General features: G+C 40.8%; 1 protein-coding gene across 1 annotated transcript; it reads right to left on the reverse strand.

The window, feature by feature from the left end:
- Positions 1-8,587: 8,587 nt before the first annotated feature.
- Positions 8,588-43,712, reverse strand: LOC137631536 (protein FAM50 homolog). Its single transcript, XM_068363309.1, has 8 exons — positions 43,619-43,712; positions 40,538-40,749; positions 40,260-40,424; positions 32,370-32,564; positions 30,091-30,193; positions 15,780-15,934; positions 14,756-14,852; positions 8,588-9,329 (listed from the first exon to the last, which is right to left on the reverse strand). Exons 2-8 carry the CDS (start codon positions 40,715-40,717, stop codon positions 9,202-9,204), a joined length of 1,023 nt encoding a protein of 340 aa, XP_068219410.1. The 5' UTR covers positions 40,718-40,749; positions 43,619-43,712; the 3' UTR covers positions 8,588-9,201.
- Between the last annotated feature and the right edge of the window lie 28,377 nt (positions 43,713-72,089).

Here is a 72,089-nt window from a genome sequence, read left to right on the forward strand (position 1 = left end):
TCTTTTCCGCCAATCGGAAGACGGCCAACATCACCTGGTTGAGAGGTGGTGACCTCGATCCTTGTCAATTCAAGTATCTTACAACTACCTCGCTGTCTATTACCACTTTATGTGGAACGAATGACGCGGGGAGACTTTCTTTAAGGTAAGGAGCACTGCCCTAGCTTCTAGAAAGTTTTATGAGAAAGGTCTTGAATAGCCTGGACCAAGTCCCCTGGACTTTTTTCCGATGAGAGTGACCTCCCCATCCCTCCTTTGAGGCGTCTGAGTGAATCGTCACCGACGGGGGAGGTGGCTGAAGAAGAACCTGACTTCTTTAGATGTCTGGCTTGGGACCAAGGCCTGAGAAGAGTACTTAGCCGAAGCGGCTGGTCTTCTCAGATCTCTTCACGCGTTTGATGCATAACTTCTCCAAACTCCGATTGCATCCTTTAGCTGTGCTCTTAGCACTGGGTCTGTCACCGAAGCAAACTGGAGAGAGCGCAGTACTCTCTCCTGCTCGTGTCTTGATATCCTTTCGGAATCTTGAAGTCTCTTGACAGAACCCGCTATCTCCTTCCTTTTCTTCGCTGGGGTGGAGAAACGGTGTGACAAAAGGTCCCAGTGGATCTTAGCCACTGGAACTTTTGAGATGGAGAAAGTCGAGACTTTTTCTGTTGATCTTGAAGCCTAGGTACTCTAGGAACTGGATCACTGACTGGAAGCTTGCAAGCATTCTGTCTCGGATGCTGCCCACACCAACCAGTCGTCCAGGTAGGCTACTACCTGAATTCCCTTTAGGCGAAATTGTTTGAGAGCTACGCTCGCAAGCTTCGTAAAAATCCTTGGGGCTATGTTTAGCCCGAATGGCATGGCTCCGAAGGCGTATAGTCTTCGCTGTAGCCTGAACCCTAGGTAGGGGGAGAGTCGATGGCTAATTGGAATGTGCCAGTAGGCATCTGACAAGTCTATAGAGACGGAATATGCCCTCTTGGGCAGTAAGGTCCTTATGTGTTGCAGTGTTAGCATTTTGAATTTGCAATTCACTATGAACTTGTTAAGTGGTGACAAGTCCAGAATGACTCTGAGCTTTTCCGAGTCTTTCTTGGGAACACAAAACAGCCTCCCTTAGAAATTGATGGGCTTCACCCTTTTTCTCCAACCGTTCTTGAACGTACTCCTCCATAACGGGGGTGGAGTGTTGGAAAAACCGAAGGTACGGGGGTGGAGTGCTGTACCAGCTCCCGCCCAATCCATTCTTGAGTAGGCTGTGGGCCCAGGGATCGAAGGTCCACCGATCCCGAAATTTCAGAAGTCTCCCTCCTACCGGTATCACCTCACTTGGACTGCCGTCCTGAGGTCTTGCCTTCCTGACCACGACCACCCCTGAATCCCCTTCCCCTTGAGGGGCGTCTAGACGAGCCTCTGGCTGCTCCTCTAGGCTTTGCTCGAAAGGAAGTAGACTGCCCTTCGAACGCTGGGGTGAATGCCGTGGACTGTGTCGACACGGCCTGGGGTACCCACTGAAAGGTGGTCGGGGTTTGTGCCACGATCTGGGGCACTGGGGGCAATGGCAATTGCAGTTGCTGTTGCTGTCTAAGAGGCTTGGCTGGCCGAGACGGTAGCCTAGTCCTCATAGTCTTCCTCTTTGGTTGAGGACCCTCATCCGGGGAAGACTTTCTTTTGATAGCCAGGTCCCACTTCTGGAGAAGGTTTCTATTCTCCAAGGTGGCTTTATCAAAAACTTCTTTGACCAAGTCGGTAGGGAAAAAGGTCTTTTCCCCAAATGTTGGAGGAGATTTGTTTCTTTAGCTCATGCCTCACTGTAGCCGAGGTAAACACGAACTCCCTACAAGCTCTCCTTGCCTTGACGAAGCCATAAAGGTCCTTCGTCACTGTGGCCAGATGAGGCTTGGCCACTACCATGAACATTTCATGGACCTTGGGGTCACTTGCCATCGTCTCGAGAGTAGTCTGAAGAGACATTGAGGCAGTCAGTCTTTCTTTTGTATCGAACTCACTTCGCAAAAGAAAGTCAGACAGCTTAGGGAGGTCCTTGCCGAACTGACGTCCGGCAATATCAGCCTCCAACTTTCCCACTTAGAACGTAAGATAGACGTCCTTCCAATCTTTGTGGTCCATAGTCAGGGCCAGCGACAAGGGTTTACACTCCTCTAGGGAGGGGCAAGACTTGCCGGCCTCGATTGCTTTTAGTACAGCCAGAAACCCTTTCTGTAAAAGGGGGAAGGCTCTAGTAGGCGAGGACACAAAGGAAGGGAGCTTCCTATTCAATGCAGCTACCTTTGAGTTAGAGAAGCCCCTCTCTTTCATCGAAGATGAAAGTAGAGCTTGAGCCTTAGCATGGTCATCACTATGACCTCCTTCGGCTCTGCCTCCTCCTTTGAAGCTGGTTCCTTCCTCAGCCGGACATAACAGTCCGGATATGGTGCCTTGCTGGGCCAGAATTCCACCCTCCAGGGGAACTGAGCCCAGCATATCCGAGATGACGATCTTTCCAGTCGTCATCGACATGTGCTCAGCATACCTCCATGGGTTAGCATCCGAGCACAAAGGAAGGTCTTTCACATTGAGCTTTTCTGGGGCCCATGTGATTCTGCAAGGCACTGCATTCGCAGTTCCATTGCAGCCGCCTTCTCCTGATTCTCCTTCTGCATTTGTTGGATCATTCCAACAATAGAAGAGAGGGCCTGTCCCAGCTCTACTGGGAGACCGGCCGATGTAGAGGGGCTTGAACTTCATCCTGGGCTTCTGCAAGGAGGTCTTCCTCCTGACACCCGTCCACATCAGATATCCTGTCATTTAGCTGGATGTCTTGCATCGCGACCGCGACTTCAGCATCCACCTGGATCTGAACTTAGGGGATCTCCTCTTGAGGCTGGGGAATCACTGCATCAGCTGATGCCTTAGGGAAAAGATACGCCCTCATATTCTCACTTGGAAGATAAGGGCCAGAAGTGTACTTTTGGAAGCCCCTTACCCAGGTACGAAGCTTCTTCCTAGCTATTTAAATGTCTCATTAATCAGGTTAGTGCACACAGTACATACCTGAGGGTCCCAATACCGGAGATCATCCTTGGAGACAGCGTATGCTGCGTGTCTCCTACAAAACTCATGTCCGCAGAGGTTCTTGCTGCTGACATTGCAGAAAGCACTTCCCCACTTCGGAGTGTCCTTCTGTAAAGAGAAGAAATTTCCATGAGTATCAAGTGAACTATGTATCACTGGATATGCATAGTATAGCATAAAAATTCAGAAATTAAAGACACACACTTGTGTTTCCCTCACAACCCATTGCTGCAGCCTTCCAGATAATAAAATCAAAATGGTTTATCTCTACTAGAGTAACCAATGCAAAGTTTCCAGAGGAAACAGGTGGAGCTCACACCTAGGCAATGATTTTAAAATCCGGGATAATAGACAGGGAAGAACTCTGCTTCTTGTCTGAAGGCAACAGCAAAGGGCCGTGCAAGAAAACACAATAGTGTTAGAAGATACAGTGCTGTACCTAAACTTTTACTATAGTTTTCTTCTTACTGTATATGCTATACAGAAGAATACTAGTACAGTATAGGAGGATGTGTGCCGGCCTGCCTTTGCCGGCCGGCACACACCACAATTAGCTTTAAAGTATACTACTTAACAGCTATAGGGCGGCAGCCCTCTGGTTCAAATGCCTGTGCCGGCGGCAGCAGCTGCCGGCCAGCAACAGCCAGTGTTGGCCGGCAATGATTGCCGACCAGCAACTACACAAGGTAGTACCCAGCTGCCGGCCACACTCTTGGTGACCGGCAGACAAGGACTGACATAAGCCGGCCGGCAAAGGTACAAGACCGATGCCAGTCGGCAGCAAAAGAACCAGAAGACTACACCTGCCCGGCTGCCGGCCTCATAGGCCGGCAGCCGGCCTCATAGGCCGGCAGCCGGGACAGGTACAGCACTAGAAGAAAATAGAATGGATGCCGGGATAAGAGTGTACACAACCCCCCGAGCCCGGCAACCGAAAGAGTGCATATAAGGAAGGGGAGAAACTTAATTCAGGCTTCCTTGACCAATGCCGTCCGGCTCTGCCGGCAGGCATGGATGAGGGACCAAGAGAGGTCCGGGCAGCACTCGAAAACATAAGACCCTTGCCGTCCAGCATCTCTGCCGGCCGGCAATGGGCTTAGTCAATTCCACATCCCAACCTATACTAGGTCCAGAAGTAGAATGACGTACAGTACAGTAATACCCCTGCCGGCCAGCTCTGCCGGCCGGCAAGGTACAGTACAGTAATGGCTAGGCCATTACGGAGATAGAGGGGGAAGGGACAAGAGGGTCCTGCCAACCTTGCTTTAGTGACAGATCACCCGCAGCCAAGAACTTTGTCTTAGCCTAAGGGAGATCTAAGGGAAAGGGCCAGCGCAGTAGTATAATACCTGCCAGCTTCCAGAGCACCAAAGCAAGGAAGGCGTTGCTACTCCCAAGGGAAGATTTATCCTCCCCGAGAACAGCAACAGGACTTAGTCTGGTCGATCACACAAGAAGGAATCATAACTACAGAAACCTTCGATAGTGACCTAAGGGAGCTAAGCTCCCTTTGTAAGTGTTAGGTCAGCGAGGGAGACTCTGCCCCAAGCCAAACAACACGGACTCAGACTAAAAACTCTGTTGTTCTGTCCCTCTTTGAACCAGACTCTGCTGGAACAGGAAGGTACAGTAACACCCTAGTATAGTTTTATCGAAAATAAATTCGGAAAAAACCACTTAGGGATAAGCCCAAGGCTTAAACAGAGGGAAAGGGATTGCATACCTTCTCCGAAGAAAAGAAAGCAACCGGGGAGTATAATAAAGTATACTAAGGCTCCATAAGCAATTAGCCTAGGCACCAAGAGAATCGATTACCTAATTCACCGAAACTCTCACGTATACAATCTTGGAAATATTCCACACAGTCTAAAATGTATAAAATATAGCCTAAAGCTTCAATAAAATTTTAATTACACTCGGAAAAACCAAAATCATGCATTAAGTACTAGGACCAAACGACTAGGCTACATGGCCTAGCGTAGGCCAGATTGGCGAATACTTCGCCAAATAATACTAAGCACGAAAGGAAATCCTATGTAAAGCTAAATAGCTAAAATTTATTAAGCAAAACAACCAGGAATGTCACTCTGACTAACTAATTTATACCTAGCGAGTGACAGTGTCCAGGACACCTCTGGTAGGCTACGGCTCTTGTATCAAAGATTAAACCTATTAATCACTCAAAATTTTACCAAGAGCCTACATTTATACATAACAGACACTATACTCAACTTATCCGAGGCCAACGAAGACGAAGAAGCCATGAAAAGCTGAATAAATCCAAGATTTGCGAGAAAAACAGGAAAAAACACCGAGTTGTTAAGCTACGCAAAAAGGAATACAGATGGCGCCAGGATTGGCGCCAGGCACGCATACGAATCGGGGGATAGGGAAGCCTTGGGAGCGGCTCCCCTTTTTCTTTCCCGAATTCGTATCTCGTCAATCTCCCTCCTACGAGACGAATCTCTGTTCAGGTCGTAGATTGCCATGTGACGTGTCTAGAATACGTCCTCTGATATGTCGCGATATCCCTTTCACGAGGGATACTCGCTCCAGGAGTTAGAATTCTGGTACCTTAAGGTAAATTCTCTGGGAATATCGCCGTAGTTGTAATATACCCTAGGAAGCTACCCTATAGGAACTTCCATCAGGACGACATGGCTTGAGCCCAAAAATATGAGACAAAGTTTTCACCACTAACAGTAATAGTGAAAAAATTTTACTGTACCTAGGATAATAATTTAAAAATAACGATATTTAACATTACTAAATTGTTAAGGATAAGATATCTTGGCGACATCTAATCTTGGTGACATCTAGAGAACACATACTACAAAAGAGGAACCAAGAATTTACCTCAAGCAGCTTATTTGAAATGAAATGTTTTACCAAATAAATAATCTTAGCGGTCAGTTCTCATTGCTAGTTAGCAATAAACGGATTAAGTTACGCGTATGTAACTCCTATTGATCATATTTCATGGGAACTTCTTCGATGAAGTCTTCTACTCTTTCTTCTTCTGAAGTAGCAGCAAAGATGTGGCAGGAGAGAAGGGAGAACTTGAAGTTTGTCTTCCCTTCCCCTCCTAACATTCAGAGGCAGAGGAACTCTAAATCCAACTGAGCACAAGCAATGTCCAATGAAAACCAATTTACTAAAGTTCACATTGCCATCGTTGTACAGCCACATAAACGAGGGATAGAACACCAACAATAACAAGTGTGTTGGTTAACTGCAGGTAGTAGCATACAGAAAACTCACACAATTATAGTTATCAGGAAATGCTGCATATCCTTGGCATCTTCTTTTAATATCCCTTGAACAAGACTGTCTGAAAGACCACTTATTTATTGTAACCGAAAAACCAAATTATTAAAACATCTAGATGAGGATGCCGTACTTTCTGGCAGCCGAAGTCAAAATGAAGGCTATGTTACCTGGCGGGTGGGTAGGGCCTATCTATCACTACGAGTTAATACTACTACCTCGTTAAAATCTTAAACAGCCATTCAAGCTTCGCAAAACTTACACTCTTATTAAAGGTCGAAGGTTTGTATTGAGTGTAGAAACAAACTGTTCTTCTTGTTTTTTATGTGTTTTTTTGTACAGTATTGTACTACTGTATATTTTAATACTGTATCGTAAACTTGTGTAAAAATGGTCCATAATAGGAATATCCTTGGGTGGGGAACAAATTAATATTTCTATTATTTCTTTTGAAGAAAATTAATTTGGTGTTCAAATACAGATTTGGAGCTAATTATGTTCAATCTCCGTAATTAAGTGTAATTAAAATTCCTGGTAATAAAAGGCCTTTGGTGATGTTTCCCCAGTTACACCACCTATCAGGTCTACTAGACATCAAAGGAGATGGGAGAGAGTGGGGTAGAAAATATTTTTGTTAAAGGTCAGGACGTGTGTGACTTCGATGATTAAAACATGATGAATGCTAGGTAAGATTCATTTAAATTAAGCTTAAAACATGATGAATATTAGGTGAGATTCATTTAAATAAAGGCAGTCATTAATATAATATATAAATTCATGAAACTAGAAACTACAGCCAATCTAATAAGGAATTTGGAGAAAGGAAACCACAAAATGATGGATTTTTCTTCTACAATAATGGTGAAAAAATGAAAAAGACAAGCAGTCAGAAAATTATATGGATTTTGATGAAAATTCATGAATTTTGATAAAGATTAATTAAGATTTACATTAATCTCTGCTACTGTTAGTGTACTGCTACTACATATAATGGACAGAGTACTAAAAAAGGGATTTTGACGAAGGAAAAATCTATTTCTGGGAAAGGAACCTGTGTCGCTCTGTGAAATGCTCCTAATAGCACCATTTCAAAGGTATAAATACTGCTAAATATACCAGAGAAAAAAGGGTGTCGGTATTAAAACTGGGGCGAGTGATACCACTACCAGAGATCCCTTTCCAATTAGACTTCTCCCTCCTCAAAATCCCCCGTTACTACGAGGTGTCGTTCACTACAGCTACTGGCCCCCCCACCACCACCACTACCTAACCTTCTCCCATCATTCCTTGTTAGCAAAATTAAACTAATCTAGGATTATGATATTAGTAATTACTTAGCTACCATAGTACTTGTATTACCAGTCTACTTACAACATGATAATGGCGGAAAAATTGTTAAACATGAAAACTACTCCCCGTACATGTCATGCATACATTTCTAAGAATTATAAACCAAGAAGGTATACCTTACAATTTCCATTTATAATGGACAGACATTAATGTACAGTACTTGGTTGGTTAGTCTAGTCTAAATTTGCACTATGGGTTAGGTCTGGCTTTCTACCATAAGTACATTTTCTGTCATTTCGTATTTCCAAAGACATTTTGTTTGCAAGAAAAGATATAGCTTTAGAGGCTTTCTGAAAAAAATATTTATTAACCCTTTTACCCCCAAAGGACGTACTGGTACGTTTCATAAAACTCATCCCTTTACCCCCATGGATGTACTGGTAAGTCCTTGCAAAAAACTGCTACTGTATTTACATTTTATTTTTTGCATATTTTTGATAATTTTTTTGAGAAACTTCAGGCATTTTCCAAGAGAATGAGACCAATCTGACCTCTCTATGACAAAAATTAAGGCTGTTAGAGCAATTAAAAAAAAATGTACTGCAAAATGTGCTTGAAAAAAAAATAACCACTGGGGGTTAAGGGTTGGAAAGGTCCAAATAGCCTGGGGGTAAAAGAGTTAACTGCTTTTATTTTTCTTATTTTGGTGTTACTTTGATATTTTTCTTACTACAATAGCATAAATGCTGTATTAAAATATTTTTCTCAAATAAAGGTCATTACAATATTGTATTTTAGAAAATAATTTTTTAAAGGATTTTGTTGACTTGTTACCAGAATAATAGAAAATCTTAATTTTCTAGATTGATAATAAGAATTCTGCAGAACATACAATCCTCAGGGAATGCCTGTCTATATATCAACCAATGTAGGTTAAATGATTCAAAAGAGTAATATATGCTGATTTTATTCAGTATGACTGAACATTTCAGTATAACTGAAAGCAATGTTGTTAAGAGAGGCAATCATTTTTCAAAATGATATTTAACAACAATCTTACAGCGTTAAAAAAAAAGAAGTTACTACAATACTACAACTTATAGGACATAGCAGTTGTAATCCAAGATTTGTATTATTCTAAAAAATTTGGATAATATACTTCATAAATTGATTTATGAATTAAAATAAAACCAGTGAATACCCTGAGATATTTCTTGAATCCTATACCCCCCCACAACCTCTCTCAAAATAACTTGAAACACATAGAAGCTTATCTATCAATGTTATACTATCCTTCTCTATCACGATTAATCCCGTTCTCATTTCAGGAAATCTTATTACAAGCTGCCATGAAAGGAATGTCGATCATCAGATGACAAATTCAAAGCCTTGAACAACCAGGCAGAGTACCTGTGCATTTAAATACAGACATGATTATCTCAACATACATATAAACTATTATATTGTATAAAAATTTAACAGTATACTGTATATTCAAATGAGTTCCCCTAAATTCCCCTGGCAGTTTTGTAAGATGGAGACATATTTGTACTATGGATTTATTTCACGAGTGACTTTTCACTTCTTTTTACTCTTATCTTTTATAGTATATTTATCATAATTTTTCTGTGGATCATAAGGTTCCCATCTACTGGCAGGAAATATATGTTTGTTGCGCTCATACCAAGTCCGCATAACCACTTTGCCTGCAAAAATGAAAGACATGGTTACAGTATTATCTTGCCAAGATAATAGATAAAGAAGGGTGCATGCTTTCTAATCTTAACCTTACTCAGGACACCCCATCCCTTCCTTTCAATTAGTTTTTCTTAGCTTATTAAATCCGATGTAGTGTTGTTTGTGTGTGTTGGCGTCATTTTATTTACCACGCTTGCTGTGTAGTGAACTTTTACTAACTTGTTTTCAAAGCTTACACTGTGCCATAGCTTCTGTTTAGGTACTAACAATGTTGGGTTTGAGTTCAATACACTTGAAGCACACTTTCCTTAGAAAATTAATTTTTCTTCAACTTTTCTACATTTGGTTATTATTTACTGTCATTAGTTAGCAATTATGTATACAAAACTATCCGTATCTATTGTTTTAAGTTGCTCATCATTTCTATGGTATGTGTCCCTTTTTTACATGTATGTAGACCTCAAAAAGTATGGAGAGTCAAGAAAACTAATTACAGTACACAATAAAACAGCTGGCCGTGAAAACTTTACCCAAAATCTAGAGACATGTAGACGCTCACTATAGGTGAATTCAGTCATATCTTTTCTCAGACGGTTTTTCCAATAATCTGACTTTCTTTAGATAACTTTGTTCTTCATTATTGGGATGATCAGCTTATGGCCATTATTATTGAAAACCCAAAAGTTTTGGATAAGTTAGGAAGCTTATGACAGAATTGGCAGTGTTTTGAGACTGATATGGTGTCATTATTTCTCCCATGATTTTGACATTTATTTCATTACCTGGCCTCTTCATCAAAATAATCAAAATAATTATCAGTTTACAATAATCACAGTATTAGCAAGAGCCCAAAACATTTAGGTAAATTATGAACCTTGCAAGAGAATCGTAGAAGTATATTTTGAGATTGATATAGTAGTGCCTGCATCAAGATGCATCCAGTAGCTATTTACATGGATATTGATTAATTATGGTGCTGCTTCTGGTTACTAAACCACTTTCAATGCTTCATTTAACCGATCTGCAACAGTGATTTATTCAAAGAGTAGATCCACATATATCGCAATGGATGCAAGCAGATGAAAGTAGCAAAAAACTTTACATGACACATTAGGTAACAGGCTATGGTAGTTAAAAAAATCCATTACTAAGTAGAATATATATTTACATATAATGACCTCATAACTACTGCTCATGGAGCAGTTAGTTTATGCAAATGGATCCCCAAGAGGACATCACCATATGTGAACAGATCTCTAGGAGGCTATCACCCAAGGATCCCTGCTCAGAGACACCATTAAAGGTTTAAAGGTCGTTCATGAATGGCAGAGGCAAGGGACAGTGACATTGCCCTAGCAATGAGGACAATGCCCTAGAGACTGACCATATATTATATGATCAGCATCCAAGCCTCCTCTCCACCCAAGCTAGGACCAGGGAGGGCCAGGCAGTGGCTGCTGATGACTCAGCAGATAGACCTATAGGCTCCCCCAAACCCCCCAACCTTAGCTCACAAGGATGGTAAGGTTGCAGACACTAATGACACTAACGAGTCTGAGCAGGACTCGAACCCCCGACTGGGAAACAGCAGGCAGAGACGTTACCAATCAGGCCATAGAGAAAAAGAAAGAGATTGAAATGTCAAAGGCTAATTCCCAAATGAGAATTTAAAGAGCTCAATTGCAAAGTGATGAGAAATGAGCTTTGCACCACAAACCATTACATCCACCAAACATTGTTGACTATCATATATGAGTGATCTGATCAAGATCCTAAAAATTAGGCCAAGATATGACCTCTACATCTTGTTGCTTTCTGGCAAACTTCTGGGGTGAAGGCAAAATGTTTATCTTTGGAACAACCGAAGTCGTGGAGCATCCATTGTCTTGGGATGTCATGGTTGGTAATGTGTACAGGGCTACTCTTACAGTCATGAATATTAAAGTCTAAAGGATAGGCCATCCAGATAATGAAGATTATCAGCTGCTAGTGGAGCTACAAAAACATGAAATCCTTAGGTTACCTACAGTAATCTACCTTCAATGAATGAATGAGTTCCAATGAGAGCTGCAACAGAGAGACAGTGTAGATTGAAGCCATATAAACAGTAAGAGAAATTTATTTCACAGGAGAAGCATCTGGTACCTTACCAAAGTCAGACACAGACTCTGAGGTTTTACAGAAGCACCTAGTAGCTTATCAAAGTCAGACACAAAGTCTGAAGCTTTACAGAGGGAGCACCTGGTAACTTACCAAAGTCAGACACAGACTCTGAGGTTTTACAGAAGCACCTAGTAGCTTATCAAAGTCAGACACAAAGTCTGAAGCTTTACAGAGGGAGCACCTGGTAACTTACCAAAGTCAGACACAGACTCTGAGGTTTTACAGAAGCACCTAGTAACTTATCAAAGTCAGACACAAAGTCTGAAGCTTTACAGAGGGAGCACCTGGTACCTTACCAAAGTCAGACACAGACTCTGAGGTCAAAGACCCACTTACATGAGAAGAGTCTGTCAAAACTCAACAAACTCAGCAAGAAGCTCCCATGCAGATCACTTGGTAATCCAAGACTAAATAGTTCAAATAAAATGGTATGAGAAATAAAACCTATGTGGAAAAGAGTAAAATCGTCCAGCAGATAATGTGGATTGAGCAGATGTGTGATTTGTCTCCAGATAGGTTTTTTAATGCTTATTCTAGTGGTTTAAAGATATCTTCAGTGGATTTATCAGCAATTGTTGTACCATAGCCTCTGTACCATGGTCTTCCACTGTCTTGGGTTAGAGTTCTCTTGCTTGGGGGTACACTTGGGCACACTATTCTATCTCATTTCTCTTCCTCTTGTTTTGTTAAAGTTTTCATAGTTTATATAGGATATGTTTATTTAAATGTTAAAGTTCTTAAAACATTTTATTTTTCCTTGTTTTATTTCTTCGCTAGGCTATTTTCCCTGTTGGGGCCCCTGGGCTTATATCATCTTGCTTTTCAAACTAGGGTTGTAGCTTAGCAGGTAATAATAATAATAATAATAATAATAATAATAATATGCTCATGAATGATCATGATCAGCATACTGTCTAGGGCTGGGGACAATTTTTTCTTATGAGTACACAGGCCTTACTGTTCCTTCTTTGAAAAGTATACTCTGTGGCTGCATATCAGATTGAAGTTCAAAGCTTGATTTTAGTACAGGGGAAATCCAAATTAGGCTAGTTGATTGTACAAGGAATGATGACAACAAAGCCACTCCAACCTCTGACTTTGCTACAGTCTAACAAGTATAAAATTTCATAGGCATGATATCATTAAAAATTTAACGTCATTATCTTCTTTTGCTGAAGTTCTGAGGACTATTTTGTCTCTGGTCAGGATAATTTTTCAGGCCTTACCTGCCCTGTTTCAATCAGTAACCTAACAAGTCAAGTGGTAGCTGGTGGTTCTAGTGCACCATTCAGTAAAGGTTGTGTTGGTACACATCTCCTAGATGAGATAAAGTCTTTCCGACATATTTAATTGCACCCAAATATGTTACTTGAGGTACATACGGTAATTCATTGGGATTAAGTCTTTTAAACATATTTAATGGTACCCAAATAAGTTACTTAAGGTACATAGTTTATTTTGGGTAATATTATAAATTGTTATCCCAAATTTAAAAGTAAGGCATCTACAATGAAATTCAGTGTATACCTACTGAAAAAATTAATACAGTATGCACACTAGACTAAAATAAGTTTTAAAAATATAGCAAATACGGTGAAAGTTAAAATATATAACTACATAACACAAAACAAATGTGACAAAGACACATAAGGCAAAATAGATTAAAATAATTCTGGGAACTTACCCTTATACTGAAGGAGAAAATGTTAAGAGCTATCCACTAAACTAAGACCAAACTATAATAATAAAAACTTGAATCTACAAACTACAAATAAACCATAAAAGTACAGATTACAATAAATCACAAATGCCCCTAGGCTAACTACTAATCAAACCATCGCCAAAACAAACAACTGAAAAACACGTAAAAGTTTTCAAATGTCACAAAATAAGTGGTTAGAAAAATAATAATGGTACTGTACTTATGAAAAAATAAATATCTTCAATCAATGGCAACGGGCGTGAAAAAAAGAAATCCATGATCCAATAACCATCTAAATGCTAAGGAATTCATAATATACCCGAACATATAGGAAGATGCAAAATGTAATCTAACTTACTACCTGGGATATGAAAGAAACTTACCAGAGTAAGTACCACCCATGTTCTCATGGGATTTAAAGTGTCTATGATTTTGTACATTAGAAAAAGAAACAAGATGCATGTAATGGGTTCGTGGTGCTACAAACTTAGCTTAACTTAGAATTTTTGGGCAGTGGCTTAGATATGCTATAACCACATTTCTAATTGCTTACACTTGAATCTCAGAATCATGTCATACTTCTTAAAAATCATATTACAGATATTACAGCTAAAAACTACATAAAAAGAGAAGCACTGCTAGTTGATGAGAACTGTCTTTCCTTACTTTGTTAAAGTGTGACAACCCTTGGCCAATTAGGGTACTCAGAATTATTAGCATTTATAAAAGAATGAGAACTTTCTCTTCTTTTATATTGCACTCTGCATTATCAAAGATACTCAGAGCTGCATGGATATTCTATAAATACTAAATATCATTATTTTAACACATTACAAATCATCCAGATTGGGAAGTAGTTCTAATCTCATTCTTGAATATATTGATGCAAAGTGTCTCTTAACTTTAATTGGTCATAATTGGGAATTATCATTCTTTCTAATATTTCTTTCAATAATAAGCCCTCTTGTTGGCAATTCTTCCCAAAATTTGGTAAGATGTTGAGAATTTAAATTCCATTTAAACTTTTCACATACTGTGTAATTTTACGAATGATACTACTACATATGAATTTCTCCCCTACAGATAGACATTCTTGGTAAAGTGGTATGTCTAGCAAAGATAACCATACCCCAGAGTTAGGAAAACTTTCCTCAGTGATTGACACTATTACCCGTCAAAGGTATTTTCCATGATGTAGATTTACTGTACAAGGAAACTTAAAAGTATACGACCACTGTAACCGACTTTAAAACAATCTAAACAACTTTGAAAATGAATCTGTTTCCCTCATACTGTATATACAAAGTATATAGGCAATACAGGAATACTAAATAGTACACGATGTAAGACAACATAATTCTTGAGGAGAAGGGAGTTTTGCATCAGAAATATTCTGAAATAAGATTCCCTTCAAATTTTATCAAGCATCACACAACAAAAATAACTATACAGTACATTATTACACCTTTCAGCTCTTGCTTCTAAGTTCAACACAGTTTTTCATTCATATTTTCATAAGAGTGAAGAGTGCTCTACAGTAAACAATCAGTTGTGGTAAAATAGTCTTACCTGCATGAGATTCTTCTTTCTCAACCGAAGCATCACTCACCAGGCGGACATCATCACGAACATCAAAGTGAAATAATGGACCACTTTTCCCTCGTGCCTGCAGCAGGAAATGATAAAATAGTTTTGAGTGCATTACTGATGAAAAAATCTAATTTAATTACGCATACATACATACATACATGGATGGATGGATGGAACCAAAACCCCACACAAGTTAAATCCCAATTATACATTCTCTTTACTGTAGAATTTCACTTACATTCAGCACAGTTCTTTAATTTGTCCTAATTTGGAATTATGGAAAAATCTACTCAACCAAATAAAGCAGTTGATTAAGATTTTACCATAAAACAAGAACATAACAAATCCACATCATACAACCAAAAGGCTTTGTGGTCATTCAGCTTAAAAAAGGGATTTTGACGAAGGAAAAATCTATTTCTGGGCGAGAGACCCGTGTCGCCCAGTGAAATGCTCCTATAGCACCATTTCTAAGGTATATAACTGCTATATATTACCAGAGAAAAAATTGCATGGGAATGCCAGGTTGAACCCAGCTCGCTCACCTGTATAAGGTGTCGATATAATACTGGGGCGCGATAAATCACAACCAGAGGCCTCGCACCATTTAGATGTCTCCTGTCAAAATCCCCGAACAGCGAGGCGCCGTTCAACCTCGTACTACTACTAACCAACCCACGCCAGTGACGTCACTCCTAATATAGCACGCAGTTTGTTAACAATACTTTGTGTTGTGTGTAAATTTCGCTGGTTTTTCTCTGGATTTACCTCAAGATGTCCGATTCCACTGTCACTACATCTAAGTTAAGTACCAGAGCTATGAGTTTTGAGATTTTGGAGGGGGCTTTGTCCATTTTTGTTTATATTATTCAGTTTTTTATTCACGACCTTATTTATAAGCTTTCATGCAATCAATCTAAAGACCAGAAGCACTTTAGTCTAATCATTCTAAAGACTAGAAACATTCTTAAAATTGTACTACAGAAGTGTTTAACTACATTACCTTATTAACAATGAAGTCATAAAATGTATAGTGGTGCGGTATAATCAGATCCTCTTTTATATACATGAGGTGATCAGCAGAGATTGAACGCAATTCGTTAAACTCTTTTCGAAGAATTTCAAGCCCCCGCTGAAGAAACTGGTAAACACTATTACCTGTTTGGGAAAAAAGAATAAATTTTTGCACACATATGTATTGGGTTACTTCATCAATGATTCAATTATGTTATTTTTATTAATAAAATAAATTTTTGAATATACTTACCCGGTGATCATATAAGCTGTCAGCTCTGCTGCCCGACAGAAAAACCTAAGGACAAAATACGCCAGCGATCGCTATACAGGTGGGGGTGTACATCAACAGCGCCATCTGTCGAGCAGGTACTCAAGTACTCCATGTAAACACAGAACCAATTTTCTCCTCGGTCCACTGGGTCTCTATTGGGGAGGAAGGGAGGGTCCTTTAATATATGATCACCGGGTAAGTATATTCAAAAATTTATTTTATTAATAAAAATAACATTTTTCAATATTAAACTTAGCCGGTGATCATATAAGCTGATTCACACCCAGGGGGGTGGGTAGAGACCAGCATTACATGTTTACATTATTAAGAGCTAAGTATTTTGTATTTCATTTTAGCAGTTATTCAAAATAACAAACATAAAATAAATAAGTACCTGGTAAGGAAGTCGACTTGAACAATTACTCTGCCTTTTTAAGTACGTCTTCCTTACTGAGCCTCGCGATCCTCATAGGATGCTGAGCGACTCCTAGGAGCTGAAGTATCAAGGGTTGCAACCCATACTAAAGGACCTCATCAAAACCTCTAATCTAGGCGCTTCTCAAGAAAAGAATTTGACCACCCGCCAAATCAACCAGGATGCGAAAGGCTTCTTAGCCTTCCGGACAACCCAAAAACAACAATAAAAAACATTTCAAGAGAAAGATTAAAAAAGGTTATGGAATTAGGGGAATGTAGCGGTTGAGCCCTCACCCACTACTGCACTCGCTGCTACGAATGGTCCCAGGGTGTAGCAGTTCTCGTAAAGAGACTGGACATCTTTAAGATAAAAAGACGCGAACACTGACTTGCTTCTCCAATAGGTTGCGTCCATTATACTCTGCAGAGATCTGTTTTGTTTGAAGGCCACTGAAGTTGCGACAGCTCTAACTTCATGTGTCCTTACCTTCAGCAAAGCATGGTCTTCCTCATTCAGATGGGAATGAGCTTCTCGTATCAACAGTCTAATATAATAGGAAACTGCATTCTTCGACATAGGTAAAGAAGGTTTCTTAATAGCACACCATAAAGCTTCTGACTGTCCTCGTAAAGGTTTAGTTCGTTTCAAATAGAACTTAAGAGCTCTAACAGGGCACAAGACTCTTTCTAGTTCATTTCCAACCAAATTAGAAAGGCTTGGAATATCGAACGATTTCGGCCAAGGACGAGAAGGTAGTTCGTTTTTGGCTAGAAAACCAAGCTGCAAAGAACATGTAGCCGTTTCAGATGAAAATCCGATGTTCCTGCTGAAGGCGTGTATCTCACTGACTCTTTTAGCTGTAGCTAAGCAGACGAGGAAAAGAGTCTTTAAAGTGAGATCTTTAAAGGAGGCTGATTGTAGTGGCTCGAACCTTTCTGACATAAGGAATCTTAGTACCACGTCTAAATTCCAACCTGGTGTGGCCAAACGACGCTCCTTCGAGGTCTCAAAAGACTTAAGGAGGTCCTGTAGATCTTTGTTGTTGGAAAGATCTAAGCCTCTGTGACGGAAGACTGCTGCCAACATGCTTCTGTAACCCTTGATCGTGGGAGCTGAAAGAGATCTTTCCTTCCTCAGGTATAAAAGGAAGTCAGCTATTTGAGTTACAGAGGTACTGGTTGAGGATACTGATACCGACTTGCACCAGCTTCAGAAGACTTCCCACTTCGACTGGTAGACTCTAAGAGTGGATGTCCTCCTTGCTCTAGCAATCGCCCTGGCTGCCTCCTTCGAAAAGCCTCTAGCTCTCGAGAGTCTTTCGATAGTCTGAAGGCAGTCAGACGAAGAGCGTGGAGGCTTGGGTGTACCTTCTTTACGTGTGGCTGACGTAGAAGGTCCACTCTTAGCGGAAGAGTTCTGGGAACGTCCACCAGCCATTGCAGTACCTCGGTGAACCATTCTCTCGCGGGCCAGAGGGGAGCAACTAACGTCAACCTTGTCCCTTCGTGAGAGGCGAACTTCTGCAGTACCTTGTTGACAATCTTGAACGGGGGGAATGCATAAAGGTCTAGATGGGACCAATCCAGTAGAAAAGCATCTATATGAACTGCTGCTGGGTCCGGGATTGGCGAGCAATAATTTGGGAGCCTCTTGGTCATTGAGGTTGCAAAGAGATCTATGGTAGGTTGGCCCCATGTGGCCCAAAGTCTCTTGCATACATTCTTGTGAAGGGTCCATTCTGTTGGGATGATTTGACCCTTCCGACTGAGGCGGTCCGCCATGACATTCATGTTGCCTTGAATGAACCTCGTTACTAGAGACAGGTTTAGATCTCTTGACCAGGTGAGGAGGTCCCTTGCGATCTCGTACAACTTCATAGAATGGGTCCCTCCTTGCTTGGAGATGTACGCCAAGGCCGTGGTGTTGTCGGAGTTCACCTCCACCACCTTGCCTAGAAGGAGGGACTTGAAGCTTTTCAAGGCCAGATGAACTGCCAGTAGCTCCTTGCAGTTGATATGTAACGCTCTTTGCTCCGAGTTCCATGTGCCCGAGCATTCCCGACCGTCTAATGTCGCACCCCAGCCCGTGTCCGATGCGTCCGAGAAGAGAACGTGGTTGGGGGTCTGAACAGTCAGGGGCAGACCCTCTCTGAGGTTGATGTTGTCCTTCCACCAGGTCAGTGATGACTTCATCTTCTCGGAAATAGGGATCGAGACCGCTTCTAGCGTCTTGTCCTTTCTCCAGTGAACAGCCAGGTGAAATTGAAGGGGACGGAGGTGCAGTCTCCCTAACGCAATGAACTGGTCCAGTGATGAAAGCGTCCCTATCAGACTCATCCACTGTCTGACTGAACATCGGTCCTTCATTAGCATGTTCTGGATGCATCCTTGGGCTTGACTTATTCTGGGGGCCGACGGAAAAGCCCGAAAAGCTTGACTGTGAATCTCCATCCCTAGGTACACTATAGTTTGGGATGGGACCAGTTGGGACTTTTCCATATTGACCAGGAGACCCAATTCCTTGGTCAGATCTAGAGTCCACTTTAGATTCTCCAGACAGCGACGACTGGACGAAGCTCTTAAAAGCCAGTCGTCCAAATAGAGGGAGGCTCTGATGTCTGCTAAATGCAGGAATTTGGCAATATTCCTCATCAGTTTCGTAAAGACAAGAGGCGCCGTGCTTAGGCCAAAGCACAGGGCTTGAAATTGGTAGACAACCTTCCCGTAAACGAACCTTAGAAAAGGTTGGGAATCTGGGTGGATGGGGACGTGAAAGTAAGCGTCCTTGAGGTCTAAAGAGACCATCCAGTCTTCCTTCCTGACCGCTGCTAGAACAGACTTTGTCGTCTCCATGGCGAACGTCTGCTTGGTGACAAAAACATTCAGAGCACTGACGTCTAGCACCGGTCTCCACCCTCCTGTCTTCTTTACCACTAAGAAGAGACGGTTGTAGAAGCCCGGGGATTGATGGTCCCGGACTTTGACTACCGCTCCCTTTTCTAGTAAGAGAGACATCTCTTGCTTCAAAGCTAGTCTCTTGTCCTCCTCTCTGTACCTGGGAGAGAGGTCGATGGGAGTCGTTGCTAGAGGGGGCTTGCGCAAGAATGGGATCTTGTACCCTTCTCTGAGCAACTTCACAGATTGTGCATCTGCGCCCCTGTTCTCCCAGGACTGCCAGTAGTTCTTGAGTCTGGCTCCCACTGCTGTCTGAAGAAGGTGGCAGTCAGACTCTGCCTCTAAAGGACTTGGTACCTTTCTTCTTGCTCCCACGTTTCCCTTCGGCACGAGCACCTCCTCTGCTGGAGGCTCTGCCACGAAAGGGCGGAATAAATCTTGACGCTGGAGTATCCATCCTGGGTCTAGACACGGAAGGCAAAGGGGTGGCTTTGCGTGCAGATGACGCAACTAGGTCATGCGTGTCTTTTTGAATCAAGGAGGCAGCAATCTCCTTGATCAACTCCTCTGGGAAAAGGCACTTCGAGAGAGGAGCAAACATAAGCTCCGACCTCTGACATTGTGTTACTCCAGCTGACAAGAAGGAGCAAAGGTTTTCTCGTTTCTTGAGGACCCCGGAAACGAACGAAGCCGCAAGCTCACTGGAACCGTCCCGTATGGCCTTGTCCATGCAGGACATAATGAGCATGGAAGTTTCCTTGTCAGAAGGGGAGGTCTTCCTGCTCAACGCTCCCAAACACCAATCCAAAAAGTTAAACACTTCGAACGCTCTGAACACTCCTTTCATCAGATGATCTAAATCTGAAGGAGTCCAACAAATCTTGGAGCGTCTCATGGCCAGCCTGCGGGGAGAGTCTACTAGACTTGAGAAGTCGCCCTGGGCAGAGGCAGGAACTCCCAAGCCGAGAGCTTCTCCCGTGGTATACCAGACGCTCGATCTGGAAGCGAGTTTCGCAGGGGGAAACAAGAATGCTGTCTTCCCCAGGTGCTTTTTGGACTGCATCCAATCTCCCAACACCCTTAAAGCTCTCTTGGACGAGCGGGCGAGGACGAGCTTCGTAAAGGCAGGCGCGGATGACTGCGTGCCTAAAGCGAACTCAGATGGAGGTGAGCGTGGGGCCGCAGAAACAAACTGATTGGGATACATATCCTTGAACAGTGCAAGTACTTTCCTAAAGTCCAAGGAGGGAGACGTGGTCTTGGGTTCGTCGATGTCCGTGTGCGGGTCGTCAAGGTGTGCAGCGTCGTCATCATCAGAGAGTCCATCGTCTGAATGCTGAGGAGGAAGCGGCAAAGGAGTAGGCATTGGCTGGTCAGCTGAGTCCGGCAGCACGGGTGCATACGTGACTGCACTGGACGCAACGTCATGGAACTGTTGGTCAGTCTGTGAGCTGGCAACAACCATAGCTGCGCGGGGGCGCAAAGCGTCTACTCCAGACTGTCTAGTCTGCTGTGGGCGAGTAGGGGTAACCACAGTGGATTGCGGAGGTTGACGCACCGCGTCAAAACAAAACAACTTAGGTTGTTGTTGTTGTAACTCGCGAACGTCAACGGAGGGTTCCGTGCGTCGGCGAACGTCAACATGCGGCTGGCAGGGTACAGTGCGCATGGGTGGCGGGACTCTCACAGCTGGAGTGCGGGAGAAGGTAGCCTCAGCGTCAACTGGACGCACAACTGTGGTTGGTTGTAGGCTAACGGGTGCAGCGTCAACCTTCTCCGCACGAAAGTCCTGCATTAAAGATGACAACTGTGTCTGCATGGTCTGCAGCAAAGCCCACTTAGGGTCTACAGTAGCAGGTGCGGCAACAGACGGTGTTACTGCCTGTTGCGGTACCGCTTTGCCTCTCTTAGGAGGTGTGCAGTCATCGGAAGACTGCAGCGAGTCCGAACTGACCCAGTGGCTACAACTGGGCCGTTGGACTTGCGCGGAAGGGACCTTGCGTTTGAGAGGTCGTGAGACCTTGGTCCATTGTTTCTTCCGAGAAACATCTTCCGCAGACGAGGAATAAATGGGCTCTCTCGTCTTCTTGTGGGTGGGGCGATCTTGGTAAGATACGTCCGAAACCACGGAGGGAACGTCTGTCCGCTGATTAAAGCCTGTCGAACCCTTTGGTCGTACGACATTGCTTCTCCCCTGGGCTTGGGAGCTTGCAAGAGGTCCCGGACTGGGAGGACGACAGGCACGAACAGACGCACCCTCAAGCGCAACACTAACACTTTCCACAACACTTCCACTCACTTTGTCACTACCCACTGCACTCTTACCCTTCAACTCCTTGACGTCTGCCATGAGTTGATTACGGTCACTCGCCAATGACTCGACTCTCTCACCCAGAGCCTGGATGGCACGCATCATATCCGCCATCGAAGGTTGTTGAGTGCTAGAAGGGGGATCAGGAGCAACCACTACAGGGGAAGGAATAGGTTGTGGGGCATGGGGAGAGGAAAAATCAACGGAGCGAGATGAACTTCTCCTGACTCTATCTCTCTCTAGCCTACGTGAATATTTCAGGAATTCGAGAAAATCGAATTCCGAAAGCCCAACGCATTCCTCACATCGATCTTCCAATTGACAGGTTTTACCCCGACAATTGGAACAAATGGTGTGCGGATCGATAGAGGCCTTCGGAAGACGCCTTGAGCAGTCCCTAGCACTACACTTTCTGTATTTAGGGACTTGAGAAGGGTCAGCCATCTTGAATTAGTCAAAGGGGAATTCAAAATCTATCCAAGTCGTCAACAAATAATCCAAAATTCAATCAAAGAATGCAAGGAAGTATTGAAGATAACCTCTGCAAAGCGAAAGCTAATACCGTAACTAGAAATGAGTACTTCACCAAAATCTGTGAAAATCAATCCAGTAAGCAACAGCGTATTTAGTAGGTCTTGCCGGTGGCACGACAGAGAGAAAATTGGTTCTGTGTTTACATGGAGTACTTGAGTACCTGCTCGACAGATGGCGCTGTTGATGTACTCCCCCACCTGTATAGCAATCGCTGGCGTATTTTGTCCTTAGGTTTTTCTGTCGGGCAGCAGAGCTGACAGCTTATATGATCACCGGCTAAGTTTAATATTGAAAAATTTAGAGTAAGCATAGCCAACCTTCACAGATCTTTATTTTTGCAAGAAATTGTATATCAAAAATTCTCATCTAAAAGAACAATCTAAGCAGAGAAAATGTCACTAGGCAAAATAATCAAACTGTGAAAAGTTCTGATAAAAGTACTGGTACTCTTTACTTATAGACCTGATAAGGTGAAAATTGGAGTTATGCAAACAAAAAAATAGGGTAGCTTAAACCTAGCCCAGCATACTAAATATATTGTCTTTTCATAAAATTGTTACTTGCAAATAACATTATTTTAATTATTTTTATCTGTAAGTCACATTGCTAATATGTGCATGGCATAAGCTAAAATCTAGACCTTTAAAAACCCTCTCTTTTCGCCATAACTTCCCCTCTGGGAACCACCCAGCTCAGAAATGTTAATCAACTTTATGGGATCAAACTCGTACTTTGTGCTTCAGCACCAAACTATACCTTTTGTTCTCATACTATCTTGTCAATGTGATGATTTGGTCAACCTTTTCAATTGTGGTGTTATATTTTACATTTGAGAATACTTTAGTATACAGTGAACCCTCGTTTATCGCGGTAGATAGGTTCCAGACGCGGGCGCGATAGGTGAAAATCCGCGAAGTAGTGACAGCATATTTACCTATTTATTTAACATGTATATTCGGACTTTTAAAACCTTCCCTTGTACGTAGTACTGTTAACAAACCACCCTTTAATGTACAGAACACTTAATGCATGTACTACAGCACCCTAAACTAAAACAGGCACAAATATTAAAGGCGATTTTATATCATGTGTTTCCTAAACACCTAAAAAGCACGATAAAAAATGGCAACCAATGTTTTGTTTACGTTCATCTCTGATCATAATGAAGAAACAAACTCATTTAGTGTACATATATATGTACGTATAGGTTAGTTTTTGCATCGATTATACTGATTATACAGTACTGTATGTTGATTTTTTTATTACCAATGTTTTAGTTTACGTATTTTTCTTAGGACTTCCAAATGAAATCTTTTTCTTTATGACGCCGCCTGAAACGACGGCGTGTACGCTCAGTAAACAACCACGCTCAGAACAAACAAGGCATTTAACGCGCATGATGATAGTGATAAATAATGATACAGTACATACAGTATTTACAGTAAAAGCATTTACAAAATATGTTACCTTACAAATATAAATTATACAGTACTTGTACGTAGCAAAGCAGGAAAACAATTTGAGAGAGAGAGAGAGAGAGAGAGAGAGAGAGAGAGAGAGAGAGAGAGAGAGAGAGAGAGAGAGAGAGAGAGAGAGAGAGAGAGAGAGAGAGAGAGAGAGAGAGAGATTGTTTTACGTACGTAAATGTAAATTTTAAACAAAAAAAATATGATAGGTTACAACATGTAGACTTTTAAAACCTTCCCTTTAACTTAATGCATACAGTACGTACATTACTAAACTATAAAACAGGTTAAAGTAAAAAATAAAGATTGTTACTGTACTCACCACGAAAGAAGTTCAAGAAAAACTTGAATGACGATGGCGATGAATTTGCTGCACAGTAGAAATGATGATGATGAAGCTGATGATGTGTTCTACTGTGCAGTCAATGATAGTATTTTACGTCTCTTCAGACGGAGGTGTCTTTTCCTGGGACACCTCTTCAACTTCTTCAATTTCTTCCGAAGGCGTACTAGCAGGAGGAACTGGCTCTTTTTTGCGAGGCTGGAAGAACATTGTGATCGGAAGTTGTTGCCGCTGCTTCTTTTTTCGATCCAAGAGCATCCTGTAGGGAGTCATGATGTCATCGACCTTATTTGAGAATTGCATCGAGCGAACCATATCCTCGTCCCACTCTTGTAACATTTCTTTCGCCTCCTTCATATGGTTGCAGAACTTGGCAAGCCGTTCTAACGTTAAGCCCGTTTCTTCGACATTTTCTTGGGTCTCTTCCTGGGTACCCTCACTCTCTTCCTCACTTGCCGATTTCGTCAGGTCTTCGAGGTCTGCGTCAGTTAGGGGCTGGGAATGGCAGTCCAACAACTCGTCGACGTCTTCAGTCCTCATGTCGCCAAACCCGTCACCTCCAATTATGGCAGCCAACTGCACAGATTTCCGTATTGCAGAGTGTTGGATTTCCGACGGAGTAAATCCCTTGTCGTCGTAAACAATATCGGGCCACAGCTTCTTCCAGCTCGCATTTACGGTTGCAGGTTTCATCTCTTGAAGTGCCTTTTGAATATTCTGCAGGCACGTGGCTATGGTGTACTGCCGCCAGTACGCCTTCAAGTTGAAGTCTTCATCCTCGTCATCTTGGGCAGCATCCACACACGCAACGAGGTCCGCCAAGGTATTCTTCGTGTAGAGGGCCTTGAACGCCCTGATAACCCCCTGGTCCATTGGTTGAATTAATGACGTGGTGTTGGGTGGCAGGAACTCAACCTGAACGCCCTCACGCGACAGGTCAGTTGCGTGTCCACCAGCGTTATCCATAAGGAGAAGGATCTTGAATGGCAAGCCCTTCTCTAAGAGATATTCATGGACTTGCGGGATGAAACACTGGTGGAACCAGTTGGAGGTCAGCATCTTCGTAATCCATGCTTTTTGATTATGCATCCAGTACACGGGAAGGAGATTCTTATTTTTATTTTTCAAAGCGCGAGGATTTTTCGACTTATAAATAAGCCCCGGCTTTAACAAAAATCCAGCAGCATTGCCACACATCACGAGGGTAACGCGATCCTTGAATGCCTTAAAGCCAGAGGCTTTGGCTTCCTCTTTGAACAGGAAAGTTCGCGACGGCATTCTCTTCCAAAACAAGCCGGTTTCATCCATATTAAAGACTTGTTCCGGCTTGTATCCACCTTCAGCGATAATGTTCTTGAAAGTCTGGTTCACATAAGTTTCAGCAGCGGCAGTGTCAGCGGAAGCAGACTCCCCATGCAGGGAAACGCTTTTCAGGGCGAAGCGTTTCTGAAACTTCGCGAACCATCCTTTGCTTGCGGAAAAACGTTTCTGAGGCTGGGAATCAGTGGATGTCCCTGGTTGAGGATCATCTGCATCATCATCATCTTCAGCATGGTTGCCGTCGTCGTCTTTAGGTTCCTTTGCAGCAAAATTCTCATATAAGCTCAAAGCCTTTGTTTGGATGGTGTTCGTATCCAACGCTATGTTCTTCTTCCGGCAGTCGGCAATCCACACAGCTAAAGCACCTTCCATGCGTACGATCGTTTTATTACGCGTTGTAACGACTCGCTTCGCTGATCTGCTAAAGGTGATTGCAGCAGTCTTTCTAATGTTCGCCTCGTCCTTCTTGATGTAGCGAACGGTGGATTCGTTGATGCCAAAATGGCGGCCGGCGGCCGCGTAACTTCTACCATCTTTTAACATGTCGAGAAGCGTAACCTTCTCAGCTATCGTCATCATCCTTCGGTGGCGTTTAGGCTCACTACCAGCCTTACTAGAAGCAGAACGCTTGGGAGGCATTGTAACAGAAAGTTCAACAAAAAGTTCAACTTAAAACAGTCGCACACAGCACAGATTAAACTTCACAAACTTAAGAACGTCTACTCAGCAATACGCGGAAAGAGAAAGTGAACGATGCAGCCCCGCGAGAACTTTGATGCTGCGGGTAGAAGATGCGGGCAAAACACCAATCACAGGCTAGATAACAAAACTTGAGTTTTGATTCGTCATCTATCAGCTCTTGAACCAATCACAACCCGTCTTACAGTACTATGGCGCGTTGGTTACTCATAGAAGATGCCCCCGCGCATACTGAACGTACGTAGATTAAGTACAATACCGTAATAATAATAAATAATGATAATAATACTGTACAGTAATAATAATAATAATAATGATTAATAATAATAACAATAATAATTTTATTAACAACAACAACAATAATAATAATAATAACAATAATAATAAAAATTTACGTACGCTATTTTACGCCTCTCTCTCTCTCTCTCTCTCTCTCTCTCTCTCTCTCTCTCGTACGCTTACAGTATTCGAAATGTGATTTTTGCAACAAAGAATATTATTGGATGCAGTACTGTACTACGTACGTATACATACAAAAGATTCATGGAAAAGAAGCACATCCATTACAGTACACACCATTCTAATATGGTATGACTGCATCTGATTTGCGTTTCATGTTCGATTTAATTTTACTACGTACTGAATTATCGTATGATCACATTCTCTTTTCGTGTTTTATTTCTTTCTGTGCTGAATTATATATCATATGTAATGCAATGAACAATCAGTAAGAGCAGATATTACTAATTACAGTATTAATGGAATTACAGGTAACAAAATATCGTATTTGGTTGTCTTCAGATTTCGCGGTATTTTCGAATTTTCCGGAAAATCCGCGATATGTATATATATATGGGTTATGGGAAAACCCCGCGAAGTGGTGAATCCGCGATTGTCGAACCGCGAAGTAGCGAGGGTTCACTGTATTGTATTTAGAATAACTGAGTTTGCGATTTATGTTTATTTTGGTATTAGGATTATTCAGACATGTTTTGCATGATTTTTTTTTTACATTCAGTATGGTAGCTGAGCTTTGGCCTATGCTTTCCCCCTCTAAACGTACTCAGCATAAGGAAAGCAACCACACAGAGGTAGAGTATTCACAGGATATAATTTCTCTCCTTGTTCTGATAATTCATGAATGAATTACAATTTACAGGATTAGTTTACATGATAAAGTGGTAGACCAACATTTGAAATAATATAGTGTTCATTCTATAATTTACTTTATCACCAAGGCATACAAGGATTTTGCTTTCCCTTACCCCCACTGATTCTGCTAGCAAGGCAACACCCTAAGGTTTGTCTGGAGACATCCCCAAAGAGCCAGAGCCCTTGAAGGAGACAGTAGTGGATCAAGGAGTCCTACAAAGCAAATCTCTACTCCTACACTGCCGCCTGCTAGTGACTCTTCTACAAGAGTGACGTGGAACCCCACACAAAAGCGTTCTGAAATGCCAGTGCTACCTATGGACCTGTTGGTTTTGAGAATTAGGGCACCAAAGTGTACTTATCCTTCAAAACCCAGATGTCCCACTGGTTTACTGCCTGGTGTGATGAAAATATCATTGGTCTCTGCCAGAGAGCACGAGTCCCCTGTACTTCTCCTAAGAGTCAGGAGTTGATAACCCTGTTGTCTTTGTGAAGTATGCCATGGCTCCTCACAACTGGTCAAGCCACGAGAAGGCTTGGAGGGTGGCCTTGGCAGAAATCTCTATGGTTGCCAACTCAGAAGCTGAGTCTCTCTAAGGGAAGACTCCCCATCAGTGTGTACATTGATGTGTCAACCTGAAGAGGTCCTGGCATATGCACATAAGGCTCTGGGCCATAGAATCTTTTCTGCCTCAAAAAGCAGGGAGGGGGAGATTTTGTTGGATTGACTTGAAGAGAGAGTGTTCTCAATCCCAAAGATATAATCTCAATCCATACCAGCTACTATGATTTGTACTGATACCTTTGGAGCATAAAATCCTAGTGCCTTTATCCCTTACAAGAGATGAAGGCTCTGCAGTTTACTCAGGAGATCTACCCACAACTCACCCTCATGAATAAAGCCTTCTGTCGCAAGGAAAAAACTAGCAGCAAAATCATGGGCTGACAAAGGACTATGCTGGTTGTCATTGGAAAGAGACAGATCTCTGGCCCCAGTCAAACTAGAAACAAAAGGGGTACTGCAAACTCTTTCCTCTATTGATCATTGAGGAGATTAAGCCATGACCCTGTGGCATGAGCATGGGGCTGTGTCACCACAGCTACTAACCCATGCCTACCAGCTGTGTGCTTGATGACATTTTCTCTGTTCAGGATACAAGTATACAAAATGAAAAAGGGAGCAGCATTCCTCAGTACAGGTAGACAAGGTGAAGGAGAGTATCCATGCTCCTCAACACCTGGCCAACGGTAAGTCTCTATGAAGGGCCATGCATCTGAGACCAGCCTGACTACCTGGGTAGTTAGTACAGTGACCAAGTACCAAGCCCAGAGGGGCCATAGCATATGTACAGGTATAACTGACGCTATACACCTTCCCCAAAAGAGAGAGGGTGTCTTCAAGAGCCCTATTCTTGTGACTAAAACTGGCCTTTCTGGACTTCTCTGACTTCTTAAAAGAAAAGTCAAAATCTGAATCAGAGGAGAAGGCACTGGCACCAGTAACACAGCAAAAGGGGCTGGAGTAATTGATATAAGGAGTGTGGGAGCCAAAGGCCCAGGGTCACAGGCACAGAGGCAGAAGTGACAGCCACATGGAGTGAATGACACTGAAGTTACAATAACAGAGGATGAGTACTAGAGCAAACACAGGTTTTACCTGCCCCACAGCTTACTTACTCCATTCTGGCTTTGGCACTTTTCCACATATACAGAAGCCTTCTTAGTAGCTTTCTTAGAAGCATTCTTGGTTTAAGGCACACTACAGGGACCACCACTGGAGTCACTGACCCTACTGGTACTGCAAACACCTCTAACATCACAAGTGTCGCTGGCACTCGAAACACCTCTAACATCATTAATGTAGCCAGCACTAGGAACGCCCAGGGGCGAAGTAGCCTTAGTTACCAGCACCCTCAAAAATGACAGTGAGGGCTTACATGCAAGACTTAAGAGAGATCAAGCCTTTACGAGATCACTCATTATCAGTCTGCAAAGTAGAACTTCCATCACATATTGGAGCATGTCAATCACCTCACACACCTCCAACCCTGAAAAAACTTCATAATGATCCAAGTTTTCCTTTCTCATGAACCATATTAACCTGAACCAACCATGGGGACTGTACCCAGAAGCTTCAACGAGCAGCAAACTTGATGAGGAGAGCAAGTGCTAAACAGTCTCATGGCACTGTCATGAGCATTGCCAAGAATGATGCCAGAGTAGACTTATACTTCTTGCTCCACAAGGAATACCCAGGCCTTAACGGAAGACCATGATCTACACTCGGCAAATAGAAATATCTGCGATTAATCATGCCCCTAAGGTGCAAAATGAATTTTGATCCATCACCAGTTTATATAAACTAATGCAATGTCCATTATTCACTTCCATGCAAATTCCTGCTTTGTTTCATCATTAACACAAAGACAAAATCAACCATTTAAGTATAAGTAAAAGTTTAAACCTACTTAGATAGGACACAAAAGTGCATCTTTTCTTGTTATAGCCAAAGAAAAAAGTGGAAAGTCTTTGACAGGAAAGTGGGTCGGGCTACTCAGCAATGATGACCACTTGTTAACAATTTCAATAGCCGATACATCTCCACCAAACACATTCCCTATTTTAAAGGACAAAAGGTTTGTAAATATATAGGAACCAAAACAAATTTGGCTTTACAAGTTATTGTACCTCTAAGTAGACATATCTCTTTTTGTTTCAATATTAGTCAGTTCTAAACCTGAAATACAATACTTGATGTAAACTGGCATACACCAACCTTTGAATAAGGTTATGGACACGACATAAAATCACTAACAACAGAATAAGATTAGCAATCTTAGATAGTAGTATTCTGTACATGCAAAGTAAAATATCACAAAAAACTCTCACCTTTCTTCATACGGACAGATCGCCTATGGCCTGAACCATCCCAGTAACTGAATGTAATTTCAATTTCTTCATTTTTCATTGCCTCTTGTTTGGCTACCCATTCCTAAAAATAAGAAGGGATAAACATATTTATCAGCTAAAATCTAAGGTTGTTGTAACAATGCAATTCATATTGGAAACAACACTTGGAAATAATTGATAATCTATCTTTGTTCTTGTAAATGAAAATTCACAGCAGGGACATGTACCTTGCTTGGAAGAAATAAAGTTTACTAAAAAATACTTTTGCATACATTCAGAACTCCTGAAAGATGATATTTAAGGCTGAAACTTTGTTGGTGACTAGGCAACTTGTATCAACTACAGAATATTGTTTTTTTACTACCATTTATTCTATACTATTAACAGTAATATCTTATGCAATTCTTTTGGGGTGCAAACTTTATGCTCTTACAATGCAATTCCCTTTGTACCTAAAGTTATGATCAATTTATCAAACAATCATATAGCACTTTAACAAGACAATATCATAAATTTTTCAAGTAATTTTTATTTTTCCTACCTATACAAACCTGCCTCCTTTAATTAAAAAGATTGATTCAGCATGAGCTACAGACTGTCATTAAAATTCATTAACAAGTGACTAACCAGCTGGTGAAGGAGGTGGGAGACGAGCGCCACCCCCTTTCCCGACCGGAAGAGCTCACTTTTGACCTTTCTGTCCAGGGTTGAGAGGGGTGCTTGAGGAGGGAAGTTAGATTTATGGATGCAGGTTTGTATGGCTTGCAAAAATACAAATTACTTTAAAAATATGTGATTTATTCCTTTGCGGCACACAAACCCTCGTCCTTTAATTAGGGTGTCTCACTTCGTACTGGGTTGGAAGGCCTCTTAGAACACTCAGGTTCCCCACAAGAAAAAGGACAGGGAACATCTGCTTTTCTGGGGTAAGTAGGGAAGACCGCCTCACCTGTAGCCTACTCCAAACGAAGTTAGGAGTCATCATCTTTCTTCATAATCCTGACAGAGAAGGCACAAAAGCTAGAGTACTAGAGGGTGAGACAAGAGAACCAGCAGATTTCTTAAATTTTGAGGAAAACCTCAAAGAGTAAGAGACACGCTTGACTACTTCTTCCATCTCTTGCTCTATTCTAGCCATTGCCAGCAAGACAACAATTAGAGGGAAATGAATGTGTGCAGTCATATCCCCTAAAAGAAGTACACAAAGCATGGGGATCCATGTTACTCCTCCTCATGAAAATGCTGCACTTGCAGCCCAATACACCTGGGCAGGACAACATGCCTGCAAGTGGTATCTTCATTGACACTTACACACTCTCACTTTGAAAAGAGAAAGAATAACTAGTAGAAAAAAATAGCCAAGTATGGTAAGACCCAGAGTACGTCTATACTACTCAGTGGTTGAAGTTAAAGTTGCTACTCAGTGCACTGGTAGGGGGCGGACTTCCCCCATCACCCACACCTCATTATGAATTATAACAGACAAATTCAAACTTAACTAATATTATGCTCCTATCAAAGGATACGGGTTTGTATTTGTGTAGGAATAAATGTGTGTATATAATACCTTCCACCATCTTGGGCAGAAGCAAAAGTCAAAGCAGAGACTAATCTTCGAAGCTCAACAAGAGAATGCAGTGAAGTGCTGCCCTCATAAGCCCCGACAAAGCCTTTTTGGCATGCATTTTTTTTGACATTTGACACACCTACACCTTCCAGGAAACAAGACAAATACTTAATACACTTTAATGACTAAGTACGCTTATAATAACTGAAAAAAATGGAAAAAGGAGGATAAATAGGCATGTAGGACAAAGCACCCTTATGCACTGTCATTCTTAGGTACAAAGATTCTGCTTCTTCTTGAGGTCAACCATCATCAACTTGCATTAATCAAACTGTCATCAAATAAAACCAAAGTTGTAAATAGGAAGTAATCAAAACCAAGAGAAAACACTTCAAAAGCCCTAACAAAATCAGCTGAGCCATAGCAGACATCTTTCAAGCAGTGTTTCTTAAGAAAATGAGGAAGCCAACAGTCGAGTCACTGAGTGGTTTCCCCACTCTATCAGTTTCTGATAGTTAACTACCTTGTAATCAAGCTTCTAAACCCATACCCGCTTTCACCAAATATATACCCATAAAAGAAATTTAGGTTTGTATTCCTATAAAAAAAGACCACATCTAAGTTATGCTGTCTCAATAGATTTAAAAATGGATAAAATAAAAGCACCCTACTTTAGGATTTTAATTATTACCTGTCTTAGTTCTTCTCTCAGTCTATTTTCGGCATCTTCTCTAGCTCTGTCTGGAAGAAAACTTGTGTCTACATCAGGGTTTTTAGCCATCTTGAAATCCTTGTCCGTTTCCTTGCTAGAGCTGCTTTCTGAAGAGTCTTCTTCCTCCTCTTCATCCTCTTCCTCATCATCCTGACCAAAGCTAAGCTTGGCAATCTGCAATTTGAAATAAATGTTTTTATAATTTTTTGCAAAAAATATTGAAACTTATGTAATATCTAAGTCATCAAAGCTATTTCAAATTTTCTATACTGTTCACTTCCAATCTTTTAAAGCATCACAGACTATATCAATTCCTTCATCCAATAAATAAATACAACCATACCACAAACTTATAACCGAAAAATGATATTTTAATTATAAAATAAATTTTTGAATATACTTACCCGGTGAATATATAATAGCTGCTACTCAGCGGCTCGACAGAAAACACACTCAAAAACTCGCGAGCGATCGCTATGAAGATTGCGGGTGTGCCCACCAGCGCCAACTATCGGCCAGATACCACTCCTGCATGTAAACAAACCCTTCAATTCTTCTCGTCCCGCTGCGTCTCTATTGGGGAGGAAGGGAGGGCTTTTAATCTATATATTCACCGAGTAAGTATATTCAAAAATTTATTTTATAACTAAAATATCATTTTTAAATATTTAACTTAGCCGGTGAATATATAATAGCTGATTCACACCCAAGGCGGTGGGTAGAGACCAGAGTTAATTAAGTTTACAGCGTATATGCTAAGAGTTTTTGACAGTTATTAATATAACAAAACCAAAATATATAGGTACCTGGTAAGGAAGTTGACTTAGACGATTACTCTGCCTTGTAAGTCTGTCTTCCTCACGAAGCCCAGCGATCCTCTTAGGATGCTGAAAGACTCCCAGGATCTGAAGTATGAAGGGTTGCAACCCATACTAACAGGACCTCATCAAACCCCTAATCTGGGCGCTCTCAAGAAATGACTTTGACCACCCGCCAAATCAACCAGGATGCGAAAGACTTCTTAGCCTTCCGTACAACCCATAAAAAACAATATTAAAAACATTTCAAGAGACAGATTAAAAAGGATATTGGAATTAGGGAAGTGTAGTGGTAGAACCCTCACCCACTACTGCACTCGCTGCTACGAATGGACCCAGTGTGTAGCAGTCCTCGTAAAGAGTCTGGACATCTTTCAAATAAAATGACGCGAACACTGACTTGCTTCTCCAAAACGTCGCGTCCATGATACTTTGCAGAGATCTATTTTGCTTGAAGGCCACGGAGGTTGCTATAGCTCTAATTTCGTGCGTCTTAACCTTAAGCAAAGATTGGTCTTCCTCACTCAAGTGGGAATGAGCTTCTCGTATTAAAAATCTGATAAAATATGACAAAGCATTCTTTGACATAGGTAAGGATGGTTTCTTAACCGAACACCATAACGCTTCAGATTTACCTCGTAAAGGCTTAGTACGAGCTAAATAGAACTTAAGAGCTCTAACGGGACATAACACTCTTTCCAGTTCGTTGCCTACGATCTCTGATAAGCAAGGAATATCAAAAGATTTAGGCCAAGGACGAGAAGGCAGTTCATTTTTGGCCAGGAAACCAAGTTGAAGAGAACAAGTGGCTTTTTCTGTAGAAAAGCCGATGTTCTTACTGAAGGCATGAAGTTCACTGACTCTTTTAGCCGAGGCCAAGCACACCAGGAAAAGAGTCTTAAGAGTGAGATCCTTCAGGGAGGCTGAATGTAATGGCTCAAACCTGTCTGACATGAGGAACCTTAGGACCACGTCTAAGTTCCATCCAGGAGTAGCCAAACGACGTTCCTTAGAGGTTTCAAAAGACTTAAGGAGATCTTGTAGATCTTTATTGTTGGAAAGATCTAAGCCTCTATGCCGGAAGACCGAAGCCAACATGCTCCTGTAGCCCTTGATCGTGGTAGCTGAAAAGGAGCGAACTTTTCTCAGGTGTAAGAGAAAATCAGCGATTTGGGCTACAGAGGTACTGGACGAGGATACAGATGCTGACTTGCACCAGTCTCGGAAGACTTCCCACTTCGACTGGTATACTCTAATGGTAGAAGCTCTCCTCGCTCTTGCAATCGAACTGGCTGCCTCCTTCGAAATGCCTAGAGCTCTAGAGAGTCTTTCGATAGTCTGAAGGCAGTCAGACGAAGAGCGGGGAGGCTTTGGTGTACATTCTTTACGTGGGGCTGACGTAACAGATCTACTCTTAGAGGAAGACTTCTTGGAAAGTCTACCAGCCATCGAATTACCTCGGTGAACCATTCTCTCGCGGGCCAGAGGGGAGCAACTAACGTCAACCTTGTCCCTTCGTGAGAGGCGAACTTCTGCAGTACCTTGTTGACAATCTTGAATGGAGGGAATGCATATAGGTCCAGATGAGACCAATCTAGAAGAAATGCGTCTATGTGTATTGCTGCTGGGTCTGGGACTGGAGAGCAATAGATTGGAAGTCTCTTGGTCATCGAGGTTGCAAAGAGGTCTATGGTGGGTTGACCCCAAGTCGCCCAAAGACTCTTGCACACGTCCTTGTGGAGGGTCCATTCCGTAGGAATTACCTGACCCCTCCGACTGAGGCAGTCTGCTAAGACATTCAAGTCGCCCTGGATAAACCTCGTTAACAGGGAGATGCCTCGATCTCTTGACCAAATGAGCAGGTCCCTTGCGATCTCGTACAGCGTGAGGGAGTGTGTGCCTCCTTGCTTGGAAATGTATGCCAAGGCTGTGGTATTGTCGGAGTTGATCTCTACCACCTTGTTTCGAAGGAGACTCTCGAAGTTCATCAAGGCCAGGTGGACTGCCAAAAGCTCCTTGCCGTTGATGTGCATGCTCCTCTGACTTGAGGTCCACAGACCTGAGCATTCCCGACCGTCCAGGGTCGCACCCCAACCCAAATCCGACGCGTCCGAGAATAGTACGTGGTTTGGGTTCTGAACTGCTAGGGAAAGTCCCTCTCTCAGACTGAGATTGTCGTTCCACCAATTCAGGCATGCCTTTACTGGTTCGGAGATCGGGATTGAGACCGTCTCTAACGTCTTGTCCTTTTTCCAGTGAAAAGCTAGATGGAACTGGAGAGGTCGAAGGTGTAGCCTTCCTAGCGAGACAAACTGCTCCAGGGATGATAGAGTTCCTACTAGACTCATCCAATTCCTGACTGAGCATCGTTCTCTCTTCAACATCAGTTGGACTTTGAGCAGGGCTTGCTCTATTCGGGGGGCAGACGGAAAAGCCCGAAAAACTGGACTGCGAATCTCCATCCCTAAATACAGTATAGTTTGGGATGGAATCAGCTGGGACTTTTCCAGGTTGACCAAAAGTCCCAATTCCTTGGTCAGATCCAATGTCCAACAAAGATCCTGCAGACAGCGATGACTGGACGAGGCTCTGAGAAGTCAGTCGTCCAAGTATAGGGAGGCTCGGATTCCCGATAAATGGAGGAATTTTGCTACATTCCTCATAAGCCTCGTAAACACGAGAGGAGCAGGACTTAGGCCAAAGCACAGGGCCCGAAACTGGTATACCACATTGTTGAAAACAAACCTCAGAAAAGGTTGGGAATCTGGGTGTATGGGGATGTGGAAGTATGCGTCTCTTAGGTCGAGAGAGACCATCCAGTCTCCCTTTCTGACCGCTGCTAAGACTGATTTCGTGGTCTCCATGGTGAACTTTGTCTTCGTAACAAAGACGTTGAGTGCACTGACGTCTAGCACCGGTCTCCAACCTCCTGTCTTCTTCGGTACTAAGAAGAGACGGTTGTAAAACCCCTGTGATTGAAGGTCCGAGACTTTCACCACCGCTCCCTTCTCTAGCAAAAGAGACACTTCTAGTTTCAGGGCTTGTCTCTTTGACTCCTCTCGGTACCTGGGAGAGAGGTCGATGGGGGAAGTCGCTAGAGGAGGTTTGCGTACAAATGGAATTTTGTACCCCTCTCTGAGCAACCTCACAGATTGTTGGTCTGCGCCCCTCTTCTCCCAGGCTTGCCAGAAGTTCTTGAGTCTGGCTCCTACTGCTGTCTGAGGCTGCGGGCAGTCAGACTCTGCCACGAGAGGACTTGGCTCCTCTCTTCTTTCCTCTCTTTCCCTCGGCACGAGTACTTCCCCTGCAGGGAGCTCTGCCACGAAAGGGCGGAATAAATCTGGACGCCGGAGTGTCTATCCTAGGTCTTGCAGAAAAGGATGTCGAAGGAGTCCCTTTGCGAGCAGAGGACGCAACCAAGTCATGGGTGTCCTTCTGCACGAGTGAGGAAGCTATGTCCTTAACCAATTGTTGCGGGAACAAAAACTTAGATAAGGGAGCAAAGAGCAGTTCAGATCTCTGACAGGGAGTAACTCCTGCCGACAGAAAAGAGCAAAGGGACTCTCGCTTCTTTAGGACTCCCGACGTAAAAGAGGAGGAGAGCTCATTAGAACCATCGCGGATGGCTTTATCCATACAGGACATAATAAGCAAGGAGACATCTCTATCAGCCGATGAGATTTTCCTACTTAAGGCTCCCAAACACCAGTCAAGGAAGTTGAAAACTTCGAAGGCTCTATAAATGCCTTTCAGCAGATGGTCAAGATCCGAGGAGGACCAACTAATCTTCGAGCGTCTCATGGCTAGGCGACGGGGAGAGTCTACAAGGCTTGAGAAGTCGCCCTGGGCAGAGGCAGGGACTCCCAAGCCGAGAACTTCTCCCGTGGCATACCAGACGCTCGATCTAGACGAGAGTTTAGACGGAGGGAAGGCAAAGGCCGTCTTCTCCAAACTCCTCTTGGTTTCCAACCAGTCGCCTAAAAGCCGTAAAGCTCTCTTGGATGAGCGAGAGAGCACAAGTTTTGTAAAGGCTGGCATGTCAGCAGGAACGCCTAGAACAAACTCAGACGGCGGCGAACGAAGAGCAACAGCGACGAAGTGATCGGGAAACAACTCCTTAAAAATTAACATGACTTTCTTAAAGTCCATTGATGGAGGAACTGTTCTGGGTTCGTCTACATCTGAAGGATGATCCTCAGGCTGAGGGTCAGCAACGTCCTCATCTGAAGGGTCCTCATCTGACAACTGCTGAGAAACAAGCAAAGGGGTTGGCAATGCTTGACACGCAGCGTCCACACGCACTGGTGCATTAGTAGCGGACCAGTACGCAACGTCATGTAACTGCTTGACAGTCTGTGAACTGTCAACAACAACAGGTGCGTGAGGACGCACGGCGTCCACTCGAGACTGTTTTGACTGCCTAGTCTGAGCAGTCAAAACAACTCTAGACTGCGGTGGTTGACGCTCAGCGTCAAAACAAGTCAACTCCGATGGTTGGCGAACGTCCTGAACGTCAACAGGAGCATTAGTAAGTGGCCTAACGTCCAAATGCGGCTGAAAATCCACACGAGACCGCATCGAGTGAGGCTCTACATAACGTGACTGACGTGACTTGGCTACGCCAACGTCAACAGGACGCACAAAGGTTCGTTTGGGCGGCTGAAGGCCAGGATCTCGATGAGATAAACGGCTAGGCTCAACGGGAACCTTATCGGCAGAATAGTCTTCCATAAGGGAGGAGAGCTTAGTCTGCATGTCCTGCAGTATAACCCATTTAGGGTCCACGGGAATGGGTGCGGTAAACGACGGGGTTAACGTCTGAGACGGCACAGCCTTGCCTACACCAAGACTTTCTGAGCCTGTGTAACGTTGCTGCTTAGGCGGCGAGCAGTCATCCGATGACTGCAATGGGTCAGAACTGTCCCAATGACTACATCCAGGACGCTGGACCTGTCCTGAAGGGACCGACTTTCGCTTAAGGGGCCTAGAAACCTTGCTCCACGGTTTCTTGTGCGAAAAGCCTTCGGAAGACGAGGAGAAAATGGGCTCTCTCGTCCTATGGTAGGGGCGATCTTGGTGAGATACGCCTGATACCATAGAGGGAACGTCTGTTCGCTGATCAAGGCCTCTCGAACCCATAAGTCGTACGACATTACTTCTCCCCTGGGCTTGGGAGCTTGCAAGAGGTCTCGGACTAGGTGAACGACAGGCACGAACAGACGAACCCTCGGTCGCAACACTGTTCACAACACTTTGCGCACTAATCACTTTCCCACTATTTTCCGCTGTGGCACTCTGACACTTAAGCTCTTTAACGTCAGCCATGAGTTGATTACGATCAGTTGCTAACGCTTCAACTCTTTCCCCCAAGGCATGAATAGCACGTAACATGTCTTGCATAGATGGTTCCTGAGTGCCAGAAGGGGGGTTAGGTACAACCACTACAGGGGAAGGATTAGGTTCAGGGGCATGTGGAGAGGAAAAATCTACTGACCTAGAGGAACTCCTCCTTACCCTATCTCTCTCTAGCCTACGTGCATACTTATCGTATTCGAGGCAATCGAATTCCGAAAGGCCCACGCATTCCTCACACCGATCTCCCAATTGACAGGTTTTACCCCGACAATTGGAACACACAGTATGTGGGTCGAGAGATGCCTTTGGAAGACGCCTATTACAGTCCCTAGCATTACACTTACGAAATCTAGGTACTTGTGAAGGGTCAGCCATTTTGAATTAGTCAAAGAAAGTCCAAAAAACAATCCAAGTCATCAACAATTAAATCTGTTCAATAAAGAGTTCAAGAGTTTTAAGTTGAGGAAAAAACACCTGCACTGCAAAAGCTCAAACCAAAATGAAGTACTTCACCAAATATGTTGAGAAAACTCCAGGTTATACAGCGAGTATTGATACGTCTTGTCGTCAAGGTCGACAGAGAAGAATTGAAGGGTTTGATTACATGCAGGAGTGGTATCTGGCCGATAGTTGGCGCTGGTGGGCACACCCACAACCTTCATAGCGATCGCTCGCGAGTTTTTGAGTGTGTTTTCTGTCGAGCCGCTGAGCAGCAGCTATTATATATTCACCGGCTAAGTTAAATATTTAAAACTCCAGGTTATACAGCGAGTATTGATACGTCTTGTTGTCAAGGTCGACAGAGAAGAATTGGAGGGTTTGTTTACATGCAGGAGTGGTATCTGGCCGATAGTTGGCGCTGGTGGGCACACCCGCAACCTTCATAGCGATCGCTCGCGAGTTTTTGAGTGTGTTTTCTGTCGAGGCGCTGAGCAGCAGCTATTATATATTCACCGGCTAAGTTAAATATTTAAAAAGAGTAGCTACTTTACACAAATTATATCACACAATCAAAAGTTATTAGAAAGAATGAATTATCAAAATGGTGGTGGGTTAAAGATGATGGTGTTTATTCCCTTATTTTTCACTGATGCCTCTTCCCTCAAGAATACAGGGTCATACATACACTACTTTTAATACGTTAAAGCATCAAAGACTAACTTAGGTCCTGATTCCAATAAATCAATACATAGACATTTCACATTTATAAGTAAAAAGAGTAACTTCCTAATGTTAATTTACTTTGATTAGAATCATTAAAGCATTCAATTACCAAGAAAAACAATAACATATGGGTCCTTCTCTCCTTCTATAAATAAAAACAAAAAGAAGAAATGTATATTCTGTATTGAAAAAGTTTGTTATAAATACTGTATAATAAAGCAAGAGTTTTTAATAACAATTATCTATAGACTATGAATTATACAAAATGATTCTAGTATATAGTCTAATGTACATCTTTCTTTATCCAGAGATAACAGACACCCGAATTTTTTCATTATCAAGCAAGCAACTTGTCAAAAGGAATAGAATTACAACTCAGAAGTTGAAATGAATAAAAATATGTAGAGAAAAGTAACCACAATTATGACTGTAGGTAGAAAGCCTCTATACCAATATCTATTACGATATGCTATTCAAATCTTCCCAGCATGCACTATAACCTCTTTTAATTAAAGACACTTTCATAACTTACCTTGTCTCTCTGTTCTTTTTTCTTGGCCTGCTTAGCTTCAATTTCTTTCCTCATTAGTTTTTCTTGTTCCTTTTTCTTCCTCGCTAACTCCTTCTCTCTCTCTTTTACAACATCTTCTTGCTTTGCTTTCATTTCATTTAGAGTCACCAAACCAATTGTTGAACTCTGGAATGAGGTATCTGACCATTACCATTAGAACACTTCAGTAAACTTATACATTAAAAGGTCATATACTTTATTACCGCATGTTTAACATGGCAAGACAGAAGGACACTTACCTTTAACTGCTGCTCAACAGCATCGTAATGAACTGCAAATTTGTTTTCAATTTTGTTTATTTTCAAGGATTCTTCAAGTTTCCTTTTCTTCTGCTCCATTTCCTCCTGTTCTCGTTCTCTCTTTTTCATGATTTGCATGGCTCGGCCAGCTTCGCTGGCTGCTCCTTTGTATTGAGCCATTTTCTAAGTTCACAAAATTACAATACGACACTCTGAAATTCAAGTGATAGCATTATTAACACTTCTAAAAATCACAAATTATTAGTTATTTGTATTTTTCCGAACATACTTACCGAGAACTACTTTCATAGGAGTTACCTGGAACCTCCTCTCAATCAACCAGAGTTTTGTGTAGTTTACCCTACTCCCGTTTTCTGTAATGGTAGGCCTAGGCGGAAGGATACGTGCCCTGAGGGCAATGCCGAGGCAGGCCACATGTGAGCTTGGGTCGCGACCTTCAGTAAGTTCTCTGGTCGCATCGTGATATCATCTCGACGCTCCTCACATCTCAGTGCGACCCTTTCATTAAACTAAAAATATAAAAAACTAGTTTTTTTCTGTACCTTCAAGCTATATAGTAATACCACTGCCACATCGTTAATTGGTCTCATGAGACACGACGGGAGGTAATTTTCAACATAGGTCAGATTATGGCCTCATAAAGTGACTTATATATTCTGTATAAACCACATACTGAACACATGAAGGTACAGAACTTATAACCTAGTATCATTACATAAAATCCACATAACTTCATTAATAAGCTCTTATATGAAGTACTGTACAATACTATATTGTACATTATAGCACATAATCATTATTTTACAACATACAGTACTGTAGACACTAACGTAAAGTCGGGAAAAAAGTCATAACAAAAATTCAATTTTTCCATTCAATACTCAAGGATGACCGACGTAAAAACAAACCGATGTAAACCAGGGTACTGCTGAAACTAGCAAGGAATGAAGTGAATATCAATGTATAAGGAATTAAGTATTATTATTATTATTACTAGCCAAGCTACAACCCTGGTTGAAAAACAAGATGCTATAAGCCCAAGGGCTCCAACAGGGAAAAATAGCCCAGTGAGGAAAGTTAATAAGGAAATAAATAAATGATGAAAATAAATTAACAATATATCATTCTAAAAACAGTAACAGCGTCAAAACAGATGTCCTATATAAAATTGGATTTATGACTTTGGGCTATATGACCTTGCGCTGGAGCCCAAGCAATCATTCATCACCCAGGTGCTGAATTTTTATTTGATGTAGGCCTATATCATATAACCAAAATATGGTTGTCAGTTCACAATCCACTTACCCAACATTTCAGGAAGGGGTAAACACGTAAACCTGATGGTAATGTTACCATTTCAAACGGCAATGGCTGTCTATGACCAGTAATTTTCCTGCCTTTCCTTATAAATCTTTTCTAAACATTTTCATAGCATGCTATGTTAGTCTAGGTTTGCACTCACAGAGTTTCATTACGCCTGCAGATTAAGTTGAATTGGGATGGACCAAGTCAGTAATCAAAATGTGGGAAAATATTTACTACAGTATAATATTCATAATTGATTGATTGCTTATGAGTTATCTGGCATCCTGACATCTAAGGTCATTGACGTCGATATTCATAACAAAGTAAATAAAAAGTGTTTTTGGTGTATTTAAAAGTACCTTAAACTATTTGATGCAAATAATTGGGGGAAACCAAGTTTAAGACATTTTAAAATTACAAAAGTTGGCTGAAAAATCAAATTTTAAAAGGGAACCAAACACAAGAATACCACCTAACCTAACCTAGGAGCTGTAACCTTACCAAACGGGGGACCTGTGACCCCCTGGCCCCCTTAATCCACTGTATCCTTAGCTACTCCATCACTAAGCCTTAACCCTGTGTTTGCTTTCCAACAATTAAGGGAACACTAAATCATAATACGGGTAGTGTACGTGGTTGGGTCACCAATTTTTTGTCTGCCGAAATACTTGCCCATTCGGTTGACACGTGTAGTGCAACATGTACCACTTGCCACAACAGAGGAGCACTAAAATAAAGGGAGCCTTTGTATGTCAGCAGCCAGTTCCTCCCTTGTGGATTAAAAATGGACATCAACTAACCTAAACTTTCCCCATAACCTACAAGCCGTGTCCTTACCTACTTACCTAACAGGGGGGAGGGGGTTTAACGGCCCCCAACGACCCCGCTTACACTGCCGTATTCTAAATTAGTCATAATAATACATACAGGTGGCCGCTATCGTACATACACCCCAAATAATGTATAATTGCGCGCTCGGCGAACCACGATGGAGCGAAGACTAATAAGTAAATAATTAATGTTAGTTGATTAACAAATATACTTCTAGATACAAAAATATGAGTGACGACGAATACAGATAGGAAGGATTTTCGGGTATTATTGTACTGTATTACAGGGTAATGTAACCTAAGGAAAAAACTATTTTGTAAAACTTTACTGATTTTCGTTTTCTATGTAAGCAGCGAGTGCGATGACCCAACGTTCTACAAACGTACCCATAATATTTCATAAATTCTAAAAATACCTTCATAATACATTTCAGACATGGATATACAGTACAAAATTTTCCCTATGAAAATCAAGGTATCATTGTAGTGTATTGCAGGGGAATGTATCCTAGGAAAAAAACTACTTTTTCTCATAGACAAAATTACGCTCTCTTTGAAAATGACACTCGTTCCCGTTGCAGATTAATAGTTTCAGAAAAATATATATATATATATATATATATATATATATATATATATATATATATATATATCTACACCATGTAATACAATACAACTTTACCAAAATCAATTTGACATGTAATAAGTATGATTACACCAATCCGAACTAGCTATATACAACCACCTCAAGCTACAACCCTAGACTGGGCTTCGCTAAGATAGACATGACACAATCCTGTAACGTATTGTTTTAATTTAAGTTATAACTAGAACTCTAAATTAATCTAAATTTTCGGGAATGTCCCTGTGCTTATTCCATTTCGAAAATTTAATCCAGCAAGTTGTTAATTATATTCATACTTACAAATACGGCAGTGATATGCTTGAACCCTAAGCTAGGCTTGGAAGGTAAATCAGTAATCATTATCACAGTCATGAATACACACTTATAAGAAAGCAATCTTTGTAAAGGCTCACCTTTTTCATTTCAGTGGGATGTCATTTTTTTTCCTCCTTTTTTAGTTTAAACAATATAACAAATACAGCTTTGAATTATGCAACAATTTTAAAAAATACGTTCATAGAACTGCCAAGCAAATGAAACAGTGGGATGTCATGTTTTTCTATCCTTTTTTAGTTTAAACAATATAACAAATACGGCTTTAATTTATGCAACAATTTTAAAAGATACGTTCATAGAACTGTCAAGCAAATGAAACAGTGGGATGTCATTTTTTCCTCTCCTTTTTTAGTTTAAACAATATAACAAATACGGCTTTGAATTATGCAACAATTTTAAAAAATACGTTCATAGAACTGCCAAGCAAATGAAACAGTGGGATGTCATGTTTTTCTATCCTTTTTTAGTTTAAACAATATAACAAATACGGCTTTAATTTATGCAACAATTTTAAAAGATACGTTCATAGAACTGTCAAGCAAATGAAACAGTGGGATGTCATTTTTTCCTCTCCTTTTTTAGTTTAAACAATATAACAAATACGGCTTTGAATTATGCAACAATTTTAAAAAATACGTTCATAGAACTGCCAAGCAAATGAAACAGTGGGATGTCATGTTTTTCTATCCTTTTTTAGTTTAAACAATATAACAAATACGGCTTTAATTTATGCAACAATTTTAAAAGATACGTTCATAGAACTGTCAAGCAAATGAAACAGTGGGATGTCATTTTTTCCTCTCCTTTTTTAGTTTAAACAATATAACAAATACGGCTTTAAATTATGCAACAATTTAAAAAATACGTTCATAGAACTGTCAAGCAAATGAAACAGTGGGATGTCATGTTTTTCTATCCTTTTTTAGTTTAAACAATATAACAAATACGGCTTTAAATTATGCAACAATTTAAAAAATACGTTCATAGAACTGTCAAGCAAATGAAACAGTGGGATGTCATTTTTTTCCTCCTTTTTTAGTTTAAACAATATAACAAATACGGCTTTGAATTATGCAACAATTTTAAAAAATACGTTCATAGAACTGTCAAGCAAATGAAACAGTGGGATGTCATGTTTTTCTATCCTTTTTTAGTTTAAACAATATAACAAATACGGCTTTAAATTATGCAACAATTAAAAAAAATACGTTCATAGAACTGTCAAGCAAATGAAACAGTGGGATGTCATGTTTTTCTATCCTTTTTTAGTTTAAACAATATAACAAATACGGCTTTAAATTATGCAACAATTTAAAAAATACGTTCATAGAACTGTCAAGCAAATGAAACAGTGGGATGTCATTTTTTTCCTCCTTTTTTAGTTTAAACAATATAACAAATACGGCTTTGAATTATGCAACAATTTTAAAAAATACGTTCATATAACTGTCAAGCAAATGAAATTTCATCTGCTTTGATAATGACTTTTTAATATGTGCAATAATCAACTAACCATTAAATATGGAAAATGTTGTCATACACTGATAATCATAATTCACATAATAGATATTACTTTTTTTATTACACCATTGCGACTTATTACACGTTTACAAAACCAAGATGAGGAAGTATATTCAAATTTTATACTTTTCCTAGAATAACTGTAGTGTTGTGTGCTCCACGAGTAGGTAGGTGATTAAGAGAAGGAAGTAAAAAGCGAAAATGTATAATTTGATAAAATAATGCAGATATGAAGGAATACTGGGAGATTTTTATTCCGAATTAGAATAGGGAATAGAGTGAGGTTAAACAAAAGTCTCAGTAGGTTGGAGATTGCTATTAAAATATTAAAAAAAAAAAACAGATATCAGTATGCTTAATCCTCATGTAAAACATGAAAATGGACAGCGAATGAAAACATAAATCTGGTGATAATAGACGAAGAGAAAAAGTAATATCCTTCAGTATTATTATTATTATTATTATTATTACTTGCTAAGGCACAGCCCCGCCTGGAAAAGCAGGATGCTATAAGCCCAGGGGCTCCAACAGGGAAAATAGCTCAGTGAGGAAAGGAAACAAGGAAAAACAAAATATTTAAGAAGAGCAACAATATTAAAATAAATATCACTTTATAAACTATAAAAACTTTAGCAAAACAAGAGGAAGAGAAATATGATATAAGATAGAACAGTGTGCCCGAGTGTACGCTCAAGCAAGAGAACTCTAACCCAAGACAGTGGAAGACCATGGTACAGAGGCTATGGCACTACCCAAGATTAGAGAACAATGGTTTGATTTTGGAGTGTCCATCTCCTAGAAGAGCTGCTTACCATAGCTAAAGAGTCTCCTCTACCCTTACAAAGAGGAAAGTGGCCACTGAACAATTACAGTGCAGTAAGAAGAATTGTTTGGTAATCTCAGTGTTGTCAGGTGTATGAGGACAGAGGAGAATATTTAACGAATAGGCCAGACTATTCGGTGTGGGAATGTGTAGACAAAGGGAAGATGAACCGTAACCAAATAGAATGATCCAATGTAGTACGGTCTGGCCAGTCAAAAGACCCCATAACTCTCTAGTGGTAGAATCTCAACGGGTGGCTGGTGCCCCGGCAGCGTAATAAATAAAATCTTCTATGCAGATCGTAATGCTATAGTAATTCGAATGGACTAGAACATGATAAATAAGCCGAGTAGTCAGAAGATATTTAATAACTCTGGAATTGAAAGGGTTTTATAGAGTAGACTGAAGCTGCAGGACTTTTGACAATCATCCAATATAGGGATACGATAAAAGATAATTATAAGATATAGCTAGATAAAGTTATTAGGTTGAATAAGAAAATCAGTAAGGATTTTTTTTAAGAAAGTTCAACGAAAAATAAGAAGGGTAAGAGTAAGAGGAATAATGACGATGAAAATGAAAATAAAGAAGACCAGATTGAAGGAAAATTAAGAAAGAGAACAGATAAATCAAAGGAAAAGTGACAGATGGTCATATGATAAAAATTAAATGCTAAAGAAAATACAAATAGAATAATGCAAACAGCAAATGAAATCAAAAGGAAAGGTTGAGTGAATATAGCAGGCTGGAACTTAAAAAAAAAAAAAAAAATGGCATGTGGACATGAGGCTAGTAGGCCTACTATGACTGCCATCATAAATAAAGAACGCTAATAAAAAAATATGCATATATTGAAAATAACTAAAACATAATGGCCGTATATAGATCGTTATAATTCTAATAGTTAGGCGTTCTCCATCATGAGGCTCAGAGCTACACAGTAGGCCTACTCTAAAAGTTTTATTCCAGTTGTGACCAAGTTGTGGAATGATCTTCCTAATCGGGTTGTTGAATCAGTAGAACTTTAAAAGTTTAAACTTGCAGCAAATGTTTTTATGTTGAACAGGTGGACATAAGTCCTTTTAAAGTTTATATATGAAATATCTGTTTTACTCCTTGTTATTTTAATATTTTATCTTAATTGTTCATTACTTCTTATACCATTCATCTATTTCCTTATTTCCTTTCCTCACTGGGCTATTTTTTCCCTTTTGGAGCCCTTGGGCTTATAGCATTTTGCTTTTCCAACTAGGATTGTAGCTTAGCTAGTAATAATAATGATAATACTCTTTATTGTAATTGGCAAAGTCATTGCCATATCTGATACTAGAATAAGCTGTTTAACCTTTATTAGAAACATCAGAATAAAATCCCTGGTATTCGTTGAACATATATATATATATATATATATATATATATATATATATATATATATATATATATATATATATATATATATATATATAAAATATTCCACAATGATAACTGATATAAAGTGATGAAAGGCATAAGCAACTGCTGTGGTACGGAAGAATTTAAGTTACTTGAAATTTAGTAATCGTGATTTTAGAACTAATCTTGAGAATAGTCTGATCGTATTATATCGGAATGATAATTTTTTAAGAGATTCTTTGTTGACTCCCATTAGGTTGATGTGAGTCAACATACCTCATTTTCCACAAAACATTGGACATTGACATATATTTTCTTTATGCTGTAAAAGTAATCATAGTGTAATCAACACGTCATTGAAACTTTTTAAATTATTCTCTTTGTTTTAAATAAACTATTGGTAAGATCAAAATTACCATCACGGTTAGCAGTAAGCTGTAAGAGCTAACGCTCTGACCTCTGTAGTAAATTGCCAAGCGTTGCCCCTGGCTGGTTTACTTTTTTCTTAATTTACTTCTTTTTTATCAGATCTGCCATGGGAGCAAAATTGTTGAGTGCATATGTTCTCAAATTTAGCTTTGAATCAATTCTTTTCCTACTTAGAGTGACATATCTCTAACATTTTTCTAAAAGGTGTTTTAAACGATTCGAAAACATATAGGCATAGTTATTCTAATTCATGACTTGAGGAAAATATAATGCGAGTCACCCTAAAATACAAGTTTTCTACGACTGATATAGAGATCAGGATCAGTAGAGTAGGCCTACTCTATCAATCCTGATAGCAATATTGCTGATTGATATAAAGATTATATTTGACCTCTACATAACAACATAAAAAAAAATATCCCATAGTTACATTTAAGAGGTGCATAAAACTTATTATGCAGTCATGGCTCTAAGGGAGTGTGGGTGAAAGAATGAGATCAATTAGCTAACCATGGTAGAGAATAGTTTAGAAAGTTGAGTATTAGTAACAATAATCTAAAGTGTGGTATTGCCACAGTCTTATTCATATAGAGGCTCATTTTCCTGTTATATGTCTTAAAGTTAGCATAGTACATTTACGATGAATTTTACATTCTCAACTAGTGAACTTGCAAAGGTTCACGCAACCAGCACGAGGTGTTCATGTGTGTAGCTGGTGGTAATTTTTTATACTCTCTCTCTCTCTCTCTCTCTCTCTCTCTCTCTCTCTCTCTCTCTCTCTCTCTCTCTCTCTCTCTCTCTCTCTCTCTCTCCGAATGTGTAGGCACACATATGATTCTGTTCACCATCTACTTTTAAAAAGAATTTATCTTGACAAAACCGCCGTCAATTCCTAGAATGTGTAGAGTTTAGATATTTCAAGATACGATTAAAATAACTAATTAAATCATATACTATACAATAAAAGAGCTCTTTTAGAAAAATAAAGTTTCTTTTATAGTACGATATATATACCTTGGTTCTTGTTATATTCTCTTTTTTTCTAGCTAATCTCTCGACAAAGAGAAAAATACGAGGTTTGACTACACTTGCTCCGCGAAAATAGGGTGATGCTCGTAAATACGATTCTATCATCCTCGTTTCTTGCAACAGAAATAACCGGTTTTATAAAGAACTGTGCAATCACATTTCCATTGCGTGCACAATTAAACATGCCAGGGAAGGAATTCGATGTAATCTGCTTGTGGAATGATTTCATTCAACTTGATTGTCCTTTGGTGGGGGGAAAAAAAAAAACAATTTTACTTTTTTTTAATCGCGTACATTACATGAGTCTTCAAGAATCACGAGAATTCCATTGCAAATAATAATAATAATAATAATAATAATAATAATAATAATAATAATAATAATAATAATAATAATAATTATCATTTTTATTATTATTATTATTATTATTATTATTATTATTATTATTATTATTATTATTATTATTATTATTATTATTATTATCTAAACTACAACCCTAGTTGGAAAAGCAGGATGCTATAAGCCCAAGGGCTCCAACAGGGGAAAATAGCCTAGTGAGGAAAAGAAACAAGGAAATAAACAAACTGCAAGAAAAGAAATAAATAATTAAGATAAAATATTCTAAGAAGTTATTAAAATCTATAATCAGACGATCTAATTCAGATTTTAATTAAGCGTTGTATGTGAATAATGATATTCCATAAAGGTTTACGATGTTTGCTAAACAATTTGTGTGAAAACAAACATTCTCTCTCTCTCTCTCTCTCTCTCTCTCTCTCTCTCTCTCTCTCTCTCTCTCTCTCTCTCTCTCTCTCTCTCTCTCCAAAACATTTTCATATCGTCAGCATTAATTACCGAATAAAGAGTCTTGAATATTGAATAAGTAACATAACTAAACTCCTTGAAGTTATTCTAAATGCCACAAGCTCCGGGCATAGGCCTACAGCTAACTGAAATAGATTACAAGGCTGACCAGATCATAAAAAACAGCCAATAATTTTAGTTGAGAATCACTATTAAATCACAAGAGATTGCCGTAACGTGTACAGCTTTCGGTATATACTGCCCTGCGTATGAGACAGAAATACGCTCTGGTTTCAAGGTCGTCTTTTAAAGAATGAGGAATAGAGTAAATAGAATGATATCGTCTAAACTGTCTTGACCTTTAGTTTTGCTAAGTAGGGACAATGACAGAATTTCTTTTCATGGGTGACCTAAACCTGGGGATTGGGGGTAAGGTCGGGAGACAAACTTGATTCTGAACAAGGTATTGAAACAAGAATGTGGCCATTCATAGCTAGGCCTATATTTTTGTTTGAGATCTAGAACAATTACAGTTTATTAAGGATTTTCTCTTAAGTTTAATTCGAATTAGTTATGGGGTATTGTGTTACCTTCTAATGCAAATATATGCAATATTACCCAGTTTTGCTTACCGCTGTTGCAATCCTGATTCCCCCCCTCCCCTCCCCCACCTATCCTATCCTCCTATACTGTAGCTGTAGGTTTATCAGTCAACTTGTAAGGGCGGTGCGGATTTAAGTCGCATTATTATTATTATTGTTAATATCCTTATTATTATTATTATTATTATTATTATTATTATTATTATTATTATTATTATTATTATTACTTTCTAAGCTACAGTCCAGCGAAGAAAGGAAACAAGGAAAAATCTAATATTTTAAGAACAGTAACATTAAAATAAATATCTCCTATATAAACTATAAAAACTTTAACAAAACAAGAGGGAGAAGAATAAGATAGAATAGTGTGCCCGAGTGTACCCTCAAGCAAGAGAACTCCAACCCTATGGTACAGAGGCTATGGCACTAGTGTGAAAGGGCCCTCAGGCACTGCCGTCTTGTATTGAGACGGCAGTGCCTCAGGGCTCCAATAGGTTTCCAAAATTCCACATGACTTGAATGCAAGTTTGAAACTATGTCAGGTAGAATCTTATGACAAATGTTGATGCTTCTCTAGAAGAATTAAGTCTGGCAAATCAGGAAGGAAAGATTCTGAAACATAACTCGATACAACAATACGTGTTCGCACATAATACTACGAAAACTGTTCTTTTTACCTTTTTATTCAACTGATAACAGAATTTCCTTTTTAGGATGCGAGTTTTCTATCTAGAAGCATGATTTGAGAGAGTACGTGACCCGTCAAAAAATGACGGCTAATTATTTAGATAAATATGCACACACACGCGTACGCGTAAACATATATATATATATATATATATATATATATATATATATATATATATATATATATATATATATATATACATATATATATATATATATATATATATATATATATATATATATATATATATATATATATATATATATATACAGTATATATAGCCAGGCACTTGCTGTCTATTATATAGTGAAATTACGTAGTATTTTCAATTTCAATCTCGAATCTAATTCGTAGTTTAAAATGTAGTTTTCCTATTTTGTTGTGCGTTTCTAACCTCCTTTGCTAACGGGTATCAATAGTTTTAACTATAAAGGTACATTTCCAAAGCAGACTTTAATGGGAGACCGCAGTGATAAAGCGGTGTTTACAAAGAGAACAGAAAATAGTAGTTAAATGGTTGTATCATAACCTAATTTTAGATAACCGGTCGGTATCTTATCTTGGACCTACTTCATAAACCATCTCTCCGATTGATAACGCCTGACCCACGGCGTAGATATACTGTACGGTTTGTTTATCTAGATTTCTAGACCGTGGCCTGACCTAGAGTGCCGTACCACTTCGGAAATCGTAAACTGAAAAAGAAATAAGAAATATTAGGAACTATAGTCCATTTCTTTTGGCGAGGCAGATTTGCACCGACTCGTAGGGGTGCACTTTTAGCTCGGAAAAGTTTACTGATCCCTGATTGGTTGGACAAGATAATTCTAACCAATCAGCGATCAGGAAACTTTTCCGAGCTAAAAGGGCACCACTGCGAGTCTGTGCAAATCTGCCTCGCTAAAAGACATGGACTATAGGTCTAAGTTTATTGCAACGACCTGGTCTCTGGAGACGTAAGATTTCGAAAATTGTTTATAAAACAATTATAATATAATATAGTCTTACGTTTGGCCAGTTACCCTTGCCTAAATCAGAATAGTTAATTCCAGACATGTTATCAGCATCTACCACTTAATATTCATCTTTTCATGATCTTGGAAGGAGTTGGATGTCAACACGAAAATGCATAATGCGATCGGGACCTCTTCCTACAATGCAGCGTGAATAAAACAATATCCTATCAGGAGTTCTTACAGCCTGACACTGTTCTGCATTGATCTCGGAAGAAAAACGTAGCCAATAACTTATAGGCCTATGTATGTATCTTTCTGTAATTAAATGTATTAATTGAAGTTTTATTATATGATTTCCCCGTTGGAGCCCTTGGGGTTACAGCATCCTGTTTTTCCAACCAGGATTGTAGCTTAGCTATTAATAATAATAATAATAATAATAATAATAATAATAATAATAATAATAATAATAATAATAATAATAATAGAAGAGATATCTCGGCCTAAGCTCTTATATCTTTGATCTCAGGAAATAGTGGATGGACCGGAGGTGGAAAGCATGAAGCGATCCATGGACCCATCAAATGTATATAAAGTACTGCAACACTTAGTCATTTACACACACATCTTCCTAATCGGTTAGTTGAATCAGTGGAACGTCAAAAGTTCAAACTCTCAGCAAATGTTTTTATGTTGAACAAGCGGTGCTATTATAGTATGCTATCTACCACCGACTTTGCTATATACCACCCCTTTCTGACTAAAGTATGATACCTACCATCAGTGAGGGTCGTTTTGCTGGCCGTCGTAAGTATAACCGTGGTCGATTGTTGGCTGGCGACCATCCCCCGAACTCTGAAGAGTTTGATGGTGAACTCGTTTGGATTGAAAAAATGGACTTGATTGGGGGACTTTTACGTTGAAAGAAGAGATAAGGAAACGTTGATCCCTATCATACATCGTGAGTGCCAATTTGGATCTGCAATCCATTCCGATGAATGGCCAGCATACACGTACTTATGAGCACAAAACCGTGAATCATCAACAAAATTATGTAGACCCAAATTCAGGAGCACATACTCAGTCTATTGAGCGATCATGACTGGATGTCAAGATTCGCATACTGAAAAAGAAGAGAGGAGTACCTCATCAGCATTTACAATTCCATTTAGATCATTACTGTTGGAAAGTTCTGAGAAAAGGCGACGATGTATTTCCCGCTTTCTTGAATGAAGTAAGATATGTTTACAAGCAGTAGTAGAGTAAATTTTTGATTGATTTTCTTTTTCATAGATTATTTTCTTTCAGTTTTGTAATATTTGATTTTTCATTTGAATAACTTGTAGCATTGTTGTATGATGAGCTTTGAATAATTTGTAATAAAAGTTTCCCTACAAACTGCTTATAATTATGCACCCATGTTGTCCTGCCAATAAATATTATCAAACTATCATTAAAGTCCAATGAGGATAACATACTGGTGGTAAGTAATCTGTTTCATAACCCTCATCAAACAGGAGGAATAACATTGACGGTAGATAACATACTTTGTGGTAGATACCATACTATAGTAGAAATTCGACGGTAGATAGCATACTATAATAGAAATTCGACGGTAGATAGCATACTATAATAGCACCGAACAAGCTTACATAAGTTCTTTTATAGTTTATATATCAAATATCTGTTTTAATGTTGTTAATGATTTTGAAATATTTTATTCTAATTTTCATTACTACTTATATCGTTTATTTATTTCCTTATTTCCTTTCCTCACTTGGCTATTTTTTCCTGTTGGAGCCCTTGGACTCATAGCATAGAATCTTGCTTTTCCAACTAGGGTTGTAGCTTAGATAGTAATATATATATATATATATATATATATATATATATATATATATATATATATATATATATATGTGTGTGTGTGTGTGTGTGTGTGTGTGTGTGTGTGTGCGTGTGTGTGTGTGTGTGTCACAGAGCGAAATGGTGGTGTTTCCGGAAAGATCATCATAGTAAAAAAAAAAAAAAATCATTCGCCTTCCCTACAAGGTTGCCGGCGAAAGTGCCAAGAGATTTTAAAGTTTACCTTGGGCAAAGGTCATAAACTCGACCAGTGAATTATACCCAACTGCTATTGTGGGCCCGAAATAGATATTGGATTAGCAATACTTCCTTGCGCTATTCAATATGTCCTTGTTTCTTTCTATATAAAGAAAAATGGAATATTAATCTTCTGAAAATTTCCGGGTAGGCCTATAACTTAGCCTACTTCTCGGTGGAGCGCTTTATAAGCTAAATTTATTAATACTGTGAAACGGTCGTATTTATGCAAACATGATAATATAAGGCTATGAAACTAACTTTTGGCAACAATTAAATAATTTTATTTCTTAGTAAACTATTTAAAAAATGACAGTCGATCATTTTTCTATAGCCATAGATATTAATTAAATAATAATATAATCACAGTTATTAACAAAATCTACATATCGAGCTTTACATTCGTCTATTGATTACATCAACTTAGAAATTACTTTGGATATGGACATATTTAATCGTTTCATAGGCCTATCAATCACACACAGATGATATAACAACACATTTAGCCATTCTTAGCCATGGATAACATTATTATTATTATTATTATTATTATTATTATTATTATTATTATTATTATTATTATTATTATTATTATACAGATTCGGTTATACGATTTTATTTCTATCAAGGTTAACTGTTCATGCTATTTTTCCCTGTTGGAGCCTTTGGGCTTATAGCATCTTGCTTTTCAACTGGGGTTGTAGCTTAGCAAGTAATAATGATAATAATAACAATAATATGGAATGTCTCTTGCTTGTGCTACTATACACTCGGGCATGTTATTCTATCTTATATATCTTCCTATTGTTTTTTTAAGTTTTCATAGTTTATATATGAAAGATCCAATTCAGTGTTGTTGCTATTCTTGAAATATTTTATTTTGATTATCCATTACTTTTCTTGTAGTTTATTTATTTCCTTGCTCCTTGTTGGAGCCCTTGGGCCTAGCATCCTGCTTTTCCAGCAAGGGTTGTAGCTGAAATAATAATAATAATAATAATAATAATAATAATAATAATAATAGGCTACTCTTATTGACATATGATGTAGATGCCCAACACACACACACACACACACACACACACACGTCGGGAAATAATCTCTTTGAAAGACAGTCATATATAGGTCTATAACATCATCCCAAAATGCCAAATTGTGATTTCTGAGGGGCCATTTCCAAAATGCTCTAAAATAAGAAGTGGAATGCACTCGGTATTAAAAAAAAAAAAAAAAGAAGTGAAATGAGAATCTTTCTCATATCTCTTGTACTTTGAACTTCAACATTATTAAGGTAGGCCTATATCTGGAGGTAACAGTAACATACTGTGATTACTTATCTACCTTTTTTATACTTTGGGCTTATAGGCCTAAGCTACCATTTATTAAACTAAGTCTATTTATGCCAAATGTCAGCAGTTCATGCATATCTAATGTGATATTGCCATTAAACAAATTTGTTGATATAATAGTATTTTTTCCTTTGAAATATGTTATGTAATGGAATACCTCAAAAGTTCAAAGTTGGAGCAAATGCTTTTTTGTTGACCAGGCGGACATGAGTCTTTTTTAGTTTATTTATGACATATTTGTTTTTTATGTTGTTAATAGTTTATATATGACATGTCTGTTTTGACGTTGTTACTTATTTTAGAATGATTTATTGTTAATTTGTTCTCTTCATTTATTTATTTCCTTATTTCCTTTCCTCACTGGGCTATTTTTCCCTATTGGAGCCCCTGGGCTTATAGCATCCTGCTTTTCCAACTAGGGTTGTAGCTTGGATAGTAATAATAATAATAATAATAATAATAATAATAATAATAATAGTATGTTGAAACATGGTTTATGTTGGACCATGAGGCTCTGGCTAAAGATAAGGTCGATGCCGTCGTCTGCTATAGCGATTGCGTATTGCGAATGTTTTCGCAGAAATACCAACCCATACATTTATCGTTAATGAATTTGGTGTCATAATAAGAAACACTCTATTATATGTGTTTAAAAATGTTGAAATATACGTAATAATCTTTACTATATGGTATATATTTCCAGTAATCTAACAAGTTCTCCGTCGATAAAAAAAAATGTCATGTCAAAAGTCATATCATTGGTTGCCTGGAGACCAAAATGTACTGTATTGACGTATGTTCTTAAAGCAATTTAAACCATTCTATTTGGAAGTCATAGTATTTTTTATAACTTATATAATTAATTTTATATAAATGCTTATAAAATGCGATTGCAATTAATGAGTAACTGACGTCTAGTGTTCAGTTATTTGTTGACAGTGATGTGATGAAGATGTGCGTTAGTCCGTAGCGTGTCGTGTAGTTTTTTTTTAGTGCCTATTTTTGCGGTTTTTCATGTGCTTTGTGATATTCTGTCCGAACATATGCCTATAAAGGACGGTGGAGATATATTGGAGGTAATATATTCCAAAAATTTAGCTTAATGTAGCGTCTGTACGAGTATTTTTGACTTCTTGATTTTTTATCTGCCGGCAGCTTATCACTAAATTCAGATAAAGGAAAATTGATTCAGCAAGTTTTTTTTTGTAATACAAATTGTATTTTGATTGAATATATAATATGTATGTTTGGGTATACGCCAAGATTGACTGTGCAGAATCATACGCTGATTGTAACCTTTCGATATGCTAAACAATTTAGTCTACTTTGTGGTAAATCGATTATGTATAATAATAATTCTTGTATTTTATAATAGTTTTAATTAGATATTTCCATTTGTTTTAGTAATTATTCCTTTTATTCTATCGTTACTTTGATGACCAGTTGTTCAAACGGTTTAGGTACTGTATTGATTTATTGGTCAAACCTCAAATTTAGAAATACCAAAGTTACTCGGTGGATCTAGTAACTTATGGATATTTCGATGTTGGATTTATTTACATTGTTTACTTTTCTTATATTCTGATGTCATGTTGAGTAAATATTTATTGTAACATAATATTCCTAATGAAAAAAGTAAGAAGTTTATGGTGTATCTAGTTACCTAAATGTATGTAATTTGAACTGTTCTGGTGCAAATTATTCTGTGAAACTCATATTTTTTTCAAATTTCAGACTTTAATATTCTAAAAGTTATGACAAATACCATATATTAAATAGGGCAGCTAACAAAAGAACAGTCATAACCTAACCTAACTACTTGCCAACCATGGGAGAGCTTTGTCCCGGCAAAACCCTTAGGCTAGACTACCTTACTCACCAGGGGGAGCTATGCCCCTGCAAACCCCTTATACTACCTTACCTATCAGGGTGAGCTATTCTTACTTGTTTACCTGTTTTGGGTTTAAATCCAACTCTCCACTGAAGGCGAGTGAACTACTTCTCGGTCGGGTCCATATTAATCATCTAACGAAACATTTTCATTATAACTTTTACAATTCTTTGATTGTAGCATCTTCCAAATCATATGATCTTGTGAAAAGTAATGTCTTTAGTTTCTTCTTAAATTCAATTGCTCCCTTTAGGTCCTTCATTTCAGTTGGCAGTTTATTATAATGTCTAGGCGCACAGTAGCTAAAAGCCCTTTCACCAAATTTACTATTTGTTCTTGGTTCAGATAGCCTATGTTTGTCACTCATGTGTCTTGTGTTAACATTTATTTCTAGTTCTAGTTTATTCAGGCATTCTTTTAGATATTCCCCAGCAAACTCCTTATACCACCTTATCCACCAGGGTGGAGCTATGCCCCTGCTAACCCCTTATACTACCTTACCTACCAGGGGAGCTATTTCCCAGCAAACTCCTTATACCACCTTATCCACCAGGGTGGAGCTATGCCCCAGCAAACCCCTTATACCACCTTACCCTTGGCTTACCCTAAATCTTAGTTTAGACCTAGTGTTCACTTCCCAACCGGCTTCACTCCCGTCAAGGTAACACTAAATCATATTTCGTAAATCATAATATCGTATTTCAGTTAAAGATAAACAATATTTCCTCCATAAAGGAAATAGATTTGACAAGTTTTAAGAAAGTTTGTCTGTCCCAGCCAACTGATTTACATACAAACCCCTAAATCAACATCAAAACAACCATGGGAAGGATATGGATACCTGAGTAATTTCTGGCATTAGCATATGACCTAGGCCTATATTGAATTTCCCAGAGGATTGTAATAGTACGCTAATGTAAATTTTTATATTAGAACAATATTGTTTATGGGTTAAAAAACATGAATAATGTGTGATGAAAGGTGTATTGAACATTTTTGTTAATGATTTCTGATGGAAATTCATAGTTTTTGAGTTATAGTAAGTCGACTTTCATAATTGTAGGGCTATGATTTTGCACTAGATATTGTCATCAATTACATTTGAAACACCTTAAAATATACTGTGCAGCAGTTTAACTATATGGTATTTAAATTACATTTTTTAAACTTTGGTGTTTCTGCCAGTCATCGTAATGAAATATGTCACCGTAATCAAAACAGAGTAATAGTAATGAAACACAGTCAAATCACCTGAGGTTTTGTTTGCCAGAACTTCAGGACGGATAGAAAACTTAATTTTCCATCCTGTGTTCTATGGCGTCATTCGTAGCAGTGTTCATCATATTGCAAATAAATCCTTACTGTTATTGAGCTAATGATTTATTGGCTTTTGCCTAGTTATATGCTCGCTTCGCTTGCGATTGAAAATTATTTCATTACTTCTATGTTCTGGCAAGTGGGACATGTTTTGCTACGCGCGTTAACCCCACGGGCTAGTATTTCGGCATCGATTATCAATTATACAAACTCAGAATTTGATTATCTCGGTTATTATTACCTAGTTATTCAACGTTATGGGTTTAAACTACAGTAATGAACTAACAGTGATTAATTGAAATACTGTATGCTGATTAAAATAGTTTTGGGAACGTTGTGGTAATGTAAAATAAAACCAGTCCTTTGTTCCTATGCATACCTACAAACTCTCATCCTTTGATTAGGGAGATTACTTCAGCGCGAGTTGGAATCGTTTGTTGAAAATAGATAATGAGCAGTTTTAGGACTGGCGAGGGAGCGGCACAAACCCCCTCCCCATTTCACAGTCAGTTCTCTTCAGTTTTGCTTTTACCACTGTGCTTTTTGCATGTGTGTGTGATTAGCGCTCTTCAAGCTGTTGATTCTTTTCCTTTTACTTGTGTTGTTGACAATGGAATGGAAAAAGGAAATTCATGTTTCTGTGGGGAAGGGCAGGCGCTGCAACTGTTTCATGTCAAATATGGATGTAGACCATTACTCCCTCTGTGCTTCATGTCGTGGCCATGTATGTACGCAGACATCCCCTTATGCCAAGTGTCATTCGTGGCCTCTGGTGCAGTAGTAGGTGTACACTCTGATGGGGAAGAAGTGCCCTAGTTCAGTTCCTTGTCAGGGTCTAACTGGGCAACCCCTTAAGAAAGCAATGGCAATGGTTGCTTCCTCTGCTTCCTCCAAAGGGAGTGAGTGTTCTGCTGCTGCCCCTTGATCAGTTCCCTGGGAGTACACCATAGGGGTCAGAGGACTTTGGGTCGTCATTGTTGTCTTTTTAGGTATTGTTGGTATGTTGGGAACTGCAAGTGTTCGTTGCTCCCCTGCAGAGGCAGGCTGAAGAGACTTCTGTTGTGTCCTTGCTGGTTGTTAATGATGAGTTTGACCTAATGAAGACCTGGGCTCCCTATGGTCTTTCAGGTAGGGTTTCTAGGGTTGCTTTGAGGATGCGGGTTAACAAGGCAGCCTCTCCCCTTGTACCCTCTGGCACCAGGTGTGGAGGAGGTGGTGGTGCCCACGGTGTCTGGAAATATGGGGTCTGATAAGTCTGGTTAGGTTATGAAAGGCGAAGGTAAGGCGCCCCTTCCCCTTTGTTCATTGCCCCGACAGTACTGGAGAGTCTGGGTTCTCTGTGTCCTCCCTCAGTGTTAGTGAGTGTGACTTCCCCTTCCCTGTCGTCAGTGTGTTGTGGTTTCTCTATATTGGGGAGCATCAGCGTCGATGGTTAATCCAACCTTGACCGCCCTGATTGCAGAGCTAGGGCTAGGTAGAGGAAGAAGCGTGCACTCTATTCCTCTTCCTCTCTTTCTTCCTCTGACTCCAATTCCGACTGGTCCTCTTACCAAAGGAAGAGGAAGTAATGGTTGAAGAAGTCTAGGAACGCCAGCCGTAGTTGCGGGGATAGGGGGACTACCTTTGTGGTTCCCTTGCCACTCCGGTCTAATCGGTTATCCCGGTAGCTAGGACTGGTCCAGTAGCCTTAGCTGGTTTGCCTACTTATTTTTTTCATTACAGACGGGACCTCTGCTGTCAGTCGGTTTCTGGGATGATGAATGAACTGTTGTGGCCTTCCTGGTCGTTGGATAGCGGCTCCCCCATCTGGCCCCATTCAATGCCGTACTAGAGGGGATGCGCTATCTAGTAGGCGGAAGGCTCATTTTCTTGTGGCTATGAGCATGTGGCCGTTGTTGCCCCTCCAGTTGATGCGCCTTATTTAGCCCCATTGCATTCTGTGATAGGAATTCTCCCGCGGCCCGGAGCTTGCCCCGGCCTTCGTCTGTGCCCAATTATGGGCATGGTTCTGTTTACTATCTGACTGTAAAAGGGGCAGGGGTCGACCAATTACAGTATGTGCATGGTTCTGAATACTATCCGACTGTAAAGGGGGCTCCCCGCCCCCTTTGCATGCTCGTTATCTAACTTTTAACAACCAATTCCAGCTCATGTTGAAACAATATTACTAATTAAAGGACTCAGATTTTTTATGGCTAGGCAAAATACAAATTACTTTAAAAATTTGTGATGTTATAAAGTGATATCACCATTATCATGTATAGATTGTAATTTTGTCTTCTTTTTTTTCCAGGAATTATAGTGGAATGCCGAAGTCCTCAAGTCGAGGAGGAAGGGTGAGTAGCCTTATGGTGGAGGGATGCAAATTTTCTAATTCATCATGATTGTATGTACATTTTATTTACTCTAATTGTTTTTACCCTTTGTGAAAGTGTGAGTAAACTTATGAATTGATGGTGACAGGACATTTGGCTTTCGTGTGAACCATTTTTGTTCCATCTACTTCCGTGAGGTAATCATGTTTTTCTCTGCAGCTGTGTCTTTATTTAATTACAGTTGAGAGGTATAGTACTGCACACTATTTTGAGATAATATTTATGCATTTGATTAACTTGAACTGTGATTAAGTGGTAGATGTATAGGTATGATTCTATCATCTACTCTTCGGGATTCCACTGAATCCTTTGAAGACCTGCCAAACTAATGGGATTTGGGTCTTAGCTGGTCAGTTGGATCATGAGTTTTTCCTTTAGATTTACAAATGTGTGTGAATAATCCTGTTTTTAAAGTTCCAGGAATTGGTTTTTGTATTTGTTGCTGCTTTTCAATAGAAAATTATGTACATGTGTACTAATGACAGGCTTTAGAAGTAATTTGCATTTGTTCTTACACGAATACAAACCGTAGCCCTTTGATAGGAATATGATTTCAGCAAAGCTGGAACTTGGCTGTTAAAATCTGTTACGAGGTATCGGTAGTAACTGGATGGTGGTGAGGAACCTCCACCACATCGCCAGAACACTAACTAGCCACTAACAAATTTGGCTGCAATTTATGCAGATTTATTAGTTGATATGATGTGGATCCCAATTCTTTGTGTTCTTTGTACAGAGGGCATGACTTTTCGCAGTTTAAAGGTTTAAAGGCCGCTCATGAATGGCTGAGGCAAAGGACAGTGACATTGCTCTAGCAAGTAGAACAATGCCCTAGTGACTGACCATATTACATATGAGCAGCGCTCAAGCCCACTCTCCACCCAAGCTAGGACCAGGGGGTGTCTATGCAAAGGCTGCTGATGACTCTGCAGGTAGACTTATAGCTCCCTCATATCCCCCATCCTTAGCTCACAAGGACAGTGAGGTTGCAGCGGCCAAAGGAAGTATTGAGTTTGAAGAGGACTTGAACCCCAGTCTGGTGATCACCAGGCAAGCACCTTACCAACAGGCCCCCTTTGATGAGTGCAGATCATGGCCACCTGTGCAGATGTCTAAGTGCGGCAGAAGAAGGAAAAGAAGTCTAAGAGGGATTCTTTGGCTTCAGAGTCTTCCCCTAAACCAAAAAAATCTTCCGACTCTCACTTCTTGCTTTCCGGTGTTTTAACAGTTGCGCCTTCTTCGGCTTCCTCTAGAACTGAATCCGTCTGAAGGAAAGTGACTCCGATCTGTCCCTGGAGCAATATTCAGGTTAGGCGATTATATCATCTTCCCTCAGGTGATATTCCCTCCCCTTCTTCTAGGAGTGAACCCACTGCTGTAGTAGCTGAAAATGACGTTTCAATGGACTTGGACCTAAGGACCTTGTGGCTTGCTTTGGGTGCTGATGGCATTCTGTCTGTAAAGAAGCTGCTGAAATTTTTAGCCAACACTAGGACCCTAAGGACTTCTGCTGTGTCATCGTCGTCTTTGTTTTGAGTCGTCATCCTCACTATACTTTCCTCATCTGCCACTCCACCTGTAGAGATATAACTAGATTTGGCACCCATCACCCTTTCCTGGTCTGCTGGAGGAGATCTTTCATTTTCCTTTTCTTTGTATTGTCTCTGCCAGCTGAGAAATCCTTGACAACAAATCCTGGCAGGGAGAAGAAATGCCCCTGGCCTCCTCCTCCTTCCAGCCACCTGTTGAGATACTACCACTAGAGAGTTATGGGGTCCTTTGACTGACCAGACAGTACTTCATTGGAACCTTCTCTCTGGTTACGGTTCACTTTCCCTTTGCCTACACATACACCGAATAGTCTGACCTATTCTTTACAGATTCTCCTCTATCCACATACACTTGACAACACTGAGATTACCAAACAATTCTTCTTCACCCAGGGGGCTAACTACTGCACTGTAATTGTTCAGTGGCTACTTTCCTCTTGGTAAGGGTAGAAGAGAGACTTTAGTTATGGTAAGCAGCTTTCCAAAATCAAACCATTGTTCTCTAGTCTTGGGCAGTGCCATAGCCTCTGTACTATGGTCTTCCACTGTCTTGGGTTCGAGTTCTCTTGCTTGAGGGTACACTCAGGCACACTATTCTATCTAATTGCTCTTCTTGTTTTGTTAAAGTTTTGATAGTTTATATAAGAAATATTTATTTTTAAATATTTAACTTAGCCGGTGAATATATGTAGCTGCAACTCTGTTGCTCAACAGACAAAAAACTGTAAAAAACTCGCCAGCGATCGCTATACAGGTTGCGGGTGTGCCCATCAGCGCCAACTGTCGGCCAGATACCATACTCAATGTAAACAAAGACTCAATTTCTTCTCTGTCGACGTGTCGACAAGACGTACTTTACTCGCTGTTGAAACCTGGAGTTTTTCCCATCATCTTTGGTGAAGTACTTTATTTTGGTTTTGAGCTTTCGCTGTGCAGGGTTTTTCTTCAAATAAATCCTTGAACTCTTAAGAGCCCGTTTTTACCTCGTCGTCCGAAGGTGTTTCTCGTAAGAAACTTTGGACCAAGGTCTCACGACCTTTAAAACGTAAGTCGGTCCCTTCAGGACAAGTCCAACGTCCCGGTTGTAGCCACTGGGTCAGTTCGGACTCGTTGCCGTCATCTGATGACTGCTCACCGCCTAAGAGAGGCAAAGCGGTACCGCCTCAGTCGCTAACCCCGTCTGTTGCCGCACCTGCTCCCGTAGACCCTAAATGGGCTTTGCTGCAAGACATGCAGTCCAAGCTTGCGTCCTTGATGGAGGACTTTAATGCGGAGAAGGTTGCTGCTGAACCTTCTGGCCAACAACCTTCCAAGCGGTCTGTTGTGCGTCCTGTTGACGCTGAGGTTACCTTCTCGCGTCTACCAGTTGAGGTGGTTCCTCCACCGATGCGACCCAGTGTGGGTTGCCAGCCGCACGTTGACGTTAAGCGACGCTCGGAGGTGGTTGTTGACGTTCAGGACGTTCAACAACCATCAGAGGTGACTTGTTTTGATGCGGTGCGTCAACCTCCGCAACCCGGTATGGTGTTGACTGCACAACCCAGACGGTCTAGACAGTCTCGGGTGGACGCTGTGCGTCCTCGCGCACCCATGGTTGTTGACAGCTCACAGACTGTGCAGCAGTTCCATGACATTGCGTCCGGCTCCGTCACGCATGCACCAGTGCGACCGGACTCAGCGAGCCAGACGTTGCCCACTCCGTTGCCGTTTCCTCATCAGTTTTCGGATGAGGAACTATCTGATGAGGACGTTGCTGAACAACAAGACGATCAACCGTCAGAACTGGACGAGCCTAAGGCAACTCAACCATCATTGGACTTTAGAAAAGTCATGGCTGTATTCAAGGAGTTGTTTCCTGACCATTTTATTTCTGTGGCTCCTCGTTCTCCGCCGTCAGAGTTTGTATTAGGCGTGCCTGCTACCGCATCTGCCTTTACTAAACTCGTTCTCTCACGCTCATCCAAGAGAGCTTTGCGGCTGTTAGGAGAATGGTTAGAGTCTAAGAAGAGTTTAGGGAAGACAGCATTTGCCTTTCCCCCATCTAAACTCTCTTCTAGATCGAGCGTCTGGTATGCCACGGGAGAAGTTCTCGGCTTGGGAGTTCCTGCCTCTGCCCAGGGCGATTTCTCAAGTCTTGTAGACTCTCCCCGCCGCCTTGCCATGAGACGCTCGAAGATTTGTTGGTCACCATCGGACCTGGACCATCTTCTTAAAGGGATATTTAGGGCTTTTGAAGTCTTTAACTTTTTAGACTGGTGCTTAGGAGCCCTGAGCAGGAAAATCTCTTCTGCAGATAAGGATATTTCTTTGCTCATTATGTCCTGCATGGACAAGGCCGTCCGTGATGGGTCCAATGAGCTAGCTGCCTCATTCACGTCCGGAGTCCTGAAGAAGCGAGAGTCTCTCTGTTCTTTCCTGTCTGCTGGAGTTACGCCATGCCAGAGATCTGAACTTCTCTTTGCTCCCCTTTCCAAGTGCCTGTTTCCTGAAGTCTTGATAAAGGAAATTGCCGCTTCGTTAGTTCAAAAGGACACCCACGATCTAGTTGCGTCCTCGGCTCGCAAAGCTCCCCCTTTGCCTACATTGTCTGCTAGACCGAGGATAGACACTCCAGCGTCTCGCTTTATTCCGCCCTTTCGTGGCAGAGCCTCCAGCAGAGGAGGTGCTCGTGCCGAAGGGAAACGAGGGAAGAGGAAAGGACCCAAGTCCTCCAAGGGCAGAGTCTGACTACCCGCAACTTCAGACAGCAGTGGGAGCCAGACTCAAGAACTTCTGGCAAGCCTGGGAGAAGAGAGGCGCAGATCAACAATCTGTGAAGTTACTCAGAGAGGGGTACAAAATCCCTATTGTACGCAAACCCCCTCTAGCAACGTCCCCCATCGATCTCTCTCCCAGGTACAGAGAGGAAGAAAAGAGACAAGCCCTGAAACTGGAAGTGTCTCTTTTGCTAGAGAAGGGAGCGGTGGTCAAAGTCTCGGACCTTCGATCACCGGGATTTTACAACCGTCTCTTCCTAGTTTCAAAGAAGACAGGAGGTTGGAGACCGGTGCTAGACGTCAGTGCTCTGAATGTCTTTGTCACAAAGACGAAGTTCTCCATGGAGACCACAAAGTCAGTCTTAGCAGCGGTCAGAAGGGAAGACTGGATGGTCTCGCTAGACCTAAGGGACGCCTACTTCCACATCCCCATTCACTCAGACTCCCAACCTTTTCTGAGATTCGTCTTCGAAGATGTAGTCTACCAGTTTCGGGCCCTGTGCTTTGGCCTAAGCACAGCTCCTCTCGTGTTTACGAGGCTGATGAGGAATGTGGCCAAATTCCTCCACTTATCGGACATCCGAGCCTCCCTTTATTTGGACGACTGGCTTCTCAGAGCCTCTTCCAGTCATCGCTGTCTGAAGGATCTCAAGTGGACTCTAGATCTGACCAAGGAATTGGGACTCCTAGTCAATTTGGAAAAGTCGCAGCTGGTCCCATCCCAAACTATTCTGTATTTAGGGATGGAGATTCACAGTCTAGCTTTTCGGGCTTTTCCGTCGGCCCCCAGAATAGATCAAGCCCTGCTATCCATCCAGAAGAGGCTGAAGAAGGAACGCTGCTCAGTCAGGCTGTGGATGAGTCTGGTAGGGACGCTGTCATCCCTGGAACAATTTGTATCACTAGGAAGACTACACCTCCGTCCTCTTCAATACCATCTGGCTTTTCACTGGAAAAAGGACAAGACGCTAGAGGCGGTCTCGATCCCGATTTCCGGAAAGATAAAGTCTTGTCTGACTTGGTGGAAGGACAATATCAACCTAAGAGAGGGTCTTCCCCTGGCTGTTCAGACTCCCAACCACGTTCTCTTCTCGGACGCATCGGACTTGGGCTGGGGCGCGACACTGGACGGTCGGGAATGCTCAGGTCTGTGGAACTCGAGTCAGAGGAGCATGCATATCAACTGCAAGGAGCTGTTGGCAGTTCATCTGGCCTTGAAAAGCTTCGAGTATCTCCTTCGAGGCAAAGTGGTGGAAGTAAACTCGGACAACACCACGGCCTTGGCGTACATCTCCAAACAAGGAGGTACCCACTCACTGACGTTGTACGAGATCGCAAGGGACCTGCTCATCTGGTCAAAAGGTCAAGACATCTCCCTAGTAACGAGGTTCATCCAAGGCGACTTGAACGTCATAGCAGATTGTCTCAGTCGGAAAGGGCAAGTAATTCCAACTGAATGGACCCTCCACAAGGATGTGTGCAAGAGACTTTGGGCCACTTGGGGTCAACCAACCATAGATCTCTTTGCAACCTCGCTGACCAAGAGGCTTCCAATCTATTGCTCCCCAGTCCCGGACCCAGCAGCAATACATATAGATGCCTTCCTCCTAGATTGGTCACATCTGGATCTCTACGCATTCCCACCGTTCAAGATTGTCAACAAGGTACTGCAGAAGTTCGCCTCTCACGAAGGGACAAGGTTGACGTTAGTTGCTCCCCTCTGGCCCGCGAGAGAATGGTTCACCGAGGTACTTCGATGGTTAGTAGACGTTCCCAGAAGTCTTCCTCTAAGGGTAGACCTTCTACGTCAGCCACACGTAAAGAAGGTACACCAAAGCCTCCACGCTCTTCGTCTGACTGCCTTCAGACTATCGAAAGACTCTCGAGAGCTAGAGGCTTTTCGAAAGAGGCAGCCAGTGCGATTGCTAGAGCAAGGAGAGCGTCTACCATTAGAGTCTACCAATCGAAGTGGGAAGTCTTCCGAGACTGGTGCAAGTCAGTTTCTGTATCCTCGACCAGTACCTCTGTAGCTCAAATAGCTGATTTTCTCTTAAACCTGAGAAAAGGACGATCCCTTTCAGCTCCCACTATCAAGGGCTACAGAAGCATGTTGGCATCGGTCTTCCGGCATAGAGGCTTAGATCTTTCCAACAATAAAGATCTGCAAGACCTCCTTAAGTCTTTTGAGACCACCAAGGAGCGTCGTTTGGCTACCCCTGGATGGAATTTAGACATGGTACAATCAGCCTCCCTGAAAGATCTCACTCTTAAGACTCTTTTCCTGGTATGCTTAGCCTCAGCTAAAAGAGTCAGTGAGATTCATGCCTTCAGCAAGAACATCGGATTTTCGTCGGAAAAAGCTACTTGTTCGCTGCAACTTGGTTTTCTAGCCAAAAATGAGCTGCCTTCTCGGCCTTGGCCTAAATCTTTTGATATTCCCAGCTTATCGGAGATCGTAGGCAATGAACTAGAAAGAGTCTTATGCCCTGTTAGAGCTCTTAAGTTCTATTTAAAGCGTACAAAACCTTTACGAGGCCAATCTGAAGCTTTATGGTGTTCAGTTAAGAAACCATCCTTGCCTATGTCAAAGAATGCTTTGTCATACTTTATCAGATTGTTAATACGAGAAGCTCATTCACATCTGAGTGAGGAAGACCGAGCTTTGCTTAAGGTGAAGACGCACGAAGTTAGAGCTGTAGCAACTTCCGTGGCCTTTAAGCAAAATAGATCTCTGCAAAGTATAATGGACGCAACCTATTGGAGAAGCAAGTCAGTGTTTGCGTCATTTTACTTGAAAGATGTCCAGTCTCTTTACGAGAACTGCTACACACTGGGACCATTCGTAGCAGCGAGTGCAGTAGTGGGTGAGGGCTCAACCACTACAATTCCCTAATTCCATATCCTTTTAATCTGTCTCTTGAAATGTTTTTAATGTCGTTTTTTATGGGTTGTCCGGAAGGCTAAGAAGCCTTTCGCATCCTGGTTGATTTGGCGGGTGGTCAAAGTCATTTCTTGAGAGCGCCCAGATTAGGGGTTTGATGAGGTCCTGTTGTATGGGTTGCAGCCCTTGATACTTCAGCTCCTAGGGGTCTGTCAGCATCCTAAGAGGATCGCGAGGCTCCGTAAGGAAGACGTACTTATAAGGCAGAGTAATCGTCTAAGTCGACTTCCTTACCAGGTACCTATTTATTTTGTTTTTGTTATTTTGATAACTTCTAAAATGAAATAAAAACTCTTAGCTCATAAGATGTAAACATATTTAACTGGTCTCTACCCACCACCCTGGGTGTGAATCAGCTATATATATTCACCGGCTAAGTTAAATATTTAAAAATGATATTTTAATTATAAAATAAATTTTTGAATATACAGTACTTACCCGGTGAATATATAAATTAAACGACCCTCCCTTCCTCCCCAATAGAGACGCAGTGGGATGAGAAGAAATTGAGTCTTTGTTTACATTGAGTATGGTATCTGGCCGACAGTTGGCGCTGATGGGCACACCCGCAACCTGTATAGCGATCGCTGGCGAGTTTTTTACAGTTTTTTGTCTGTCGAGCAACAGAGTTGCAGCTATATATATTCACCGGGTAAGTATATTCAAAAATTTATTTTATAATTAAAATATCATTTTAATGTTGTTACTGTTCTTAAAATGTTTTATTTCTCCTTGTTTCCTTTCCTCACTGGGCTATTTTCCTTGTTGGGGGCCCCTGGGCTTATAGAATTTTGCTTTTCCAACTAGAGTTGTAGCTTAGCAAGTAATAATAATAATAATAATAGTAGCCATCTACCTTCAACATTATCCTCTGCTGCTGAGCCTCCAGATGCTGCCCCAACCTCTGAAGACAAAGAAGAACGTCCTCACTAAGTATTACTAGACTTTTTCTATTCCCCTTCACGCGAGCATGATGGGTGGTACAGTAGAACAAGGAGCTTGCCCTGCCACTCCTGCTGTATGTATGTGTGTATGTGTCATCCTCTTCTTTTATCTAACTATAAGATGCCTAGGATGTCTCAGCGCAAATGACGGCAGAAACTTTTTAAACGAAACTTATGACAGGATGAGAGACGTCAGAGCCAGAGAGATCTGCACAATTCTCCTGGGATGATTCTCATGCACTATTGTCTTTACTTGCATTATCTCTTCCAAGCACATTATTGCCCCCCCCCCCCCTCCCCACATAATTTCCTTACACATAGTCTCTATGTATATGTTGCCCTTATGTACACTTCACTTGTAAGGTCCCCAAACATTGCATGCCACCTCAGCTCTAGATAAGTCTACATATGCATGCTCACCTTCTGTAAGATCTTCACAATCACAATAGCCCTGTTTTAAGTCCTTCCATGCAGTGTTCCTGAGTTCACACACCACTTGATAGGCCTTCATGTACACTAGTTTGAACGCGATTGTTCCATGTGGGAATGTTTGTCATTAAGGACTCCACATAATTACACTTTAAGCGATATAACTTGAAAGTCCCAGGAGTCAAAAGGACCCAACTCCTTTAGATTGGACATCCAGGTATTCTTCCAGTGATCCTGATGTTTACCTTCCTCTTCCCATTCATCGAGGTCTTCAGCTGGTAGTGCAGTACAGTATGCTGCACCCAGATATTCCAGCTAGAAGATGCCCTTCTTGATATTCCAACCATGTAAAAGAGATGGACAAGCCTTCCCACTTATATGAAGGGTTGAGGTTAAGATCTTTCCTAGTTCATGTTGAGGCTTCATTGGAACACCACAGAGGCTTCTTGTTGACAGACTGGCCAAGGAAATACCTCCCTACATTCTCTTGTGCACCCTTCAGTGATACAGGCCTGTGCGGTGTTACCCAAAATGTACACGAGGGCAAAGGGCATCAACAGACCTACAGAAAAATCTAACCCGCTTCTTGTCCCACTTTCATCATCTTATCAGATTTGGTCCTGTGCCCCATGAGCAGACAGATAAAACTACAAGAGCTACCTCCAGATTACAGGGAGATCTCCCATCTCCCTAGAGAGGAGGCATCCAGAGAAGTCATTGATTCTTTGGCACATGACTCTGGACCACCACTGGCAGAGACAGAAAATCCTGAGATGGAATTATTTTTTAAGGTTTTGTCTGTCATTCAAGAGTTCAACAACCTTAGGGAGGCAATTAGAGCACTAGTCAAAGGTGGAGTGACCTCTGTTGATCATTGCATTGGTGCTCTGTAGTGATCGAGGCCCACCCTTGAACTACTTCATCTTGGTCAAGGCATGCTAAAGGAAGTGTGGATAATGTTAGATTCCCAGATCTTCTGGTCCAGGGATCTCACTATGCTCAAGTCGTTCAACTAAATTGTACGTTCTGCACTATTCTGTCAGAAGAGATTCTGTTCTTGAGGATGCCAACCCCTCTCCACTTCCAATCAATGTTGTCATGACAACCTTAACTTCGGAAACTTCAGTTGAGAGACTTGGAACATGGGGAACTGTGTTCTCTGCATCCGAGTCTGCCTCCATGGAAATCACCTCCGTGTCAGGTCTATAAGGATAAGTAGAGTGATAAGTCCTGAAGTACTGTACTTAGTTATGTATTTGGTGCTTGGTCGATGAAGGAATCTTTCTCCCCCAAAAGTAATATACAGTCTGGAATGATAGGTATTGGGGAGGATGATAGAGAAGTATTTCTTACAGATCCAGTCCAAGAATGGTGCTCAGAAATGCACTGTACATTAGTATTAGATCCAGCGTGTAACTATATGAGTGTTTCGTCCCCAAGTTAGAGGAAGAAAAGAAGAAGTAGAAGAGCCCGTCATTCTACCTTTCCTTCAGATGTATAGTACTTGGAACACATTACTTTAGACAAGATGCTTCCTGCCCTGGATGGAAGCCTGGCTTACTACACAACTACCTTAGCATCCCACTCAGGGCTAGTAACAATAGTGTTGAAGGACTCTTGGGTATATTTCCAAACTCCTTCATCACCCATCCTTGTGAAAGATTCGTCCAAGTCTAAAGGAGGACCAATTCCCCAACTTCAGGATTTCTGGTCCAAGCAGGTACTTTGACCCCCTCCTTAGTTTTTTCACTTAAGCTTGAGATGCCATATCCTCTTCAGATAGCAATGCAAAGCCCTCGGAGCATAAGAGCATCTCTTTATTACCACCCACTTGAACCTGTGTCTTGTTCCAATAGGTTCTGGGTTTTTGTGTTGAATTTGGCCACAATACTCAAGAGACCTTCGGCTAACCTTCAGAGTAGGTTAATGCAAGAGAGCCCGTGCAACTCATCAATTCTCTTGACCAATGTTACAGCTATCATTAAGAATCAGATCTCTGCCTAATGACCTTTTTTAAAGGCTCGTACTGGACACACGCAAAACACTTAAGAACATGGGTTACATCCCACTCCTGGGGCTTGAGGTCCCAGGATGATGAAGACTGCTCGCTCTTGATAGGTGCTTCTGTCAAAAATTGATGTGTAATTCCACAATGTACTCGAGAGACGTAAATAGATTGGAAAACTGCTTGGCTTGAGGTCATCTAGGAGTAACCAGGTTCATCTGAGACCTGGTGTGATTGATCAGCAAATCAGACTGAACTTCCCTGAAATGCATATGGCTGACAGCTGTACTGTATGGTGATTGGCCTCCCAGATGTGCATTTGCAGATAGGTAGGAAAACCATACTGTCTTGTTTATTAACGTAAGCTGCTACTATACTGTGGTGTCTTATCATTACTACCAAGAGCTTACTCAAATATTATGGGAAAGCTTTTTGTAATTCAAAAATCTTGATACAATGCATTTCATCTGACCATACACCTCACGCTACTAGGTCACCCAGTTGAAAGTTCTACCCCTCGTAGATGCCTCT

The sequence above is a fragment of the Palaemon carinicauda genome, chromosome 40, assembly GCF_036898095.1.
Source record: "Palaemon carinicauda isolate YSFRI2023 chromosome 40, ASM3689809v2, whole genome shotgun sequence".
In the NCBI taxonomy this organism is placed as follows: Eukaryota; Metazoa; Arthropoda; class Malacostraca; order Decapoda; family Palaemonidae; genus Palaemon; species Palaemon carinicauda.

Coding starts and splice junctions, on each gene's coding strand:
- LOC137631536 (XM_068363309.1), bottom strand. CDS start 40,717: ATGGCTCAATACAAAGGAGCAGCCAGCGAAGCTGGCCGAGCCATGCAA. Junction 15,935..30,090: donor ATCTGTCCGTATGAAGAAAG/GTGAGAGTTTTT, acceptor TTTCCCAAACAG/GTAATAGTGTTTACCAGTTT. Junction 14,853..15,779: donor ATGACTTCATTGTTAATAAG/GTAATGTAGTTA, acceptor TTCCTGCTGCAG/GCACGAGGGAAAAGTGGTCC.